The sequence below is a fragment of the Mus caroli genome, chromosome 8, assembly GCF_900094665.2.
Source record: "Mus caroli chromosome 8, CAROLI_EIJ_v1.1, whole genome shotgun sequence".
Classification (NCBI taxonomy): Eukaryota; Metazoa; Chordata; class Mammalia; order Rodentia; family Muridae; genus Mus; species Mus caroli.
In genome coordinates this window covers 43,883,223-43,955,311 of record NC_034577.1, presented here as the reverse complement: position 1 = coordinate 43,955,311, position 72,089 = coordinate 43,883,223, and the positions used below count along the sequence as shown (strand labels likewise).

The window sequence follows — 72,089 nt, the reverse complement described above, 5'->3', positions numbered from 1 at the left end:
ATGCAGTCTAGTGTTACCTGGGAAGAGGAATATTCAACTGAAGAATTGCTATAGTCAGGCTAGCAATTGTGGATTTCTTGACTGATGTGTGATGTGGGAGAATCCAGCCCACTATGGGTAGCACTCTCTAGGCAGGTGTGTCTATGCTGCATAAGAAAATGAGCAGGACATGACTCAGTGAGCAAGTCAATAAGTAACAGCCTCCCCTAGTTTTTAATTAGGTCATTCTTGAGTCCCTGCCCTAATTTCACTCAATGATGTACTGTGACATGGATGTATCATCTGAAAAATACAATTTACTTATCTAAGTTTCTTTTACTGATGGTGTTACTCATCCAGCAAAGAAGTAAAATTAGAATAAGCAACTATGTCAGAAAGATTTTCTCTCTGTCTCTCTCTGTCTCTCTCTCTCTCTCTCTCTCTCTCTCTCTCTCTCTCTCTGTGTCTCTCTCTGTCTCTCTCTGTCTCTCTCTCTCTCTGAGCCAGAACAGAGGGGAGATAGTTCATACAAGGTTTCTTTGTGTAACATTGGCTGTCATGAGACTAGCTCTGTAGGCTGGTCTTGAACTCATATATATCTCTGCCTCCCAAATGTTTGGATTAAAATATGTATGCCAACACCATCAAACTATGTTAGATTCTATGTTAGTGCAGAAGTCAGAATAAATACCTATCTTATATGTTAGCAAGCTTGTACAAAAACACAAGCACTGGAGATTAAGAAAACAGATGAAAGGCTCACTGAGTTGGTTATAGCAATGAATATTACAAAACTCCACTGTAATAACGGAGAAGAAATTAAAAGTTAATCCGCAAAAAAAAAGTTTATAGGAGGTTTCAGAGTAAGGAAAGGAAGAAATGATATAATTATATTTTAATATGAAAAATATAATAAAAATATTACTTGCCATTCTGGGCTTGAGCAGTACCAAACAGTAACACAGATGTATTCACTGTTACTAAAATGTACCAGTTAGTCTACTGTCTACTGAGCTGTGATGCAGAAGTACCAGTGAGTTGTGTGGGCTGGGAGACGAAGAGTAAGGGTTTTCATTCAAAGCAGTATCAGGAAATTAAAAGCTTTTCACTAGGTTGTGAATGGGGTCCTTGTGTAGAAGACTTAAATGTGGTCTCCTGTATATGGTAGCAAAGATTAAAGTCAGCTAGAGGAGTGACTGCCCTGACATGAATGAGTCAATTAGGAGGATGCCTGGAAGATTATCAGCTACCCATTTTCTGCCCATTAAGCATGTATCAGCTGCCCATGAGATTTCAGTCCATTCCTGTACTGCACAACTGTGTGCTGCAATCTAAACTGAGGATATGTCCCCCTGTCATATATGGGGAATAAAATATATACTGATTTGTTGAACATTTACAGCCTCACTCTCAAGCAAGAAGCATATATCTGAAATAAACTAAATGTAATCATTCGTTTCCTTAGCATATAAAGTATTAAATCACTTTTAGGGTCATTAAAGTATGTTTGGAGGGTATACGATGTAGCCATGTCTTACAGAAATAACCAACAGCACTTTTGTTTGTTTGGAGAGGGGAAAGAATGGCAGTTTCTGGCAGTGGGGCTGTAAATAATGGGCTTCACTCTGCTTATCACAGTTGTCTAAGAAAAAAAGTATGGCAAGTAGACCTGTAATAACCTTGGCTTCAGCACATCAAAACACCAGGGTTTACTTTGTGTGGCCAATGTTTAATGATGCTACATATTTATGAGACCTTTTAACCACGGTTATTTTTAACTGTGAAAAAACCTTGAGCAGTTTATGGATAAGAAATATTGATTGGGAATCAAATTTATAGAGAGAAGTATCACCTTTTGGGTTAAAAAATTGACCACTACTAAAATATAATTCCTGGAAATACAGCCTGAAGGCTCTTCACTGGAGGACAATTTTTCAGGATAGTAAGCAAGTTTTCACAAGATTTTGACTCTCTCTCTCTCTCTCTCTGTCTCTCTCTCTCTCTGTCTGTCTCTCTCTCTCTCTCTCGCTTTCTGACACATTTTGTTCTATGTTTGCTTCAACTCCATTAATTCTTAAGATATTTTCTTTAATTCATATAGTCTTGCCATGTGTATGATAAAATGACAATTATTTGTCATAATTTCATAGTAATTAACTTTCAAAACAATATAAATACGTCACATTTAATTTTAAACAGCCATGCTAGTGCCTGCATTCTGCTTTCTGCACAACTTAATGGGTTTCCTAAGTCATCTCAGCTTCTCCTTTTTCTCCTCTCTAAAAGATCCAGCACAGCTGTCAGGTTTGTCTTTCGAACACTGACATTGGCTATGTCAGCCAGCTCAAAAACCTGCAGTGGATTTCTACTGCCTTTTAATAAAGTAGAAGTTTCTTAGGCTGAGATTCAAGGATATGCTTGCATTATCTCAGGATGTAATTGCAAAATAAATTCTCCTTACCTGATACACTAACCTCCCTTTCAGGACAGTATTGGTTATTGGGATTACTTTAATATAGCTGCCCAAAGCATAGTGGACTTGGGTGAAACACAATTATATTCCATATGAAGAACTTATTACAGAGCATTTAAGGTTTTTAATGATCAAGTATTCTTTTTAGAACAGGTCTTTTTTTTTTTTCTTCAGTAAGGGATATGTAACAACTAGAGAGAATTAGATAACAAAGAAAGAGAGGGAAATAAAGGGTTGGAGGGAGATTAGAATAGAGTCAGAGAGAGAGAGAGAGAGAGAGAGAGAGAGAGAGAAGAATGATCACCCCTTTATTTTCTTGATAAGTACTTATGCAGCAAATAAAATTATATATGATGCTTTGGGCGCCATAAACTTAACTCATAATTGTATTGTATATATCTTTTTTCTTTTGTTCCACTTTGGCATACCACCCTATCTGAGTGCTAAATATTAATAATTTTACATATTAATGATGTTACTAAATCTACTATAATGGCCAAAATCCATATACTATGAGGTAATGTAGGTCATATTATCCAATACCTCAAACTCAGTAAAACAAAATAACATGAAAATAATTTTAGCCTCAAGGCAAGCAGGCTCCACACTGCCCTTCCACTATCATCTTGAACATGCTGAACCCTTCACTGTGAGCTAGAGAGTATGACCCGTACATGACTGTGAGTTCAGCCTAAGATGACTTGCAGTGATGTCTTATATTTTGATAATCTCTTACTATTAAGACTGATTTCATGCTCTCATTAACATCTGCCTTACATTTCTTTACCAATGGCATGGTTAAATATCTTTAGTGTTATCTCTAATGCTTGTATTATTCAATTTGACTTTGGTCCACAGGCCAGTGTATTATTGAACTTTGCTTTAGCTTACCTATCTGTATCAATGCCATCATGATATAAACTGTCTTAAACATGGCATAGGGATAAATATGATATAGTTGTTTATTATTATTATTAATCATCTATACCTACGTGGTTAAACATTTGATCCAATATATCTAGATTTCACATTGTATTTCTTTATTTACTTGGCATTTACAACATCCAAAAGTAATAGTTCAAGTCTGGAGATGGAGGTCAGAGAAAGACTGCTTGCTTGGCAAGCACAAAATTTCAATGTCCAGTACTGCAAAAATACATTGATAAGATGTGATATATTTTAAGTGATAAGATTTCAGATTTTAACATCTGAAAACAAAACAGCAATGTCTAGCACTGAAAAAAATGCTAATATATGGTATATGTTGCACAAATCAAGACATTTTCGATTGTTGTAAATTAGGATAAATAGATAGATAGATAGATAGATAGATAGATAGATAGATAGATAGATTGATAGATGATAGATAGATAGGATAGATTTTCTACAACCTGTGTCCATGCTTATTTAAGAATTAAACTCAAACTTCAATAACTTCATTGTTAACCTCCTGGTTCTCATTTATTAGTGTCTTTCCTACCCACCTACTAGCTTAAGTATCTTTGCAGTAAGATCTTAGAGCATGAAAATCATCTCCACCATTGAAGAAATTCTCATTTGTTTTGAGGCTAGATTCTGAATTCCCTAAGGCAATCTTTCAAAAAACTTACTTATGGACCACACAAAAAATTACAATGACAGTGTCATTATAGTTTTGAATCCTCTATTTAAGAACTTTCATGAATATAGACAGTTTGTGCTGTTATTAAACATACATGGGTGTAATGAGGACATATAATCACTGTGTGACAAAACTTTTCCTGGGAGATACAACACACACACACACACACACACACCTATGATACCAGAGAAAAAGGTCACATACCTGTCCAAAATATAGATACCACAAAAGTTAAAATTGGGGAGCCAATGAATATAATTGGAGTTATTTTTTTTAAAGCATACATGAGGTAATAACTGCTGGATCACTGAAATCCACCACAGCATCTTGTGAGCGTCCTACTCGCCAGCAAGAATGATCCTGCAACAGGATCCTTCTGCACACGTTTATTGGGAGAGCTTGATTGCAGAAGCGAAGAGACCCCAAGTCCAGAACTGGTGCCGCTTATATAGGCCTAGGAGAGGCTTTTCTCACACCTGGATTGGTTATGCATGGGTTATGCTTACCACCTCATTTGCATGTCTCACATCTGATTGGTTAACTTGTCTCTCATCTGATTGGTTAATATGTCTCTCATCTGGTTAATTCTCAGAACCTCATCTTGGCAAAAAAAAAAAAAAAAAAAAAAAAAAAAAAAAAAAATTACTGCCTATGTATGCGGTAGCCCGCGCCACCCTGCATTGGCACAGGTGACTTCCCACAACAGCACACATATGTGTCAATATATTTCAGAGCCTGCAGGGCACTCAACAAGTTAGAGAGTGAACTTCTCAAGTGATTCAATAGCTCTAAACCACTTCCATGTGCCTGGCTGTTTTCTGCTTCTTTAAGGCAACTGGTGTGGGCTCAGACCATGCAGCTTGACTTTTCTAAAAGTATTCTTTGTAGCTTGGCTTTTCTGAGAGTGACTCTCAGAAGTCCTTACTTTATATATGCAATTGCACAATGAGGTATCTAGTGAAGCTATTTTGGGTTGTCAAAGGAGGTTCCTTCCAAGATAGAATCTTTCCATCTCAGAGGAAAAAGCTACACAATGATGATAATTAGGAATTAATATAGACAGACACAATATGTTTTATGTGAAAAAATAATGAAAATTTGGATGTAATTTGATTAAGTATGTTTCAACATAAAGCTTTGAGCTCAGTGTATTGACTGCATTCATCATAGCAAAACCTCCAGAGGCCACCATCTCTAGAATTTCTCTATCCTTGTTCTATCTCTTCACAAGCTAAAAAAACATGAGGGGATTGTACAAGCAACTAAATATGACCCCTTTTCCTATACATGTAATCAAAGTAATTTCTTTCATACCCCACATAACTTATTTGATAATAAAATCGTCTAACTCTATTTATTGGCAACTACACTGGTACCTGTCTTCACATATTTTTGCAAAAAAAATTTGCAAATTCAGAAAAAAAATACATTGTTAAATTCTCATTATTTTGTATCTCTCATTTTTTGTTTTTGTTTTTGTTTTTGGAGACAGGGTTTCTCTATGCAGCCCTGGCTGTCCTGGAACTCACTTTGTAGACCAGGCTGGCCTCGATCTCAGAAATCCGCCTGCCTCTGCCTCCCAAGTGCTGGGATTAAAGGCATGCGCCACCACCGCCCAGCTTGTATCTCTTTAAATTTGACTTCTAGTACATCCGTTTTTAATTCTTCTTCTTCTGTTTAGCTCAGAAGCACTAAGTGTTTTTCTGTAGCTGCTCCAAAAAATTTTTTCCTTTTCCCCATCAATGTGATTATTAATTTGGGAAAAGTAATTGATTTTCCAAATACATAGCTTCCTATCTGTAAAATAAGGAAACCAGGATCGTATTGAAGTGAAATTATAAATTAAACAGAACTTGGTGGGTTTTAGCAGGTAGAAAACACTCAGTGTGAGTAATAGCATGTTTATTTAAAATAGAGCATATAGATGCATGTATCAGTGACCATCATGCTGTGGCGATCACACAGATATATGCCTCTCAGGATTCATATCGGCTGAGAAGTGACACCATGTTATGAAAAACAAGTTGTTATTGGTGTTTTTTTTTTCTCATAGAATCACTATGAATGAGTCGAACTATAACTAAGTACAATTCATTCACCTTTGAAATTGTTTCCGAAGTAACTACTTATTTACCCCTTTATGACATTCCTAATTTGTGTTAAATAAAATAAGTAGATATTTTAAACATTTATTTAAAAATATCCAAAGTGAAAATCATCTTAGTTACCTTATATAATGAAGCATATATAATAGTTTATAATTCTTTTATTCTTTCTTGTGTATGTGTGTGTGCACATATTCATGTATGCACAAGTTTTAGTGTGTATATGAATACACTATATAATGGTGCATTTTTACATGTATCCACATGCATGTGGAGGCCCTGGTTTGCTGTAAAAGATAACACCCTCCTCAATTGTTCTACAAGTTTATTCTTTGAGTTGAAGTCCCTCAATCAAACCTAGAGCTCAACAACATGGCTAGTCTAGTTAGTCAGACTTGTTATAGGGATATAAAGTCTTTGATTTCTGAGGCTGGAATTACAGATGAGATGCCACACCCTCATGTCATTCATACAGTTGACAGTTAAGACACCATATCCACTTGGACTCCTATAGGTTGTCTGTTCTGGACTCACTCCTCGTAATGCTCCTTATTGCTAGACAAGGCATTAATCACGTAACCATGTCCACAAGCACTGGTAGTTTATATTTCATGAATTACTACATCTGCACAGCTAAGCTCGTAAAATGTTTAGAATCATCCTCAAATTTTGAGTTTACATCAATTCATGTAGGATTCATTAACTGATTTTCCAAATCTTCTTAATTATCTAAGTGACTAGTATTGCTCATGTTTCTTGAAAGACAGTAGCAAACAAGCAAGACTCTTTCCCAGAGACAGCTTGGCATCTGCAAACAACTTTGAAAAATTTATTTATAGCTTGCCATCAAAAAGTGACAAGGATATTTTGAAGATAACTAGAAAATGACTTATGTTAAAATTTACTTCATGTCTGAACTAGGTAATTTGCAAAATTACTTTCCAAAATTCCTCACAATTCTGTTTATATTCATTCAAAGAAAAGGTTTTAAAAAATCAGAAATCTATATGATTTTCATCCAAAACTTGTGCCATTGTGGTTAAAGTTTGTAGGGTACATTCAAGTAAAGACATTACATTTTTTGCATTAGAAAAAAACATTGATATATTTGCTTTTATTTACGTGCTTGATTTTGATCACTATATTTAGAATTGGAGTTTGATATGGAAATACCCTTAATTTTTTTCCGTCATCCTAGCAATATTGTTCCAATATTGACCTACAGTATGTTATGTCTAATAAAACCTTTTCCTGGATTTAACATAAAAAGATTGAGCTTTAAGTATAAATTTGGGCCATAAATGGGTTCTCATGAATAAAACTGACAATCAAGCTTGGCAGAATTCAGAATGTACGAGTCAAATATTCATAGATGTATGTATAGAAGTAGTAATGACAATCTTGTATAATCTGTGATTCTATTATTTCTGAGTTCTGCAATGCAAACCTGAGAAGTGCTTTGTATGAATGTATGGTAGCTGTTTCTATGATGCATGTTCACAATCTATTTTTTTCAAAATCTATTTTTTTTCTGTCCCCTAGATGCGTAACAATAACCCCTAATCTATGAAGCATATGTGCATTTGAAATAAGTTTCCAAATATTGTGTTTAAAAAAAAACAAGAAACAAGCTGTTATTTGACTTGTTATTGCATTGCTTATAGGATTGCAGGCTTGGTGAAGGAATTTCAAAAGGCATTCATAATTTCTATTTATTTTTCTTAGTTCTAGCCCACTGTGTGTTGAACGTAACAAAAGGCGTTCTCCAAGGCTGAGGCATAGGCCTTTCAAGCAAGAATCTCTCAAATCAGCTTAAGATGTTACTGCACAACCCAGGGTTTTTTTTTTTTTTTCATCCATTTGCATTCCTTGCTGAGCTGCTCACCCGACCAGGTTATTAGGGTCGGCGGCTGCATGGTATAGATAGTGAACCTGCTGTATGTAGGTGTCCTCGTGGAAATCACCTGGGGCTTCGAGTTCTGCTGTCCTCACCTTATCACATCTGGAACACAGATTTGCTCTGCTCGTCATATTTTGGCATCTGTGAATCACCGTCATGTTGTCATATTCACAGTTACAAAGTAGCCGATGGGAAAGTTGCCAACTACTTGAGGCACTTGGAATGAAAAAAAAAAAAGTCTGATTTCAGCATTATTCATTGGAAATGCTATTTGTGAAAGCATTTACTTCAGTTTTTGAGAGGCTGGCAATAACTTTAATAGGCGATGCACAATCCTGCTCTTTATAAGGAATGTTCCTACATATTGAACAGGGAAGGAACCAGTAATTATTGAAAACCATGGGTAAAGTGGACAGCTAGGAACCCAGAAGGGAGTAATTATACATCTTACACTTAGACATTATCAATAGTAACTGCTAATTAAATGGACAATGGGCAAATATGTCAATATAGGTGATTTAGGATAATTATCTCAACCACATTTGGTCGCTTTTAATTTTACTTCATATTTGCTTATATAAGAATATGGATGAGCAGAAATACAAAATTGATTTGAGAGCATATAAAAATAGAAGCTGAGGGACTATCCTAAAATATTAAGGTAGTAATTTCATAAAAATAAAAGACAGAAATTCAAAATAAGTTTAAAGTCTATCATAACTATGCACAGATACTGCTAACAAAATTTTACAATATATTGTGTTTTATTCTTAGTAATTGCTTGTCAGAACACGCTAAATTCTCAACTCTCTGTTAATGCAATTTCAAATAGTCTTGAGTTGAAAGAGTGACTCCTTTTTATAAATTTCAAGGAAATCTGGCAAGTCCTCAACCACACACTAAGGATCTTTCACGTCACTCTACTGATTCTAACTTCATTTAGCTTATGCCATCTCAGCTCAAACCTTTTATTGAATTTATGAATCTCTTCAAGAATAGTCCACTTGTAATTTAATACAAGATTGCTGCCATCACTGAAGGATTGGCTATGGGAAATAAAAAAAAAAGCCATTCCTTTGCAAAGAGTTATGAAGATATTTCCATAGCTTGGATTGTGTTACACATATGAAATATTTGTGAAATATTTCAGTATACAAAATAATTTTCAAATACACTGGACCACAAGCATTTTTAACAAGCAGTACAAGGACAGACAGTTAATTTTGTTTGGGGAATCCACATTCAATGAAGAACATCATTATGGCCCTATAGAGAGGTGAAAGTTGTTTTCTGTAAAAAAGAATGATGTTTTAGGCTTTTATCTAAGTGCCACTGCAATACTTTTCTCCTAATCATGTTTTGAAAACCATCACTTATACCTTTATAATTTAAAACTCCTACCTGTCTTGTTGACATTAATGAACTCTTGTTTTAGAGTTAATTCTCAAATTATTATCAAGCAAGTTTTTGATATTCAGGTTCCTAGGAAGTAGCCCCAGGTTTAAAAAAAATGTATGGGGTTTTAAAGTGTTTAACAAAAATACAAACATAGTATGTAGCATGAACTTTTGTAATATGTTAAAGAGTAATGTTCCTCGTGTAAAGTATTTTGAAAATAAAGCTTTTCTTTCTTTCTCTCTTCTACACACACACATACACACACACACACACACACACACACAACTCACCCCTACAAATGTTTAGAAAATTAGGATATTCCACTACAAAGTTTCCAGTATCCGCAGTGATCAGGGCATGAGGAGCTACTTGTCTACTGTGGATTGGATTCCAGTGTGTAAACATTGCAGTCAACATGTTTTCAATCCAGGCTCACTATTGGCAATGCAGACAGCAGCCGTGCTCCTGTAAGTGTAAGGAGATGAGCATATTGGAATAGTGACCAACCTCAAGGAGACTCTACCACTTTAGAATAATCATATGTGGACAATGGCATCTAGCCTTCTGTAGACTAGCATATAAAGCCAAACCTCAAACACAGCACAACATACATCTAATACTTAAAACTATCTATTGCTAGAATCTTGTTTATGCCAAATGATTGGCTAACATAACATATCATTATAGGGATTTTTATATTTTGACTATTCCATAATTGTTTTTAGTTCAGGTATAATTTGACTGGATCTTGGAGTGGTTTTCTCCTTGTATTTTGCTAATGAGAATCCCATATAAACCACTCATGAATTCTTTCTCCCACTGTCAACAACATATTGCTCATGATTGCAATCCATCAAAATTTCACAAAAATCTCACCTTTTGGTCTTCATGAACTCATTCTCCTTTTCAGTCTCTAAGTTTAGAACCTCTGAAGTGATCCCTTTATTCAGTTTTTTTTTTCTCTTTTCATAGACAGACTTATTTTTGCCCTGATGCTAAACTGTAGTTTTACCTTTAAATATCTAAATATGTAATTCAAGGATTCTCAAATTGAGTTACAGATATATGCCTCTTCCCTCCCCATTCATCATCCTGTGTGCCTGGAAATACTTTTGTTTCCCATGAGTGCATAACTTTGTTCATTAAACCGAAAAAATAAATAGGAAGAAACACCCTACACTGCAGTCATACATACACAAACATCAATAGCACTGGGGTTGAGAAGCAAACCAACTAATTATGGTATTTAGTTGAATAATCTACTCTAACCCTATCTATGCAATAGTAGTGTATGAATTATAAGTGGTCCTCATTCCTGCTTACTCTACAATATAAATCTATAGTCATCTTTCCAAGTATGCTTTTTTCTCCCATTCACACATTGGAAAACACCTACATAATCTGAAATTTAGGAGCTTCATTTAATTGCTCTCTTCTCACCAATCACCAATCTTTGGTAGCTCCTCCATCATTTATTCTGACCTTATCTCCACTGAGGCCACCATGTCTCTCTCAACCCTTCACTCCCATCACCTCTTGCTTTGTTTACTGCAATGGCTTTTTTTCCTCTCCTCCCTCTGTTCCCTTTGATACTTGGTGTCCATTCACACAATACCCAAAAGGATTGCTATAAAAGAAAAAATTTAATTGCATCACTATTCTTTCCATATTTACTGTTAACCATTTGTTCTAAGAAAGTGGTCTCCAGGGTGAAGATTGCTTCCTAGGCTGTCTTTCACATCTCATTTATGTGTCTCTGAATCATATTTCTCCTTGTAGCCTTCAAAATTCCTTTCCTTTAGTCAGGATTTTGCTCTTCTGTTCAATTCATGCTGCAATGCCATGCTGCCAACTTTTCCCAGACACACTGATTCTTTTCATATATATTTTATCCTAGAATAAGTGTCACATATTCTGAGAAAATTTCATGACCATGCGAACTAAAATGGTTTCTGTCACTCTCTGTTGTTGTGATGTGTTGATTTTTTTCTTTAATCTCCTCCACAGTGCTTAGGACAGATTTGTTCTTTCTCTGTCGCCATTCTCAACATGACAAAATTCAGGGCCCATGATGTCTCTTCCTGTACTTGGATGTCACTCATCTGTATTAGTTAAGCTAACTGGACCTTTCAGCAGTAAACTTAATGAGATATGAGGCCCTAGCCATTAAAAAGACAGACATGGTAGCTTATTCCGGAGGGATTGATTGTAAATGTGAACAAAACTGATTTGGAAACAGGCATAGACGAATATATGATAATAGTAAGAGTTATTCTTTGTAGAATTTTGTTTGCATTTGAATTAAAATAACATGATTCTCCAAATCTCACTTGTCTTGTTATCCTTTTATAGAAATAACCTTATATTGAGAATACAGTACTTATCCCTATTTACTTTCTGAATACATTATAAGCCACTGACTGGGACAGAATGGTAACTTTATGCCAGGCACAACATTGTGCTGTAGCATGTCTTTCTATCCAGAATGCCTCTGTGATTCTATATATAATTTGGGATAACTATTTGCCTTTAATATTTTTCATGCTAACTTATTTTCTGCTTATTTCTATGTAATTATTGTGCCATTTCTTCTCTAGAAAATGATAAGGTAACATTTGATATGTATCATTTGATATTTTTGTAACTAAAATAAAATAGTAGACTGGCTTCAAATATTATAAAAACTAATACACATGAGAGAATAATGATGTGCCAATTTTCTAATAATGCCACAAATATAAACTCAGGTATTCTTCCCAGTATCTTTATAAAATAGTTAATTATATTTTCTCTTTTTAAAATTTAAATATAACCAGAAAGAAAAAAATGTTGCTTAATAATGATCAGTAAACTAAGTATTAAGATGTCTTTAGGTTCAGGCAATTTGACTCTCAGGTTAGTATTTGTAATGAAGTCTCTTTAGGTGCATATAATACAATTGATTTTTAAAAGAAATTTACCCTTTTGAAAAGACAAATATTTTATATTGTGGAACCTTTTAGAATTCTACAAGCTATCCTACTGCCATTCACTTTACACATTCAACCACATCTCAACCCTCCACTAACTTCAGTGATAAGTAATATTTCTGCTTTGGGATATGCATGATAAATTCTCTTTTTATCCAATATGAGAATGCAAGACTTTAGATGAATATACTAACATATCTCTGTATACTAGAGTGAAGGAGAATGAAAACCAAGAAAATGGATTATTCTACCAGTGAGTTTGGCAGTATAATGATCCATTTCTAGCAACCAGCAAAATAGACATTACATGGCATGCTCTAATTTCAGATAATCTTTTAAGTTTGGTGATGACTAACAATTCAAATAAACTGATATAAACAAAATTTAAGACAAAAGTAATTTCAAAAATTTTTTAATTGTCCTTTCTACCAAAGGGAGTATACGCGCTGTTTATAACTATGAAAAAAACATGGTAATTTTCAGAAAATGTGGAAGAGTCCTCAGATTCTGCTACAGTGGATTCACATAACAACTGTGAATTTCACAAATAAAAATTTACATTAAAAAATTAGAGGCCAAACTGAAAGAAAGAGAATTGAAAATACAAACTTGGATATAAATGTCTTTCTAGGTAACCAATTCAACTGTAAGAGCCACCTGGCTCATTTTCATGCTTCATATCCGCTGTCCTCTATCTAAATAGACATAGACATGGACATGGTTTTTGGTTCCCTAATTAAGTAAATCAGTGTGGACTTAGAGGGCAGAGCTACATATCCATTTACATTTTGCTTTGTGATGAGTTATTTAGCCACTCCTGATTAATTTTCAAAAGGATTTTACACCAAGGTTAGATAAAATGTTCGTTGATGAGTTTCTCTGTCTTCTTTGCTAAATCTAAAGTGCATAACTATTTTACATAATCAAAAAGATAAATGTCCTTACCAAGTAAGAAATCATAGTTGTAGCTACAAGTGTTCTAAATTACAACATCAGTTCTGTGAGTAATGACATTTAAAACAGAGGAAACAGGAGTACTATCCCTCCTTTATAGTATAGGCACTGTAATATCTTCAAACAAGCACAATATGTTCATGTAAATTTCCTGTATAACAAATTAGGAGAAATTTATTTCATCACTAACTGTCTATTGTCTATCTATCATCTATCTATCTATCTATCTATCTATCTATCTATCTATCTATCTATCATCTATCTATCTATAAATCTATTCTCTTCCTTTCTCCATCTATTAATATATATATAATATTATATTGCATATGATACATTGTATATAGTCATAGCTGACTCACCACATATCTAAATATATCACTGTGTTGTTCCAACTATTGAGAAAGTGATGGACTTTGGAATTCTAATACTTGAACAAGTTGAGCATAAACTTCATTTCCTATCTTTTAATTTTATTCTCCTTTCTATTATAATCCTCATTTGGTAAGTGTCTCATTAGTCTTTCATCCCAAAATTTGGAGATATATTAAAAAATATATTTTGCATATCTCTGTTCTTATGCAGCCAAAATATCTATCAACTATGCCCGGTAATCCCTTAGAACTCCGTTGTTTTATATGCCATTGCCATAATAGTAGTTAAGAATCCTACCATTGCAATTACTGTCTTGTCTCAATATGCCTAAGCAGATCTGCTTTATTTTTCATGTTTTCCATTCTTCATATTTCTGGTATGACTTTGAAATTTGTGAGTTTGTTCTTATACTAAAATGACACTGTATATTTTTCTTTCAATCTGAAATATTTGGAACACCTCGACAGACTGTAATTACCTTGACCTACGACTTTGAATTCCTATCTCTCTGCAAGGGCTTTGACAATTGTGTTCAAAACTGTCTATTTGGCAGTAGTCTAGACTATGAGGTTTCCCTCTGGGCTTGGCCTTCCCCTATTTATTTGCATCTGGCTGAATAAGTTGAAACAATAAATGAAACAGCAGCAAGAATTAGAACAGCAACAATAATAGTTTTTTCAACCCCAAACATTAAAAAGGTAATTTATCTTACACAACCAATAATGGATGTAAAGCATGTGCTCACATACATCACGATAAGTTGGCACCCTAAGCAGAGAACCAAACATCAACAAGGACTAGTGTATCCGTTAGGATCTCTTGCTCTATGAACCATCTCTACAGATTATTCATCTGGAGCCTCAACTTTTGAATACCTTACACTAAAATTTCCCCAGAGGACTTTTCTCTGATCTTACTGCCAAGGAGGTGGAAAGAACCTCTAATTTCTGAGCATCTACTTCTGTTCTATTCTTATATCATCTACTTTTCTACACGTCTCATGCCTGGGTCACCATTGTACATTTAGGTACAATAGTAAATGCTAGCTGCCACAAAATTTAGCTAAGAATCAGCCAATGAAGGTGAGTGTGTTACTGGTGAGAGAATAGTTGGCAAGATGCAGAGAAATATTAGCAAAGGCTTGCCCAGAAAAGATGCTATGATATGATTTGCTTGGTGCTTCTGATTTATGCTATCATCTAACTCTTTATACCAATCTAAATGTATTGCTTGCTGGTCTAATTTTATTTGAGTATGTTGGCCAATTTTATTTGAGGAGTTAATACTCCTCAGCTATTCCTATGAAATACATTTAAGAATTAAATGTAAATTATAAGTTATCTCCAACCGGTAGTTAAGGAAATGCACTGGTTCTTTCAAACAGACCAATCCTGGAACACTTTTTTTTTTGACATCCTGTATCCTTATTTCTTTTGTTATATCTCAAAAGTCTCCTGGTTTGGAGAGTTAAGTTTATGTTTCCTCTGCTAACTCTGAAGCAAACATGAGATCACAAACTGTCTCCTCACTTGAAGAAGGAAGTTAAACATATAATCATGAGTACATGTATGTGGACCCAACTGAGAATTCAATTATGGAGGAAGAGACATTTGAAATCCTGATAGAGGTCAAGAGTTTTTTCGGGTCTTATATTCAGGTCTCTGATCCATTTTGAAATGATCTTTGTGAAGGGACAGAAGAAGAGAGAAGAAAGGAAAGAAGAGGGAGGAAGTGAGGGAGCGATGGCTCACAGGTTTTTCTCATATGTGCAGAGAATATGCAAAACTAGAAGAAAAAGTCTCTGGATAGAATGGGAGCCGAATGTTCAAAGCACATGATGAACATTATGAAAATATCTATGTGGAAATCTTTTATGAGATGAACGCATGCTAATGAAATGGCATGAAATAGTACAGGAAACTTTTGCCCTTCATATTTATCTGAAGATGAGCAGAGACTAGTCTTGTGACTGAAATAGGGAGGCTAGAATTCAGGAAGAGATAAAAGGACAGTGTCTCTCCACTATTTAAGTACATTAAACTATAGAACTCATGGGGTTGTAGCTCCTGAACAGCAAATCTGGGAATCCTGTCAAGCATTTTCACATCCATTTTATGATGAGAAAAAGGATAGGATTGTGGCTCCTTATATATGTTTTCTTTTATTTTCAAATTAAATTTTATTTTATTTTCACTTTATATCCTACTCACATCCCCCTTCCCTGTCCTCCCTCCCACATCTCTTCCCCCAATACCCTGCCTTCTCCTCTGAGCAGGTGAGGGCCCCTGAGCGCCCCCCCCCCAATCCTAGCATTTCATGTTTGTGTGAGGCTAGGCACTTCCTCTCCCACTGAGGCCAGACAAGGCAGCCCAGTTAGAAGGACATGTTCCATGGGCTGTGTACTGGCTGGTTTTGTGTGTCAACTTGACACAGCTGGAGTTATCACAGAGAAAGGAGCTTCAGTTGAGGAAATGCCTCCATGAGATCCAGCTGTAAGGCATTTTCTCAATTAGTGATCAAGGGGGAAAGGCCCCTTGTGGGTGGGACCATCTCTGGGCTGGTAGTCTTGGTTCTATAAGAGAGCAGGCTGAGCTAGTCAGGGGAGGCAAGCCAGTAAAGAACATCCCTCCATGGCCTCTGCATCAGCTCCTGCTTTCTGACCTGCTTGAGTTCCAGTCCTGACTTCCTTGGTGATGAACAGCAGTATGGAAGTGTAAGCTGAATAAACCCTTTCCTCCCCAACTTGCTTCTTGGTCATGATGTTTGTGCAGGAATAGAAACCCTGACTAAGACAGGCTGGTAACTGCTTTTGGGATTGCCCCAGTTCCAGCTGTTCAGGAACCACATGAAGGTCAAGCTGCACATGAGCTGTGAGGCCTAGGTCCAGCCCAGATATGTTCTTTGGTTGGTGTTTCAGACTCTGAGAGGTCCAAGGGTCCATGTTACTTGACTCTGTAGCCTGATAGGACCCCACGTGGAGTGGTATGAATACCCCACCCACAAAATTTTCAACCCCAAATTTATCCTGTCTGCAAGAAATGCAGGCACAGGGTATAAAACAGAGATTGAGGAAATAGCCAATCAATAACTGGCCCAAATTGAGACCCATTCCATGGACAAGCACCAATCCCTAACACTCTTGATGATACTCTCTAATGCTTGAAAACAAGGGCATATTGTCCACTGATAGGCTCCACACAGCAGCTGACTCAGATACAGACACGCACAGCCAAACAGTGGATGAATGTTTTGGGCTCTTATGTAAGAATATATGCTTCCTTTCAAGAGAAAGCAATATACTTGTATCTATGGGGAGATTACAACTAGTAAAGCCACATGAGGAAGGAGAAAATTGAGAAAACCCCTTAGCTTGCTAAAGTGACAATCATGATTGGATATGGTAGAAAGTTCACAGTAACAGGATAACAGGTACAGCGAAATTGTTGTTTATCTATTTGTTAAGCAAGTTCTTTCCCAGGAATTGTCATTTTGTGTTCTTCTGATTGTATATATTCATACCAGAGAAGACATGTAAAGAAGTCATCTCTACAGACAGGCAAGCATTCACATTTATTGTTTTATTGACTCTTAGCCAGTACTAAGCCAAGATGCTTCAGAGAAAGCATAGATTGAGGGTATCCCAGGACAAGCTCATGACCCTACTCAGGGACCCTTAGAGGAAAAGCTCTGTCCAGCAGTAAGAATCCATTGAGATATGCCAGACGGCTTCTCCAGATCCACTGGGTACCCCCTCCCTTTCTCGATCTTATTAGCCAGTCAATCTAGGAGGAGATTGAGAAGCAATTTTGTTGCCCTGACAATTTAACACTCAAGTGAACGCAGATGAGTTTCCCACCGGAACTTCCTCTGTTTACAAATTAGTATCTGAAAGCTATCAATCTTCTAAGGATTTCGATTCTATTCTCACGATAACAACCAAAATTTTTATATGGGCACATAGATAATAACAACTCAAACTAGATGAAGCATCCATGCCAGAAATCATGATGAACACAGTGGAAAACTTGCGCATGTGAAGTTTTACACAGACCAACAAGCAATGTTCCTGGAGGAACCGCAGTTCATAATCTCTCCACTTTGAGATGACATTTCATGTGCTATTGAAAATAAAGGGCCATTAAAAGCGCTTCCGCGGCAACTGTTTTTTTTTTTTTTTTTTTTTTTTCTGTTCCCAGGAAGTCACTTCCTTGCCTCCGATAAGGACTAAGTGCCATATTGATCCAGTGCAATTTGTTCCACATACTTGATTTGCTGCATAGAACATATGCTTCTGCCTATTGTATCTCAGTGATAATCGGGAAGCTTCATAAATAAAACTCTCTCAAGCGTTAATGATGTTCAGTGACACTGAGAACTTATATGAGAAATTTAAATAACTAATGAAATGATTAAAAAAGTGTGTTTTATGTTAATTGTGTCTTTCTGGTGATGCTTATTTTTATTTGATAAAAGTCAAGTTGTCCACTGCACGTAACCCTTTAACTTTCTTGTGGAGATGTTAATTCTCATGCTTCTCATTATATTCACTGAGTGGAATATGTTCTAGTCTATACCCATGACCTGGATAATATGCATGGTAATTTCTGGTTTTGCTCTCAGACATGAAACTCATTAGCTTTTGTGGTTTTGGTGCACATGCACTGATCAGAGAAGCATTTCATTATTACAACCAAGGAGGTTATTTTCATTTCGCAGAGAAAAGAAAGTAAATGAGATTAGAAAAAGTTTTGCAAAGTTGCCCTGCAATGGTGCCAAGTATAAAAATAACATTTTTATGTAATTTACTGACTACCAATAAATAATGTGTTTTATTTTAACAGGTGAATTGCTACCAGGAGCCAGTTTTCCTTTAAAACGTAAGTGCCTTTTAAGAAACATTGTATAATAGTATCATAATTTCTGATTTATAGTCTAGAAGACCGTATTAATTTTAAAGCACCATGGCTGACAGCTGTGTTGTTCAAAGGCAAGGATATATAGCATTAATTATCTTAAGTTCTAGATTATAGTGCATGATGCTGACATTATATAACAAGGACAGACAGGCACATTTTCTATCTTCATGAGAAATATTAATTAACTTGGCAAGCTTCAGAAAGAAATACCTCTTGAAATACAAAGAAATATGGCTCCGGTTGATCACATTTGTTTCAGTTCTTATTGGATTTATATAATTTTCATGGAAATTACTCGTAACTTGAGTCATGTCCATGTGTTTTGCACTATTTTTTCCTTATTGCGTGGTTGGGTTTTATCCACTCTGAATGCTAAAAATGGTTGTGTGCTCAAGTTATTGCTGAAGCAAGACTATATTTTCTTTACTTGAATACATATAATGTTAAATTTAGTAATGGATTGATTATATTCAACTCTTACTTAAGTCATAAAACAGATTCAATTGTGTCAGTTTATTTCCAAGAACCCTAGAGATTAACAAGTAAATAGGACATTTATGTTGAAGATGCTATTGTGATGATTATTTATTATGGACAGAGTAATGACCAGATCATGGGGTTATTTCTTGCCCAGCTACTCCCCAAAAGCAATTAAAACTTTATAAAGGCATTAACATATGTAGTCTATGAGTAAAGCTGGCTTCTTTGAAACGTGTTTGGTGCCTTCAACAGGCTGGTGAAGAACTTTCAGGGTGAACATGTCTTTCTCTTGATATTAATTATAACTTACTACACTTTGTTGGTGTGGCATGATTCTCATTTATGTCTTACATTTATACGTTTTATTCCAAAGCTGCTTCTTTGCAGTATTTGAGGCCCATTTCTAATTATAATGGTTGAATTTTTCTGTATTTAACTTTGTTAAAGAGTTAAGATCAGCAAACTAATGCACTCTGACTCGTCATCTGCCTAATCATTTTGTGCTTATGTGTTGTTGTTGCCAACACCAGGCAATGGCAGGATATCAGCCTGGTGCTCAGCATACTAACTGTTGTGTCAAATTTTAAATGTGCTTAGCAAACAAATGCATTTTTTACCTATGCTTTACAACTCCAAAACACTCCTCTCTGCTGCTTTAAAAGCCCTTATACGACTTTGTTCTGAGCTCATAAAACTGTTGAGTAACTGACCAATAATTTAAATTTAAAAGTCCAATCGCAAAATTCTGACACTTGGTGGACATTGGATGTACTAAAAGTGCAGGGGACTTCTTTGCATGAGTTTAGTGTTAAAGGTTGTGAGTATATATGGTCAGGAGTTGAAGCAAGTGTTCCAGGTAGATTATGCAACAAAGGTAAAACAGGCAGAAACTTCCACGTTGCATGCAGATTTAAGGATTTTGTGCTTAATTGTTAAACTGTAGACCAAGCTGCCATGTTTCATAGCTCTGAAACCTTGAATATGTTCCCTGAGATCTCTGAGATATTTTAAGCAGTTGTCAAACTAGGTGTATAACAGAATCTGTTGTCCAAGATGACTTTAAAGATGCTGAAAATGATGTTTCTAATTTTTCTTCTATATTCAATGAGAACCTTTTGTTCTGTGTGGACAATAACAGACAAAGTCCATAGTGGTTCACATGATTAATGTTTATATTTATGAAAGGTTCCTTTATTTTCTGTTATGTAGATCAGCTTTTTCTTGAGTGTACTTACTTACTAGTATCCAAAAAAAAAAAAAAAAGGTAGTATAATGATCCATTCTATACAATGTAGCTACATTCTTTTGCGGATGTCTATATACAAAGTGAATAGACTTACAGACCTTTAGTGAATACTTCTAACTCTCAGTATCTTAACTATTTATTACATTACTGAGATGGGCACAATCAAAATTAAAATCAAAATTAACAGCATGTCTTTCCATATAAATAATGTGTATTTAGATGGCTGTGGTTCCAGGATCAGGTAGCATTAACCCATTTGCCAGATGTTTGTTTTGGCAACTATCATATAAAATTATGGAAACAGAAAAGAAATGATCATGTACTCTGCATACAATTCTTCCAGTTCTTATCAATCAATATCTCTACTTAGGATATCCTGAAAGCTAATGTTCTATGTAACACACTGAAGCTTGGAACCAGCCTTCTCAGAATTGCATCTCTTCTAATTGCAGTAGTTTTTTTCCTCAAACTCATCTGGGTAACATCATAGTGGAATAGATGAAAAATGCTGAAAAAGTCAGCTATACATTGATACCTTACCTTCTAATCACATTATATCTTTTAACTCTCCTGCCTGGTATTTTCCAGTTCATTTTATCTTCCTAATTCCCACCAAAACTTTAAGGAGAATCTGTACTTGAATATTGTTAGGCTTGTCATTTGTTTTGCATACTAGCCCACATTTTTCTACAATGGAAGAAATTGTTGCTACAAGTTTCATCAGAAAACTGGAAAACTGAGAAAGATGTTGCTTGGCCAAAGTCAGAAGGGAAAACCTGGGGTTAATTCTGGGTGCCTGACACTCAATATACTATGAAGATGCCAATAGCATTCTGTCAGCTAAAGGGAAATTAGTATGTCATTTTCCTTCTATGGATGTATTCATGCATATGGAAAAATGAGAGAGGAAAACATAAAAATGTGGTAATGATTCAATATGCCAGACTCCCACCAGGCTGCTTGCCAGGATAAACTCAGCATTGACAGGGAGTTTTAATTTTTTTAAAGCAAAACTGAAAATTGTTTACAAATTGTGAGATATTCAGTGTAAAAATAGACTTAGGCTTGATTAATGCTATGTCTACATGGTTCTTACAAAGTACCTAAGAAAGTGGAAACTTTATGCATCTCATTTTTCTGGACATAGATATTTAATTCTGGTGACTGGGGAAAAAAATGTATCCTCTTGAGAGTATTCTGAATTGACATGGAAAAGTCTTCCTAAGTGCTTCCAGAATGAAGAATTGAAAAGTATTGATATTTGTTCATTTTTATCCTGAAGCTTTAGTGTTGATCTATTTTCTGTTATTATTGAAATTGTGTTACTGAAAACAGCTGTCAGAACATTATTTTAGTCTGACCATCAATATTAAAAGGTCTAATGCTCTGCCTCATTCTTCTTGATCTAAACTTACTAATTATATCCATCATAAAACTATTTATTTACAAGATAAATGGATGGTTTGTTTTGGTTTTTATTTACTTGATTGCTTTAACAGTTCTGTTAAGTCCTGTATTGATAAAAATCACATAGTTATATCAAAATGATCAGAAGCATAGGATTATCCTTGTAGTGACAGCCCCACAATAAATTTAGCTACGTTTATAGGTTTAAAGTTGGGTACAAAATCCTTTATGAAGATTGTTATAGTGGGAGAATAGCCTTAACCTTAGGATTTCTTAATCTGTCTTACTTTTGATAACTCCAGTACTTTCTTAAGTGTACGTTTAACATGTCCTTTCTCACATACAGTCTTCAAAACCAAGAATATGCGTTATTAGTTTTCATGTTATATGCAAAGGTCCTTCTCCATATCCTGCTGATTTTTAAATCTCTCCAAATCAGCAACCAAACAGACAATGTAAAAGAATATTTCACTAAATTGCCCTGGGTCATCACACTTCTTTTTCATTTGTGAATACATTTTACTTTTTATACGTTCAAAGACAAGATAAGCTCCCAAGCTACTTTGTATTGTAATAAACTTATGACAACTAAATTTATAATACCTCTTAAGATAAATATTTGAAGCACAAAATGTCAGTTATACTGTTGTGGGTTTTATAAGTCTTTGAACATTTCATATGAGCTATCTTAATCATATTCATTTTATTCTTTGCCCAATCTACCTTCACTCTACTGCCCTGCACATTTTGGCATCTCCATCCACCACCACTATGTTTCTCACTTCTTTTACAAGATTACCTTGCAGTAGACATGCTAAGCCTCTGTCTACTTGTCTGTTCGCATTCTCTTCTGTGATATTGCCTTTATTAAGATTTGCGTTTTATAGGAAATGAAACTAAACCTTTTTATTCTTTCTTACTCTATGTTGTATCACACAGTTATTCTACAAATGACTGTTATTTAACATAATTTAATATGCTGATAATATTTTAGAAGAGTGCATATGATACCTTTTTCTTTCCAGGTCCTAATATTTCTTATTATTTTTAAATAGCAATAATATATAAACACACACATATATTATAGTGTAGAATTTTCTACAATGTATTTTATAGAAGAATTTTAATCCTGCAACATGGCTCCTCTGGCCACAAATCACATCTAAAGATATGATCGAGCAGCAATACAGACAGGCTCTTAGTATACAGTTTTGACCCCAAGCAATGGCATCTAATTGAAGGGCAGGCGAAGTGATGAATCAGAGAAATATTTGACAGAATGAATCAGAGATAGGATATCCATAACTCTCATGAGAACAGAAGGAAAGAGGGGCTACTTAAAGAGCATTGAGGGAAAGAGAATAAAATGGAATTGAGTTCAGTGGTGTTCAGTTCAGTTTGGTGCAGTTTAGTTCCATGCAGTTCAGTTGAATGCAACTGAACTCAGTTCAGAGTAGAGCAGTTGAGATCATGACATCCAGAACCTGTCTTTCGAAGCAGAGCAATTCAATCAGAAATAGAGAGAAGTCAATTGGAATCAGTCAGGGTGGAAGAGTTTAAGCCATAACAGCTCAAATGAACCAGCCAGCCAGAGTTCTGGAAGAGATAAAGTCATTCAGCAGTCGTTCTCAATGGTTGAAATATGTAGGCCTAGGTTACAGATGGAGGCTGGAAGTAGAAGCCCTCAATGTCCATAACTGAAGATTTTATGGAGGATATGGAGGATAAAAGTTTGCAGGTTTAGGCCTAGGGATAGTTAAAAATACAATGGGACATATTTTTGTAAATATTAGGTATGGCTCTCTTCTCTTAAATTTCAATATTTTGATCACGTTAATCTCTTTCAATTTCTTCCATATACCTAATCCCCAAACTGTCTTCCAGTTTGTATGTTCTCTCTGAACAAACAAATTTTAAAAATCATAGTAGTCTAGTTTATGCTTGTCAATTAGTCATGGTGTAGGTATTTCCCTGGAGTGTGGTAGATATAGAAGTACTTTTCTACTGGGGAAAATAATAAACAAATACTTTCCCCCACTCAGCAATGGAATGCCATTCACTCTTTAGGTATAGGAAGTCCAACCAATCTTCACTCTTTTATCTGGGATTTTTGTCTGGATTGAGAATAAAGAAGTCTTATACTTGCTGTCTCTGTGAGTTCACATGTGCATTGGCCCTGCTGAGTCTGGAAAACATGTTTTCGTGAAGTCATTCACTCTCTGTAGTTCTCATAATCTTTCTGATACATTTTCTAAAAGTATTAAAAATATAATCAATTTAGGGTTGAGTATTTTAAAGATTCTTACTCTCTATCTAGTGGCTGGGTGCATATGACAGAGAGGGGGAGGGGCAGGGAGAGGGGAAGGGAGAGGGAGAGAGAGAAGGAGAGAGAGAGAGAGTACTGAGTAGTTCATATCAAAATGGAGTATTTAGAATGCCTAATTTTTTAATTTTAGAATATTTAAATATACATGATAAAATATGTTAGGAGAAATGTTTTTGAATATTTAAACATAAATAGTAAAATATTTTAGGAAGAGTTCCACACCTAAAATATTTATTTATATGTTGTGTATTCTGTGTGTGTCCATGTGTATGTGTATATGCATACCCCCATGTGCACATGTGCACACACACACATACACAGAGACAGATACGGAGATAAGAAAGATACAGAGATAGACAAAGAGACAGAAACACAGAGAGAAACAGTGATAGTATGATGTCAATTTTATACAGTCTTTTTCTGAGGAGGTCATGTGTCAAACTTAATACCTGTAGCATCATGTTAACACTGAATGATTTATGATGTTACATCACTATGTTTCAGATTATTGGATTAAAAACATTTTTGCTATACTTGGTAATATGAATTTATTACTTTTTTAAAATTTTGCTTTACAATATGGCTTCAATTTCCTTGCCTGTGGTTCAGTATAATGTTATCACATTCTACATTTAATGCTATACATGTACCAGAACTGAACAATTACCTTGTTTTCTATTTTTCTCTATTAGTGGTAATGCCATAATGAGCACCTTTGTAGATATTCACATCCTCTATTATTCCCTTTGGATGAATTCCCAGAAGTGAACTAATAGAATTAGTTTCTAAATGGTATTTTATTATTTGTTCTGCAGACTTTGTTTTCTTCCCCCTTCTTATGAGATAGCCTCAATATATAGCCTGGAACTCTGTGTGGACCAGGATGCCCTTAATTTCATAGAGATTCACCTGCCATTGCCACCTTTATGCTGAAACTACCAATGTTAGCCATGGTGCAAGTAAAGTTGTAAATGCATAATACTAGAAATACTCTCTATTATGCTTGGGTAGGGTCATGTTCATATCTATCAAGTTTCTCAGTAGTCCCTTAAGAGACTATTGAAAGAAGGATTGTGGATCTTCAGAATCCATCATTTTCTTTTTTTTTTTTTACTATGACATATTGATTTATTTATACTTATTATTCTCTTACAGTATCTGACTCTTTTTTTTAAATTTTTAATATTTTTATTACATATTTTCCTCAGTTACATATATATGTACTGTATATTTATCAGGTCATGTGGTCATGTACCTATTTTTCTTCATTAACAAACTAGAAGCTCCTTTGTGCCTAAAGAACAGGTTTTATTAAGATAATCTCAGAAGATCCCCATTACTATTATTTGAACCTTGATCCCTTATACTTTAAAGTGCTTTTCCTATTCAGGAAGCAAAGACAATTTCAATTGTCCTCCTACTCTTTCTTTTGTCCAGCTATAGAGTAAGAAAAATAGATTCTCTTTTGAACGTCCAAGATCAAAAGCTCCATCTTTTGTTAATCCCCTTTTTGCACCTCTTCTTGGTATCAGTATCTTCCCATGTTTTATACCCTAGACACCAAGATCTTTTATGTATACTGCCTGGCAGGGACATGCATCCAAAAGGTATGAAGAAGAGACCTTATATGTAACATCAAAAGAGCTTTGGTAATTCAGTATACATGGCAGCATCCAGAGATACAGTTCTGAATACATCTATTTCTCCATACTATAGTCTCAATGATTGCAGTGAATAAAATAATAGAAAAGAAAGCAAAGATTTAGGAATTTACTCTCTTTCTCTCAAATGGAAATACAAACTTCATATAATTCTAACATTCCATTCATAGGTACAATAATGACCTAGGAGAAACTAACATTGCCAGAACAGTCATAGTTATGTGTCTACACACCTTGGCAAACTGCCTAGAGAGAAAAGATACATAGAATGAAAATCTGAATTGTTTTATAAATATTGTAGATCTCTTCTATCTAATGGAAATATGTGTATGGAGGCAACATTCTTTACAAGAAAAATGTTAATTTTTCATATGACTCACTTTACAAAAATATGTCCTTTATCCTTTTTACATTTGATTAACCAAAAGAAAATTAATTGCCATCTGGAATAAAAAAAATTCCAACCAAACAAAAACCATTGACTATAATGCCTCTATGATTTTTCAGTGTTGAAATTTATCTAATGTAATTTCTCCAGTAACTAGGACACTTTAGACCTATGTTCAAGGACTTTGACTTTTCTGTAAAGAAAGTGTATCTATGAGATGAATTATACAATTATCTTCAAAAGTGTTGATGCCAGGGCTAAAATCTTAGGCCTCTGTGCTCTTTTTACACTGGCACTATGGACTTCAACTCAGGCCGTCAGGAGATCTGAATAACTGCTCATATCCATTGAGCTTCATATATATATGTATATACATATATACATATATATGTATGTATATATATACATACATATATATATGTGTGTGTGTGTACATACATACATACATACATACATATATATATGTGTGTGTGTGTACATACATACATACATATATATATTTTAAAAATGTATTTATTTTATTGGGTTTTTTTTATTTATTTACATTTCAAATGTTGTCTGCCTTCCTGGTTTCTCTTCTGCAATCCCCTATCCCATTTGCCTATGTGAGGGTGCTCCCTCCCTCACCCACCCACCCACTTCTGATTCACTGCTCTAGCATTGATGTCAGATAAAGCAAACCTCTGCTATATATGTATCTGGAGCCATGGGTCCCTTCATGTATAGTCTTTGGTTATTTATTTAGTCCCTGGGAGCTCTTGGTGGTCTGGGTAGTTGATATTGCTACTCTTCTATGAGGTTTCCTTCCCCTTCAGCTCCTTCAGTCTTTCCCCTTACCCTTTCATTGAGGTCTGCTTGGTCCAATGGTTGTCTGTGAGTATCTACATCTGTATTGGTCAAATTCTGGCAGAGCCTCTCAGGGAACAGCTATACCATTCTTCTGTCAGCAAGCACTTCTTGGCATCAGCAATAGTGTCTGGCATTGGTGTCTGCAAAAGGAATGGATCCCTATGTATGGGGTGATCTCTAGATGGCCTTTCCTTCCTTCTCTGGTCCAGTTTCTGTCCCTGCATTTCCTTTAGACAGGAACAATTCTGGGTTAAAATTTTTGAGATAGATGGGTGGTCCTGTCCCTCAACCCTCGGCCATGCCTACCCAATGGATATGGTCTCTACAGGTTCTATCTCCCTTTTGTTGGGAATTTTGGCTAGAGTCATCCTTGTTGGGTCCTGGGAGCCTCTCACTTCCCAGGCATCTGGGAATTTCTAGTGGCTATTCCCAGTTTTCCATATCCCACTGCTATATATTTCTGTTCAATTTCTTGACCCTCTGTCAGTAGGATTTGCTGAAGCCAAATCCTAGGTAGAGCCAGGAGAATCAGGAGTTTGAGTCCAACCTGATCTATACATATTTTTAAGAAGACAATACATGTATTGAATATTTCTTATACAAAATAAAGTTTTATTAGTATGCTCAAGCAAACGATGCCTTTGTGTATATTGAAAAATAACTCGTATTGAAATCCTCATGTATTATTCTACATAATAAAATGGAAATATAATTTCTGGAATTACATGCAGACAAAACCCATGTGTATTACTTGAAATAGATAGTATGAACCATTGGGTGGAAACAGATTTGTGGTCCAATCAATGAGTCAGTCAAGGTAGGGTATTATCTTGGATGGTACTGCCAAAGAAAAGTTTGCAGAAGGATACAGTTGTGTCCTAGAATGTCACACTTCAAAAAATAACTTTGTGGCTTTAAAGTGTACTAGCTAGTACTGAAGAACAGCATGTGCATTCTGGGGTGTTCATTAAGTGTGCTCCACTTTTCAGTCAGCTTCCAGATCCCCTCTCATTAACATCCATGAATTGAGGGACCAAAGAGATTTTATTACTAAATTCCTGTCGTATTCATCGAGAATAACTATGGTCATAAAACAAGAAAAAACAAAATAAAATGTGGGTGGAACTAATTCAGAAGTCTGAGATTGTCAGTATAAGATTATGTTTCGAGTACAAAATTTCAAGAAAGCATTTAGGAATTAATTTTCAAATAGCTTTGTAATCAAATCATCCACATAGAAGTATTCTAGGGAATACTGGCCTTTATAATTAGAGTTAGTCCTACACAATTTAAAGCTTCATCAACAACTTTAAACTCAACTATGGACTAATTAGCATATATTTATTTGTTTTGACACGCTGAAGACTGTTTCAATTCATCTAGTCAAAAAATGCACATTCTTAATTGTGTTATCTGTTCTTCAGAAAGATCCAAATATGAAAGGGTAATTTCATTAGGCTCTGACCTTTGGCATGCACTACTAAACAACATCCTTATTAGTAAAATGTGTTGGGAGTGCCTTTAGGGAAGAACAATGAATATTTATTTAGAAACTGGCTTTTGGCCAACTGTCTGTAGCCTAAAGTAGTAAAATTACATACCAAAGCATTTCAATTTTCACATACTTATGACTTTCCCTGCACATTCATGATGGGCAGAAGTGTCTATGTTATATTCTCTGCAACCCATTTTTCAAAAGGCTCATTTGCCACTGGAATGTATAGTTCGCATTGCTGTTCAATCATAAGATGTTAAATAGGTATGAACTCTGGTTAACTATCACAAGCAAACTAGCTGAGATGCAGAGGAAAGCAGGCTAATTTTCTTTGTCTCTTAAATTTTCAGCAAGCTGCTTGTAAGTAATAGGGAAGAAGTGGTTCAGATGAAAATAATGTTTATTGCTGATGGTAGTCTTTGAAACTGTTGAAAGCTGGCTAGAAATTTTTAAAATGAACATTCTCTGTTTTCTGCATCATCATTATGTTTCCCTGTGTTTGCCACATCTCTGACTAAAATGACTCTAACTGAATGAACAGGTAAGTTGAATTATGCATATAAAATCCCATCCTCCCATAGGGAACCAGAGCCCTACCATTTCCTTGAACAGAATATTAGGCATGCAACAATGCAGCAGAATTCCAATTCTATACAATTTTACATGTCTTCTGACTATACTGGGATACGTATAGGAATCATCTCTCCCCCTTATTTATACACAACAAAGGACAGTACATACCATACTACATTTTCACGATGTTCACTGCCCCACTAATATTTTATAGCTTACTTCGTTCTTATATGGAATACAACTCCTTGTTTAAATGTTTATGCCATCATTTATGTCGGGAACTGAACCCTAACTGGCAGAGTCAGGTGGATCGCTGAGGCAAAGTGGTCAGCCAACCTAGAAGAATTGATGATCTCTGGGTTTGCTGAGATACTCTGGATCAAAAAGTAAATTGGAGCGAGTGTATTAGTGAGAGATATCTGATATCAAACTCTGGGCTCTACTTAAACTTACATGCACGCATACTCAGCTGCAAAAATATGTGCACACACTCATGAGCACAATCATATATACTAGAGAAATGCCATGCATAACATCACACACAAAAATTGTCACATGTAATTTAAAACTTCATAAACTTTTGTAATTGATATTAAGCTTATTAGTATAAAATGAAATTTGCTTTCTTAATTGAAACTTACAGATCTATTTATAGTGTCCTTTATGAGATTTAGTTAATTATTTTCGGTATTATAGTTAATTTGGAAAAATCTTTTCCTTTAATATATGTCAATGATTGAACATCCTACCACTAGCTTCCTTCCATATTATTCTCAAAAACTCAATAAGACTTGTTTGAATGGGAAAATATATATCTGCACAGGATTTTTCTATAACATAAATTATAAGCCAGTCATACTTTAGCAATGTAGATAAACATTTCAGAAAGGCTGGTTATAAGCTGTGCATAAAATAAAGAAAGAAAGCATAGATACTGTTAAGAAGCAATTACCTGCTTCAGAAAATGTAAATCACAAATAGGGGATTGGCAATTTAGGAAAAAAACAAGAGCCAAAATATCTTCATGGGACATTGGGCACTATTTAATGAAAAGTGAAAAAAATTCTACCCCAGACATAGAAGAGGATGCCTAATTCCAGAAAGAGTTGCCTGATAAGTAGGAAGTCAGATTGAGAGAAAACCATCAACCAATATAGATTGACTGTCTACTGTGCTGGGTGCAGTGAGAAGGAGAGGACAGATAAATTTTTAAGATTAGAGAGGACAGCCATAACACTTTGGGAATATAAAATTGATGGAGAAAGGCAAGATAGAAGAAAACCCAACAAGGCTTGTGAAACATATAGCACTGGAAAGTCGCTGTTGAGAGATTTGGATAATAGAATTCCCAGGAAGCCAGAGGCTTGCAAGCAGTACATTACGTGAGATAATGGCCATGAAAATGCTTTGTAAACTGCAAGGTGCTATAGAGCAGGGAGATACAATCATTATGTGGTTCGCTTTCTAAAGAAGTCTATGATTTTTTTTTCTCTCTCTCAAGCTGGTTGGAAATGATTTATGAGTTTCCCTGGGAGAAAGAGGTTATAGACCCCACCCACAGTTGGACAATATCAGGTTAAGCTGATCTGAGATAACAGGACATAGATATTGTTAGAAAGAATGTACATGTACTTGATTGGCTAGCCACCAAACTCAGTGCCTAATCTTACACTGGCCAATAGTAATAGCTTCCATGCATTTTATAACAAATCAATGGAACAATTGCATGACATTTTCTCAAAAAACAACCAAACAGTCAATACTAAACATAAATTAGACTTCTATTTATATCTACCAAACATAGTTATAAGAACATTAAAATTAAGATACTATAAAGTTCATCATACATATCACAAAGAAGCATTTCCTTACTGTTATATATGTAGAGAAAAGGACTAGTTTGCATACTGTACTCTGATGTTCATGGAGTTCACGTAAAGTCCTGACGATATCCCTCTGATGAATATTGGTTTATACTGTCATTTGCCAGAATGAGGCCATGCGCATCAGAACACCTGCATGTTTTTCCTGCCTGACATGTCTAACAGATAACTTTTAATGTTATATTTGACAATCACAGACTCTTTTCCATAAACATTCTCATCAGTTGGTGACACCATGGAGATTTCTCCAACTTTTAGCCAACCATGTGGTTCAGAAGCCCTTCAGCAAAATAGAGGTTGTTGGTAAACAATTGGAGAATAGTCAGGTCAGTTTAGATTTTAAATATAAACAGGAAGTAGATAACCATGTATCATACCCTTAGTTGAATTAAGTAAGCATAACTTGTAACTAACTAACTGAAGTCAAGGATTTAATTTACACAGACAAGATCTCAGCACAATATTTAGTCCTAATCCTGTTTAGATTTTATACTAGAGCAGATGAAAAAAAAATTTTTTGATTGATATAGATTTTTTTTTCTTTTTTAAAATTTAGATATTTTCTTTATATACATTTCAAATTTCAAATGCTATCCTGAAAGTTCCCTATAGCCCCTCCCTGCCCTGCTCCCCTACCCACCCACTCCTGCTTCTTGGCCCTGGCATTCCCCTGAACTGGGACATATAAAGTTTGTAATACCAAGAGGCCTCTCTTCCCAGTGATGGCTGCTAGGCCATCTTCTGCTACATATGCAGCTAGAGACACGAGCTCTGGGGGTACTGAGTAGTTCATATTGTTGTTGCACCTATAGGGTTGCAGATCCCTTCAGCTCCTTGGGTGCTTTCTCTAGCTTCTCCATTGGGGGCCCTGTGTTCCATCTTATAGCTGACTGTGAGCATCCACTTCTGTATTTGCCAGGCACTGACATAGCCTCATATGAGACAGCTATACCAGGGTCCCTTCATCAAAATCTTGCTGGCATATGGAATAGTGTCTGGGTTTGGTGGCTGATTATGGGATGGATCCCTGGGTGGGACAGTCTCTGGATAGTCCATCCACTCCTTCTTGGGAAACAACCTTATACGAATTGGTTTTTACATTTTTGTGTGAATTGTCCTGCCTTGAAGCAGAGTTGTTTGACACTGTTTGTTGGCTTCTAATTTGTGCTTCTGAAGGTGTTCTAGATTCAAACCGTGATTCAACATGTAGAAATGTTGTTGATGTACTAGTGAGCTAAGACATGTCTGCTCAAATGCCATTACTGGTTACATATCTCTATTCAAGTTTACCCATGAATGCTTCCTAGAGAACATAATTTGAAAATTAGAAACATATTTAAAAGTTAAAGAAATTACAATAATGATAAACAGGACTGCCAGATAATCAGACTTCTTGATTTGGAGCCTGAAGGCCAAGAGAGTGCCAATAATATTTTCTATGAGAGAGTCCTTTAAAAATGGATGGCAACTGAAGGCAGACAACAAAGACACATGGAATAAGCCCTAGATGCAAGAATCTAAACAAAATAGCCGGTGTTACAGAAAAAAATGTTCACCTAAGAACACTTGACCTTGCCAGAGGACACAATATATCCATTTCTTTATAGATCCAGTTATATTCTTTGGGATTGTGGGACACTGAGAAAGAACATGGTGTTAGATCTTAGTCTTGATGGAGAGGTAATGATCAAATTACTGGAAATCTCTGACTTGGTGATTATGCTGTAGATAATGAACATTATTAAGTTGGACCTACATCTATATTTCTGTTAGAGATCTCCATACCTATAGAAACCATTGGGCTTCCCATGAGATTTGAGGTCTTCAGCTGAGAGAACATGTCTGAGGATCTGGACCTTGCACCATGTGCAGCGCCAGCACCATCACTTCCCAGGGTATTTCCTTATTCCCACACTGACCTAGTAGCAGCTTGTTCCTTCATACCTTACTTTTGGCATCTATTTTAGCACCTGATGATTTGGTAACAGACAGACTATATTAAAAGTCTCTTAGAGACTCACCCAAAATTTCATCAGCTAACGTATTTACCCACGCTTCTTTGTTATCTTGTTTTATAAGCAAAGGTTCTTTTCCAGATCCACAATGTTAACCTGTTTCACTGGCTCCCTTTAAAATGCATGCTCATAACACATACAAGCAAACAAACAAAATACTAAAGAAAAACTCATGGTATTGTTCACAAGCTTCTGTAAATAAGTCTTCCTGCTTGAAGTATATATTTGACAAGAAACAAATGGAAATAAATTAAACTGTGTTTCAGACCTTAACTTTTGTCAGTCATAGAACTTTACTATGAGAATCAAATGAATCAATAGTGACCATCATCCTATGCATTAAATAAGTAACCTTAGAACACACAAATTACAGCATGGGGGAAACACCATGGAAGCAATACATACATGTTTTATAGTCTGTCAGTTAATGCCTTAGACACAGTATGCCCTCAGTTAGGTTGTTACTTTGCTCTAGTAACCATTAAGCCAATGGAATATTTATTGGTTGACAAATGTGATGATCCCATCCCAGTGATTCAAGGAGACATGACTACAGTCTATCATAAGGAACATTTATTTTTTACCGACTTGAAAAGTCATTGGTATGGTTTCAGTGAGAGCCTCATAGCATATGGCAAATAGAATGAGTAAACAAAGGATTCGGAGGAGGCGTGACTCAAGAGTCATGTCCAGGAAAATGGTGGATTTGCAGTGTGAGAAACTTGTCACAGAGAACAAGAAGAACCTCTACCAATATAATGTGTGAATTAAAGCAAGTTTTCCCTGTCACTTATTTAGTGATAACTTATTCAACTTTCTTCGGGGGCTGGTGAGATGGCTCAGTGGGTAAGAGCACCCGACTGCTCTTCCGAAGGTCCAGAGTTCAGGTCCCGGCAACCACATGGTGGCTCAACTTTCTTCGGTGAAAGAATATCAATAAATATAGGCCTCCACAAATTATACACAAATTCACTCTAAGCCAGTTGCACAGTCTCCTGAGCAATTTTCTATCTGGATCTTCAAGAAGCTAGGATTGTACAGTCTGCATATTCTGTGACAGGTACTCTCAGATACATCAAGAGACAGTGACTGTCATTCTTTGTTGAGATCCATGATAGCAATGCCCTGGTGACCCAACACTCGGACTGGGTGGGTTCATTTTTTTTCTCTCTTGGCATTCAATATACACACACCAAACACCCTGTATGTGCCAAATATATGATCAACAGGAAGTCATGCAAATGTTCTTCTCATACTACTATGAACCCTCCTCAGCCCATCTTCAGAAAATCTGCTTTTGCTTCCCTAGTAATACTTCCTGTGTCTGTTCTACAAAACCATTATGGAGGCTGGAGTTTGCATGTGCCTTGTGAAAATGTCTGCATCAGAAAGTCCGGGATTAATTTAGAGAATATTTATATGAGTTTTGGTTGAATTTGAGACATAGAAAAGATAATCTGTCTTTTGGAATTTTCCTTTACTTACCAAAATTAAAAAAAAAAAATGTCAGGCATTTTCCGACTGCTGTGAGATTTATCATCCCACCCTAAAAATTTACAAGATTAACTTTTCCCCTAAGGTACAAGAATGTCACATGTTATTTGGTCAACAAGATTAATTTAATTCTTTTCTAATAATATTGGTATGTCATCAAAGTAATGCACACAGATTAAACTCACTTCTCTTCTTAAAACCCTGAAAGCATCTCTATGGTTACTGAGCTATGCCAGCATCACCAAGACATAAAGCCAATTACAGTAAATAACGAGATATCATTGTGCACACATAACTGTGCTGCAGTACATCAATTGAATGCCTTTCTAAAAACTCAGGCATTTGAGTTGGGTTGAAACCCAAGCTTATTTGCCCTATATAAAGCACCATAACTCCACTGTGAAAAACATATTATTCAAGCCTATATTAAAAATATACTGTATTCTTTGCAAGAAAATATTTTCCTTAAGGATACTTTTAAATGATTTATAAAATGTCATAAAATTACCTACAAATATAGAATTTTGGTAGATTATAATAAATGATTTAGAAATTGCCGGTATTATTGAAGAACTAATAAATATATATGTGTGTATTATTAAGTATATAATGTTAAACCAGTTTGCTTACAAAACCCCATTTATTTTTATTAAAGATCTAATTGCTTGTGCTATAATTTGGAAGAAGTTTATCATATAGAAACTGTGTAAAGGATGTCCTAAATTTAAAGAATCAAATTACATCATACAGTAATGTGTTTAAGTTTATAGTAATTTATTATGTATGTGTATAATAGCTTAGTAATATCTTATACATATTCATTCAAACAAACAATAACCTATTTTTGTCTTAGGGTCTAGGGCCAACAAGGAAAAAAATCTCTCCAAGAAGTTTTACTAACCTTCTTTGCAGTCCATTTCAACTGTCCACTTGATAATTTGGCCTTTTTAAATGATTTTTTTCTACATTGTACATAGGTTCCATTGTAGTGTGGCAGATGTTTTGTTAAAGTTCCTTCATCTTTCTTCATACTGTCTTCTTCAGTCTCCATGTCTTGAGTCAAGTGTAGAACTGTGTGGGGAAACTGTTGATGGATTATGGTCCTGTGACCTTATCTGGAAGCTGATATAGGAAATTATTCTATGAATTGTTCCCAGATAGTTCAGGTTGAGAAACAAGGGTGGTTTGAATATAGTAAGGATTTTAATAGCCAAAGGAACTAACAAACATTAATCTGACTTTCATTCCAATTTGATAAGATTAGGAGGCTTTTATAGTGTTAGTTTAAATATAACAATAATCATCTATCGATGAAGCTCTCTTTAGAAGAATGTATTTCAAGATATGCATACATCTTAAATGCCAAACTTTTCTTTAGCACTGAAATATGGTCATATTATCCTGGAAATAATCTCTAATGAACTACTATATAATTTCAATGAGGCGAGAGACCAAATAATAACCCTACCCAAACTTTTCAGTTTCTTTATTGTGCAGCCTTACTGAGAACTAGAACTCCACTGCACTCAGCCTGTTCTGTCACAACAATGTACTCTCTAGATCAACAAAACATCCACTGTATACTTTCAAGAGTAAATATTGAAAGCATTTATACCAAGATGAAAAAGGACCAAGATGGAGTAGAGTTACATAATATGCTATACATTATTAATGCAGTCTCAAGTGGGAGGCTTAAACATGGCTACAGTTCAAATACTTAAGCTCTATTGAAAACTGACTTCCTATGTCCTGAAATACCTTTAACAACTGTATAGGAGAAATGCTTATGTCCAATGATGTATTTGTTCTTCCGTTTCTTCCCAGTTATATACCAGAGTAGTACACAGTCACACAGACCTACACTCTACTCAGTAGTAAATATGTTGTCTTTAATATAAGACCTTTATACATAAGAATAAATGTTAATACATTGGAGACAGTCTGGATTAAGGCGGGCCTTGTTTTCATTTTGCAAACTAAATTTAAAAAGTTTAATTTAGGTGTTATACTAATATTTGCTTTTTAATGTGAATGTTTCAATCATTTCAAAAAATTGCAAACGTGAATAAGATGAGATGGATCAGAGAACAAAGATGCTTTCTGTTGCCATTGAGGGTGTGAACTCAGTCATTCAAGATCATCTGGTAGAAGGTAAGAGCCAACTCCCAGCAGCTGTCCTCTGAATTGTACATGTGTGTTAAAGTATATCTCAACAAACAAATGCAAAATGAATGCATTAAATACAATACCAATTTCAAAATACAGGGTAATAATAAATGCTAAGGAGATTCTAGATACAATTGAATAAATTAGAATAAATATATCATTAGAAAATTTTAAGATGTGAGCGTGATAGATACTCTGGACTGGAGGTGTTCCGATAGATTTGCATGTCCCCTCTACTTTATCTTACACAAAGTGTATGAAGTCATGTAATGCACACTTACTATCCCTCCTCCTTTGCAAATTACATGCTGGAGAGAGCAATTGAAAATGCAGACACATCTGCTAAAAAGAACACATTCCTATCATATGGAGAAAAAGGCATCAAAAACACATAATTTTAGAAGTCAAAATAAAATTCAAAAAGGTTATTTCTAACTAATAATGATCTTGAGATTCAGATGTCAACTATAAAAAGTGATCTGTACCTGTCCCCATCTTTCAAGACTTCACAGATACCTGAAGAAAATGAAGGGAGGCAGAAGAATGGGAGATGGAAATGTGTTGAATTAAGATTCTGTGATCAAACAGAATTTCTAAACAGAGCATTGTAGTATAGATTTTGATATTTCCACAGTACTAAAACAGTTGTTCTAAAATTTTAATATGAATCAAAGTTCCTGGAAGGCTTGATGAGAGATAGATCATTTCTTAACGATCCAAGTTTTTTTTTCCCACTGTCTCACAGTAAAACTAAAAAGTGTGCATTTCTAACAAGTTCGGAGTAACATGATTGTTGCTCACATGGAGACCACTTTCTGAAATAAATATTCAAAATGATTTTCAACTAAAAAGAAGTAATTCTTGAGTTGCATTTAGAAACATAATCATTTCATTCAGTTAATGAATTTATTTCTTTGTCTGTAAAGTTTAAGGGTTTCTTTTCTGTATGTGCAACGTATATTCAAATTCCTGTGTATGAATGAGGCTCAAGCATGTCACCATGGAGGTCAGAGGATAACCTTCTATGTCATTGCTGACCAAGGACTCTGCTGCTCACCACTGCATGGGTCAGTAGATCTGCCCCACGGGCTTCTGGAAGTTCTCTGTGTCTGTGTTTTCCATTTCATATGATGGACACTGGAAACACAAACCAGTCACTAGGCTTAACTGGATCCCAGAGATTTGAACTGAGGACCTCATGCTTGCACAACCAGTGCTTCACATATTGAACTATCTCCCTAGTTTTTAAAGGATTTGTTTTGTTTGTTTTAATCTTGATTACTTAGCAAAATACACACATATACTAAACTGTTACAATCTATTTTTCATTATCTTCAAAATAGAATCTGATAGTATTCATTGTTATAGGCATACCATATGTGATTTAAGAACCATAATTCACTCTTTTATGTTCCCTGTGTATTAGTTATAAGCTCCATATTGATATAATTGTCCTTATGTACATTTGATTGTGAGATGCTAATTAATGATTTTATCCTACAAAGAGAAAATAATACAATCTTATAGAGGAAAAGCAGACAGATGAAACTTTTATAACTCTGTTTGGAACATTTTAAAGTAGAAACATATTCAAAGCTGCTACTTTGGTTTTAAGATGACGGCTCTGAGAGATGACTCAAAGGTGGAAAGTACTGTTACAGAGCTCTTCAGTTCTGTTCACAGCACCACTAGTAGTCCAAATTTGCCTGTTAATCACGAATCTGGTGTCTTCTTCTAACCTCGACAGGCACCAGGAGTATATCTATTGCACATATAAACAATCAGGCAAAATACACATAAAATAAAGAACATAAATCTACAAAGAGTGTAGAGTTGGTAGTAAAAGCCTCAATTATGTTTTTTTTAAGCATATTCCTCTGGTTCTTCTCACTGTTCGGAAATCAATGTCCTATAAAGTTGACAGAAAAGGATAATTGCCATTCTCACAAGAAAGGGACCAGAATTAATAATCATGATGATTTGCTGTTGATTTTTAAAGGGGCTAGTCTGTAGAAGCAGTACTTAGGCATAATCTATATGATGTACATTATTCTAACAGTGTTTCCAGCTGGTGGTCTGTTCTTCCTTAACTGTAAGCACTTTGTGGTTCACTGAGGCTGCAGAGAATAGTCCACAGTCTACGTGAGAGAAAATTGTGACCAGCACTTACCAGGGCACTACTGAACACAGGCAGTATCTTATAAAGTTAAATAGGGACAGGAACAGCCCAAAGGGCATAGTGACACTATTCATGTCAAAACCACAGATCCTTCAAAAGGGCACATAGTGGAGTTGTTCCCAAATGTAATTAGAATACTTGGGACCAAAAGGAACAAAACAAAATAAACCACAAAAAATATGAGTAAAATTTTGGATTAAAATCTATCTCTAGAGCAAGCAGAGTGAAATGGATGCGTTTCAGAACTATAAGAAATTAAAATGAGGGCTAAGGGGTTTTCTGACGTTAAAATTCTTGAGATTATCTCTATCAGTAAGTGATGTTGCACTAAAAATCCTCATTCACATCCATATATGCAATAACACGATTTAAATATGGTCCATGAGTTTGAAATTGAGCAAGAAAGGATATATGTTGGGTTTGGGAGGAGGAAAATAAGGAGGACAATGATGTAATTGTGTTAATATAAAAAAAATGAAAAGATAAGCTTTCCAAAAATCCTCTTTAGGATTGCTGTGTTGGAGATTTTGGTTTTAAAGAGCAAATCTTACTGTAAATCTTTTGACATTTGACGTGATACAACATTCATAATGTTGGCCGTGAAGATTAATTTCCACTCCAAATCTTGTTGGTAGTTTTTAATGCAAAAAATTAAAAAAAAATCTAAAGTCTAACGAGTTTCAATGTCTCACAGAGAGAAATGATGAGTTTATTTTTAAAAGGTGTTGAGGAAAGAAAAAAACAAGACAGATCATGAATAATGATAAGGAACTACACAAAAGATTGTTTTCAAATGTCTTCTACCCTGAGAATTTTGTAGCAGTTTTCTTTCTTTTCTTAATCAGAGGGCAAATCAGCTAGCCATGGAGCCTGGGTGGGTGGAAATTGGAACAGAGCTCCGGGGTTGACAATACTGTGCCTGCTTTGTGCTCAGAAGTGAAGGTCAATACACAAACTTAAACTAATGGAAACAACTCTCTGCTGATCCCCTTAGTGTTATCCAAAGTCTCTTGACTTTGTGTGACACATCAGTTGGTGATGATTGTGCTTACTATTTGTTCTCCAAATGACATCTTTTAACATGACTATTTGAGTGAAAATAATTACCAAAATGGAATTTATATTTGACTCTTTTCTCATGTTGCTGTTCAAAGGAAATTTCGCCATCTCTTAAACTACTTTAGAGATGCCAATAACATAAGTGAGTAATACTCTCTCTACTCCTGAATAATTTTCTAATTAACTCTGTATTTAAAAAAAAATTACCTGCTTTCTTTTCTCTACTCCAACAGTTTAAACGGATGTCTTCTTCTCACATAATAATCTGCATGAGTCAAAAAGCCACAGAGAGTGCCAGCCATGAAGAGAAACACCAATTAGAAAGAAGTGACGTTCATGTTTTGAAGAAAGAAACACATTAGCTGAGGGAGTTAGGACTTCACTGCTCAGCTCTTCTGCAAAAGAAAAGAATCTGAAGTGAGTTCTTATATTTCAAAGTGTTCAAAAGTCAGAATTAACTGCCAGAAATATTAAAAAAATTGAGTCTTTTTCATCACTAGGTGTACAGGGTCAATTTAATCCCTGTTGCTGTGCTTAAGTAATATGTAAACAACTGTGGGAGCAAGAGTCTAACTGACTCTTTCATGGAAAGAATAAGAGACTTCAGAAAGCACAGTCAATTTGTAAGCAATATTGATTAAACCTAGCCTGAAACTGTGAAACACTGCCATTGGAGAGAGAGAGACAGAGAGAGAGAGAGAGAGAGGTGGGTGGGTAGATGCATGGATGAGTGGATTGGTGAAGAGATGGAAGAATAGACAGACAGACACACAGACACAGACAGGCGGTTTTGCTCTCAAGATATCACAGATTAGAAAAAAATGAATTTTGGAGTTGTACCTGAAGCTCCTGGGGTCCTGTATCAAAGATCTGTCTCCATCTCTTCCAAATCCGCTTGTTTTAAAACATAAAAAACACTGTCATTTAAGCCTAGTGTGCTGAGATTAATTTCACCTTATCCGTCTGATTGTTTCTCAGCAAAGCCAAGTTCATTGCTACAGTCCAGCTACTTTAATCTACTTGAAGAAACTTCCCTGAACAAATACTGAACACTGAAATTTTCTTACTGAGGAGTGTTAGTCATTCAGAAATTCCACTGGGAAACAGAGTACTTTTAGTTTGTATCAGCTGCATAGTTATTTATCGATCCTAGTCACATGACCCCTGACCTCATACACATATGCTTTAGCATATGTATTCAAAATGCTAGAAGAAAACAGTCAGCGTGACTTCTCAGCCAAAAAAACAAATAAATAAAAGGTAATTCTTCCCACTGAGAATTGAAACTAACAGAGTATATATATTTTTATATAACAGTGTGTGTGTGTCTGTGTATAGATATATATGCATACATATACATATATATATGTATATATATATATATATATATATATATATATATATATATATATATATATATATATATATTCACCTGCTCTGAGAGCAGAAGCTAGATATCACACAGGATTTCACAAATTTATAAATGATGAAAATTCTTCAATTTAAGAGATTCACATTTCTTCCTGACATCCAAAGACGATGATGTATATAAGAATTTTCATTGTTTATTCCTGTATCTGCTGCAGGGCTTGAATTAGTCCTTTAAACCCCCAATTCTGATTGGGTTCTTATCTTATAAATGGATGAAGTGATAATTGATATTAGGAGGAGTTTAAAATCATACTGTATAGTACAGAGGTACCCTGCTGTAATTTGGCTGGCTAGAAACCCCAAATTATAAAAATATTCCACTCCCAAGTCAATCTGTTTCTAATCTTGTTTTCCCTAGTGCTGTCTGGCTTAAAGACATGAGCCACATCAGTGGTTCTGAACATTCATAAGTTAATAAATAGTCAGTTACATTTTAAAATATATTATTTAAAATTGTAACATTAGTTATAAATTCAGAACTTTTCCTACATCATTATCACTTATATTTTAAACAAAAAGGTTTTTGAACACCTTAATGAAATGCAGATTACAGCCTGGTAAAAATACCCTCCTATATAACATTTACATACTCATGGAGTTATAAATATTTGTGTCTAAATATAGGATATACTTTTAAAAGCAATTTCTCCACTTGTAAAACTTTAGAGATTGTATGATATGAAACTTTTGTTTAATTAGATGAGAAACCAAAGTGATTTCTTTGTTGTCCTTGTTGCTGTTGCTAATTTTATTTATTTATTTATTTATTTATTTATTTATTTATTTTATTTATATTCATTCATTCATTTATTTTACATCACAACTGCAGTTTCCCCTTCCTCCTCTCTTCCCCATCCCTGCCCACAACATCTCTTCTTCTCTCTCCTCCCCAGTCCACTCTTCCTCTGTTTCTCTTCAGACAAGAGCAGGTCTCCCATGAATATCAGTCAACCAAGGCATATCAATTTGGAGTAAAGCTAGATATGTCCTCTTCTATTAAGTCTAGGCAATACAACCCAGTAGAATAAAAGGGTCCCAAAAGCAGGCAACAGAGTCAGAGACAGCCCTGCTACCATAGTTAGGAGAATTAAAAACAAACAAACAAACAAACAAACAAACAAAAAAACCCTATATTTCAACAAACCAAATAATTCAATTAAAAATGGGGTATAGAGAACTCTCAACAGAGGGATCTCAAATGGCTGAGAAGTGCTTTAAAAATGTTCAGCATCCTTAGCCATCAGGGAAATGCAAATTAAAATGACTCTGAGATTCCATTTTACACCTGTCAGAATGTCTTTGATCAAAAACAGAAGTGACAGTTCATGTTGGTGAGGATGCAGAGTAAGGAAAACACTCCTTCATGCTGGTGGGAGTGCAAACTTGTATAGCCACTTCAAAAATCTATATGACAGTGTCTTAGAAAATTAGCAAGCTTTTTTTGTTCATATATATTGACTTACTATACCTTTTTTGGGTGTCCTGGTTAGGACAATGTTTTAGACCTGTAAATATTCCTTGAGGCTATGGTTAGCTCGGTGACACATTACTTGTCTTACAAGTAGGAGGACCAGAGTTCAGATTTGCAGAATCCATCTAAATTACCAAGCTGCCTAGTAATTATCTGTATGAAGAACATCTGGAAGCATAGGCTACATGCAAGATAGTAAACTGTAGAATTTGTCAGTTCTGGCTTCAGTGAGGGACCTTTCCTCAATGAATAAGGTGAGGAAAAATGGACATAAATGTCAATGTCAACACAAGCACACCCACCCCACCCTACCCCCCACACACACTTTGTTAACCCATAGAAGTGTTTACTCACTGATTAAAATTAAGTTTGCTGCTTAGTAATAAAATGGAATGCCCATCTTTGTGTGTTTAAAGGTTAAAGGCTTTATTCTTCATGCACTTTGACACATTAAGAGTAAACTGAATGTTTTCATGCTTTACATATAACCAAAGAGTGATTTGTACAATGGTGTTTTGAATTCTCCCTATCTCCGAGAGGAAAATCATATAAGTAAGGCTTGAGCCATTTTGAACAATTCTATGTCTAAAAGAAGCCCATGAAACAGGCAGGTGCAAATGCATTTAAATGAAAAAGGAAACCATATAGCTTTAAATACTCAAAAAGATATTTGTGCAGGTGATTGTAAAATGGCAAATTTGGGCAATATTTATCTCAAGGTGATGACTCCACTTTAAAAACAAATACAGAGTGCTGAGTGAAAAGCATTTATTCTAAATAGCATTAATTCCCATTTCAACTAGAAAAGAATAAATTTAAAGGACACTCCAAGGCTTCATGCAAGGGTCCTCTTGTAGTATATATATATAAAAAAAAAGCTGGGTGTGGTAGCGCATGCTTAATCCCAGCACTCAGGAAGCAGAGGCAGGCGGGTTTCTGAGTTCGAGGCCAACATGGTCTACAGAGTGAGTTCCAGGACAGCCAGGGCTACACAGAAAAACCCGGCCTCGAAAAACAACAAAACAAAACAAAACAAAACAAAACAAAACAAAAAAATTAAACTCTGTGGACATATTTAATATAGACTCTTAATGATTTATTTGGAGAATGTAGCACTAAATAGAGACTTCTTTTATCTTTTTAAATAAAATTTAATATTAAGTTTACTGTAATTGTTCTGAAAATGTTTGACCTACTGGACATAGAAGAATAGTTGAATGTATCATTTTCTTAGAAAAAAACAAAACCAAAAATTCAAATTAGAAATACCTTCACAGGTGTACCTGATAGGAGTAAAATTAAGATTTCCAAATACATAAACACAGACTACTTAGCAATATGTCAGAAAAAGTTTGAAATTGTCATTAGTAGAAATAAACGCTGACCTTCTCTCATGAGTTATCTTATACAATATCACACTTAATAAACTAAGTTTATGTTTAGAAATTGAATGAAAAATTGAATGTACAGATTTATAGTGATGGTACAAGATTTGGGTCATACCACGTCATTTCAATGTATTGATTTGGTAGAGCAAGAGTTTCCTCTTCCGTGAGCCTTGTGAGGCATCCCTAGGCATATCTATCAATTTATATATGCTGGAGCAGGCCATCATTGTCCATTCAAGATGAAGATCGGCTGGAACTCAAAGGCCTCCTCAGTTCTCCTCAGCTTATGTAAGAGTGCACTATATTATTTCTTTCAGTTTGTCTCTCTATTGTGCTGGTGTTGTTGTTTTGTTTTGTTTTATTTTGTTTTTATTTTTGACCACAATCACACCGAGTTCCACTTAAACTATAATTCCCTAACTTAGTTTAACTCTTTTATGTTTATTTGTATATTTGTGTGTGGGAGGCGGCAGGGGCGTGTTGCTGTTTGTCTGCTAAGCACAAGTGTGGAGATCATAGGACACCTTGGGGAAAATGGCCTTCTCCCTCCACCATGTGGTTTCTGGAACTGAGGTTGTCAAGCTTGGTTTCTTGGCAGCAGGGGCGTTTCCTCTCAGAGACATCTCACAGGCCTTGAGTACTAAAAGCTCGATCACTCCCACTGTGGCCACCCACACTGCCATAATTTAATGTCCTCCAAACTTTCCTATTCTCTTCCTCAACAACTCCACAGCCGCCGTGACTCCGCGTAGGCCCTTCACTTGCATCGTATGCTGCTTCATTTCTCACAATCACTGGGAAATCTGCCAAACTAGGGAGAGCTTTCCGCCTTTGCTGCACTACCAAACTTTACATTTTTCAGTTTATGGATTCTAGTTCATTCACAGCAGCCTCTGTCATTTGAAATCAGGTGGTGTTTGCTGTTCTGTGGGGTCACTATCTGGCTTATTCTAGAAGCAGATAACTTTTGGAAGAAACCACATCAGATAGACATAATCTGATCACCAATGAGTGTGTGTGTGTGTGTGTGTGTGTGTGTTATGTGCACGCACAATCGCGCACATGTACCTTCACACGCTTGCAGGTATGGTCTGTGTGTGCATCTTGTATGTGTGGTTTGTGTGTGCTCTTGTATGAGTGGTGTGTGTGCATGTATGTGGTGTGTGTGTGTGTGTGTGTGTGTGTGTGCACAGGACTTTCACTGGTTAATCAATGCATTGTTTAAGGATGCTAAGGCAATGCATAACGTGTAGCAGGCAAGAAGTCCGGTACTTTCTAGATTTTTTTTTTTAAGAGATACATCCAGAGAATGAGGCAGGTCTCTCTGGAGAAGCAGAGAGAGCTATCATGCCTTCCTAACAGACTTTACTCTAACAGCTGTGCATCTTGAAATGGGAATTGCAATAGTTAGGGCATGCTATTCTGGATGCGGAAAGTACAGCCTGCAAAATGACTCAAATAGCGTGTGCATGAAACCATGGAGAGCTGATCCTAGTCACAGCCCCTCACTGTGGCCTTATTTCCATTTCCTTTGATGAGAATCTGTCCGAGAGGCACTAAAAGTGGGTGTGCTGTGGACAGCTATTTCCATGCCTCAAGCAATAAAACAGTGGGGCTGGCAAATGTGGACAGAAGTAATGTAAAAACAAACAAACAAAAAAACCAAAAAACCAAAAACCAAAACACTTCGGCCTGAGCTGTTTCTTCATGATTGGAATGACTTTACATGTAACTTAGATGACTTCAGAAAGGTTTACATCCATCTCAAGTTAAAAAAAAAATACATTGGCAGCGATCAATCATGTGTAATCAACACTCTGCTTGGCCCCAGGTAAACTGTCATCAATTCAAATCTACAGCAATTAAAGAGAGAGAGAGAGAGAGAGAGAGAGAGAGAGAGAGAGAGAGAGAGAGAGAGAGCTCACAAATCTTTAAACGTGCTTCTGCAACAATATGAACTAACCAGTATCCCCAGAACTCCCAGGGACTAAACCACCAACCAAAGAAAACACATAGTGGAACTTGTGGCTCCAGCTGCATATGTAGCAGAGGACTAGTCAGTCATCAATGTGAGGAGAGGCCCTTTGTCCTCTGAAGTTTCTATGCCCCAGTATAGGGGAATACCAGGAACAGGAAGCAGGAGTGGGTGGGTTGTAGAGCAGGGGAGGTGGGAGGGGATAGGGGTTTTAGGAGGGGAAACCAGGAAAGGCGATAACATTTGAAATGTAAATAAAGAAAACATCTAATAAAACAATAAATAGAAGTGCTTCTGAAAGGTGGTATTGTCTATACTACACGGTGTGTGCTCAGATATGTATTATGTTCATGTAGACTTTGCAAATTTTAAAGGTTTCTATATTTTCACACGTTTTAATGTATCAGTATATTTAACAGGTACAATTGAAAACTATATTTTATTATCTTGCTCTTTTTTTTCCTCAACCTATTACAAATCGATAAGCAAAAACTTTCCATGGTCAGGCTCATGATAATTCTGAATACATAAATAGAAGGAAATGCCTTCCCTGCCTTTGTTTATGCCTTTTTAAAATTGGATACTTTATTTATTTACATTACAAAGGTTAGGCTCTTCAGAAGCCCCCTATCCCGTGCCCCCTCCCCCTGCTCCCATGAGTGTGCTCCTCCATGCACCCACCCACTCCCACCTAACCTAGATGGCTTCCCTGCCTTTGACCCCCACAGCCTGCTCACCTTCCTTGACTCTCTGCCAATTCCTTTCCTTAGGTTGACGTGGAGGTAGCTATCTTTTATTATAAGACAATTGATGGAATGGCTACCGGGCTAAGGAAAATGCTGTATTTTATACTTCAGCAACTTCAGAACAGGGCACTCACATGGGTGCCATTAGGCAGATTTCTCTCCTGTAAGAGAATGTGGTTGGGCTCTGAGGTAGAGAACAGACAGTCCTCAGAAGGGTGATTTCCCTATGTGCTCACCGAGGCTCAGATTCCCAGCTGTAACTGACCTAAGTCAGAGGTTCATAAAAGCTAGTACTCAGGCCTCTGTGAAGACAGGCCACGGATGAGAGTGAACAGAGAAGGATGGTTATAAGATCAAATAACTTTGTGGATACTCTTCAAAGGTTAGTACTTAGTATATTCTATTACAAAGATTATCAATATATAACATGAGGACAACAGTCAGAAATAAGACATCCCTCTATGTTTAATTTTAAAAATTGAGTATGTATGCATATGCATGTGTGTGCACAAGCTTGTTATGTAAATTGCATCGGGTAAGCTTGGGTGCCATTTCTTGGCAACCACTCATCTATCCGTTGAGGTGAGATCTCTTCAATCTCTCTGTCTCTGTTCCTCTGTTTCTCTCTTGTAGCCCCCCTTGCTGCCTCCTCCTCCCCCCTCCTCTCTCTCTCTCTCTCTCTCTCTCTCTCTCTCTCTCTCTCTCTCTCTCTCTCCTGGAAATCAGCCAGTTAGCTCCAGGTTCTGCCTGTTTCTGCTCACCAGCTCAGGGAATAGAATAACTCTCCATGATTCCAGGCTTTTAAAATGTGACCTATGAGGATCAAATTCTAGTCCTTATGCTTGTATGTAAGCCAGGTTACCAAATAAGTCATTCCTCACCTCTAACTGTGGTTTTTAAATGACTTCACTGTCTTTCTTTCTTTCTTTTTCTTTTTTTTTTTTTGGTTTTTCGAGGCAGGGTTTCTCTGTGTAGCCCTGGCTGTCCTTGAACTCACTTTGTAGACCAGGCTGGCCTTGAACTCAGAAATCCGCCTGTCTCTGCCTCCTCAGTGCTAGAATTAAAGCTATGTGCCACCATGCCCGGCTTCATTGTCTTTCTAACACATGAGCATTGTCTATTTTTAATCTTTATTGTGCTGTAATTGTACTACATATCACAATACAAAGTGCTGTTAGCTCTGACTGTGTGATGTGCATGGTTTATTTATAAAATACTTTTCTACCATTCTGTCTAAGACCTTCAGTTCACATCACCCCACATGTTTATATTAAATGAGTTTAAATGGGAGACTTTAACCTTTCCAGACAAAACTGACTTCTGCATAACTCCCACATTTCCTTGTCTCTCTATTAAAATAAGGAACATGCATTCTCTAATTTAGTTAGATCTTTATGAGGTAGTTTCAGTTTCAAATATGGGAGAGAAGGTGGCCATCTAATGCTCTGCTCTATAAATCATTAGAAGCACTGCAGGAAAGGAGGCCCATAGCTGACTTGGGTAAGCAACCTGTTGTTTGCTCCCCAAATTAATCTCTCTGACACTAAAAAGGAATAGCAAACCTATGAAGGCCATTCTTACCTCCATCCCCAAATCTAAATGGGCATGAAACCATGTCTGTTTATAATCTGTATCACATTGTCCTGTGCAAGTGCATATGACATTCGCTTTCTCTATGAGGTGGAAAGAGTCATATGCTAAGTCCCTCTGCCCACCTTTCAGTGACTCAGTATACTGGCTGGTTTTGTGTGTCAACTTGACCAAGCTGGAGTTATCACAGGGAAATGAGCTTCAGTTGAAAAAATGTCTCCATGAGATCCAGCTGTAAAGCATTTTGCCAATTAGTGATCAAGTGGGGAGGGCCCATTGTGAGTGGTACTATCTCTGGGCTGGAAGTCTTGGATTTTATAAGAAAGCAAGCTGACAAGCCAGGGGAAGCAAGCCACTAACATCCCTCCATGGCCTCTGCATCAGCTCCTGCTTCCTGACCTGCTTGAGTTCCAGTCCTGACTTCATTTGGTGATGAACAGCACTGTGGAAGTATAAGCTGAATAAACCCTTTCCTCCCCAACTTGCTTCTTGGTCATGGTGTTTGTGCAGGAATAGAAACCCTGCCTAAAACTCCTTGTCTAGCAGCATATGAAATACAATACTTTTTCTTCATGATTTTGTTTTCAGAGCCTGCCCTGTGAATTTTGTGAGTTCACAGAATTCCTTTTATTATTTGCATTGCCTCAGTACTTGGCATAGACCTTGGTGGGATATTTTATTGGGGTCATGCACATGTAGAAATAATTTGGAATGCTTTAGGTTTTTCTAGCTCTCTCAGCACTTGAGCTCCAAAGCACTCTGAGGTTCCAGGGTCTAATTCACATGCTTATGGAATCAGTTTACTTACTATATTTTATAAAGAAGACTATACTGTCTTTTATAACTAAATGCAGACTGCTTACACACACACACATACACACACACACACACACACACAGGAGAGAGAGACAGAGACAGAGACAGAGAGACAGAGAGACTGAAGTTTTATTAATGCAGAACATTTATCGAAGTATATAGTCAAATATGTTGGACTTTGCTATAGGGAAATGTTGAAAGATTGTATCTAATTAAAATTTTCCATTCAGAAATCATTAGAACTATCAGGTAATTTGATAGATTTGACTTGAAGAGAATTTTCAGATTGCAATACTCAAAATCAAAATAAAAGAAAATTTTGAGTTTGGTATTTTTTAGTACCTATTGAAATGTATTCTTTGAACAATATCTATTTATATAAATTCTTTCCAAATGCTATCATTCAGAAGTCATGTTCTTGACAAGTACATTTTCCCAAACCATAGTATTTCCTGAGATCTGAATGAAAAAGATAATGCTTTTTATGAAAGCAATGCCTAGTAGTTGGTAAAAAGAAACCAGGTGACAGATATTTGTCATTAATAACAACGGCTCATGGTTCAATGTGACATAAATATGTGCTGAAGAGGACCAATATAGAAGCATAATGAAGAACAAAGCCTGGCACAATCCTAGATGTTTTTGTAAACATCTAATTAGCACAGTCATTATAAAACAGTAAAGGAAATTGAAAATTCATATTTTAATAACTATTATATGCCATGGCTGGTATTTACACATCATAGTTTTACCTTTTAAATTATAAGACACTTCCAAATAGACGATTCTCTTCCAAAGAAACTAAAGCTCAGAGACTTCATTTTCCTTTCCAAGAAAGTAGCAAAAGGATATATGTAATGCCAGGTTTTGTAAAACTCTACCACTTTGTTGGGTTCTGAGGAATAAATGCAATCTTCAAAATTGAGGCAAAGTTATGATTTAAGAGAAACATTTTAAAAGAATAAAAATCATCATGCCATAAGTAGCAAGTGTAAATTCAAATCCACGATGCTGACAAATGTGGAACAGGAAACACGTTTGTGTAAACCGTATAGCTAAGTACCAAACCCTACAGACTGAAGGCCGTATGGGAACGGATTCATGAACCTGACTCGTAGAGAGATCTCTGAATCCTCGATGATTCTAAGAAGGCAGTGTTTATTCAGCAGCTTGTGTATTTATCCCAGGGCATGTAGTGTTAGGAGCTAAAAGCTCAGGGTATTCTGGACACTGAGCTGTGAAACATCAGTACCAATTCAGAATGAGGAAATAAATTCAGCTGAAAATGTGCCCAAAACATCCAGGTAAAAGTCCAAAATCCACTTACCTACAGTTGTCTTGATTCCACTTATAGGAACTTTAGTTCCAAATGAAATGTTTTTTTAACAATTTCAACTTTGTCTCTTTATGTTGTTGTTAGATAATAAGATGCAAGAGAAAGGCAATCTCAGTGGTGGTAACTGTTTCTGGAAGAAATAAGAAGGTCATGCAAGACAGGAGAAGTGTGGCTTGGTTTTGTGATGGCTACAGAATGGGGGTAAAAATGAAAAAAGAGGTTGAAAGGTTGATGTCTAGAGGCTAAAAGTTGCCCCTGGAGACAGGAAGCAAGGACCTAACTCACCTTCACGTCCTTATCCCTCTCTCCTTACTGCCAGGGAGAGAGCCTTTACTGCAGCCATGCATGGCTTGGCTGACCCTGTCACTGCCACTATGCCAGGCAGAAATAGTCATCACCTCTACCCATTAACATCAGTTTTTGCTACTTGAGGTCTCCATAGCCTCTGCCGCAGCTGGTGGAGAAACTGCGCCCTGCTTCACAGAATGTGAACAAAAAGCACAGAGGCAGAAATCATTAAATTAGAACCCTCTCTCTTCCCACTGGATCACAAACGAAGAGCATTTTCTCACCTCACAGATTTGAGTCTTAATCTTGTGATTGTTCCGTGAGTAGATTCACAGAACCAGACCAGAGCCATACCCACTTTGACCTAAGAGAAGCATTTATTTCTTCTTGCCACATGGATTCTGTATTTCATGTCCAAGAAAAGTTGTGGGCCAGAGCACCAACTTTTTGATGAGATCAAACAGATCAGATTTCTGCAGATTCTCTCTCAGAATGGAGTGACTCTCTAATTCAGTGCCTCTCAAACTTTACTGTGTCCATGGCTCATGCAGAAAACATATACAGTTGTGTTTACAAAATGTGGGAGAAGTGTCTGATATTTGCATTTATAACAGGCTTGCAAATGATAGCCAATGTGCTTCTTTTTAGAGAAGAGTTTTATTTTTAAGGTGTGAGAGTCTGACTTTACTGCCTTTGTGTCAGTTGGTAGTCCATGTCCCCTGAAGTTGCCCCATGGAACAGCCTGCCCCAGTTCTTTCTCAGCTTTCTTTATAGCTCAGCATCTTGAGTGTACACTACTTAACCAGAACTGATTTTCACATACAACCCCAGCTTGCTCTGTTCAGTAGGGTAACATGGCATCTTTCTAATGATTGGAGATGGAATATTTACTGCATGGAAATCAGCAAATGCTCCTCATTTAACTTAGAGGGGAGATGGAGTCCTTACTTATCCTATAATGAATATTTCTTCTAATTAACTAAGAATTCAAGAAACTTTCCCAGTACACTTAATTTCTGCACCATGGTGTTAATTTTCATTTGCAAGATAAAAATCTCCAAGTTGTCTAGTGGAATGTATATTCTAAAGCACCTGAAGTCTATCCTAAGGGGTGTGCTGTCACTCTGGAATATAACCTGGGTTATTTACACTCATAATGTAAGTAAGCACATAGTGAACCATTAGGAATGAAGCAGAATTCTGGACCTCAACTAGAGTCGGACCCAGTGTACTCATGTATCATTTATTTTTACACTATACAGTGAGGGCATTTGCCACATTCAACTTATTATCCCAAAGATGGATACAGTGGTCATACTGGCAGAACATAGAATTTCAACAAGAAAAGACGTATCAAGCTAAACAAGAAATTTAAAAAGATATATAGGATTTCAACTCATTTAGCATGTTGAGATATGTTATGTGACCCGGCTCGAGCTTTAGTGTTGGCTTATGGTTTGGCAATCTGCCAAGTTGCACAGAGTTTAGCATAAAATGAATACATGGTGTTTAGCTATGCAAAGAGAGAAGAGAAGAAAGCAAAAGCAAAGGGAGATGATCACTAGGAAAAGAGATGGGATGAAGATTTGCTGAATCTAACTTAAAACTAAATGGGATCATAGTTGACACCAAGGAACTAGGAGACACTACAGCCAAGGAACTTAGGGACACTACATCCAAGGATCTGGGGACACTGCAGTGAACTGGGGAACACTGTAGCCAAGGAACTGGGGGACACTGCAGCCAAGAAATGGGGGACACTGCAGTCAAAGACCTAGGAGCACTGCAGCCATGAACATGGGGGTCACTGCAGCTAAGGAACTAGGGACACTGCAGCCAAGGAACTGGGAGACACTGCAGTCTAGGAACTGAGAAATACTGCAATCCCAGATAGAGAGCAAAACTACAAAAATCCACTGAATGGTGTAGAAATGGGTTTGGAGTGGAGTAGTGAACTTTAACGAATGTTTCTTTAACCCTTATCCTCTAACTCCTTGAATAAATGTTCTTATGTGCAGTAAAAGTACTCCAAGACAGACAACGGGACCATAGAGATGAAAATGAAGACCACTGTTAATTAATAATTAAGTACTGTACTCTGAAATTTGACTGCGCATTTGAGATATGTGTGAGTAAAAAAATAGCAAGACTAATAAATTTACATGGTGTTACACTAAATCTCTTCTGAAAAAAAGGACCTGACTCTATTATTATAATTAGTTCCTTATTATTCACCTTATCCAAAAGGCTAAATAACATTCAGTTTGCATACTATTAATAGAAGATTGAGTAGGATTTTGAAATCCTATTTTGAGTTAACTAAGTCATCTCAGTGTATATTTGGAATTCTATCCATAATAATAATTCATAAAGCTCTTTGCAAGTTTCAATAGGGAAAATATATAAACATCATGCAAAAATCCCCTAAGCACCCACATATATATTGAACATTATAGTGTTGGGAATTGCTGTTGTTTGGTTTTTCTTTCACATGCATCTAGGAACACATACAGTTTCCTCACCTAACCTACAGCATCTTAACATGTAAAATAGAGGCATCTCTACTAAAAGATCATTATGAATCTAAAATATTCCAACATAGCTTTTAGTATATATATATATATATATATATATATATATATATATATATATACACTTCTACAGCCAGTGCAACACTACTCTGAGGTTATCCACAAAGCTGATGCTGTAACCTCTAACTCCACTTTCCACCATCTCTGGGTCATATAGAATGTCAACCCTTGTAGTATAGAAATGTCAACCCTTGTAGTATAGGAATGACAGGAAGAACAATCATGACAGCTTGGAATCTGCATCAACTATCTCCCTGAAAATAAAGAGATAGGAGATATAATGATTAGTTGTCTATTCATAGACTTTTTCAAAAAAGAAGTTCACTTTATGCTGAAAAAAACAGACATGTCAAACTGAAGTTCACATCCTCAGTTCTCAGTGTCTGAAACAGAAATTTACTTTGACAATGAAGCTAAAATCTTGTATTCCCATTGCTATTATAAATTAATGAAAGATGCCAATAAAATACTACTATATGATTTGGATCATTCATTTTCAATGAGAGAAGGGAATTTTGCCTCATTAGGGGTATTTTAAAACAGTGGTGACATTTTTGGGTTTCACCTATGGGTGGGAAGGTGGTACTGGTACGTGGTAGCTGCTTGTCCTAGTGTGGTTAAAGCACTATAGAGCATAAGATATAGTCCTGCTATGAAGATTTATCATTTTCAAAATATCAATAATGTCAATGCTGAGAGACCCTGAATTAGCAATGTTTCCCAAAAGTCACCTTTCCCAAAGTGACACTTCACAGGACAGAACTCTTGTTAATTCTGCATCCCAGGAAGGGCACTGCTATAAGATTCAGTGTTAAAGTGAGAAGGAGATGAATGAAGTGACATCTGAAAACTCCTTTCTGTGTTGCCAATTGTGTTTTGCCCTGAGGTTCACAATAACATGGCAGAAAAGGAAAGAGACTAGAATCCAATGTGATGGTTTAGAAAAACAAACGCAGAAAGCAGTACTCTATCCAACGCTCAGCCATTGAATCGGGGAAATAGAATTTTTCTTAGGATGGGGAGTCAAGTTTCTGCATTTAGAAAAACACATGCAAGTATAATTCACAAAAACGTGTTCAAAAACAACTGACTTCAAAACGATTTGGCCCTGATACAATTACAGGATCAATAAATATCTAGAGGAGAAGGAGAGGTACCAAGATCTTCTCTAATTAAGGTCCTTACAGAAGTTTTAAGAATAAGAATTGAAAAGTAGGGATCCTGTGACCTAATTATTTAGTAATCTAAAACAATTTGTATTTGCAAGATGCATATTAACTCAGTAGCTCTGGGGGCTGTGTTTTAAGTAGATCAAGAATTAAAAGGGAAAAAGAATCAAACATACAAACAAAACAAAAACCAACCAACCAAAAAAAAAAAAAACCATTATACTTTATTTAAGAAAATTCATGGAATTCAGGACTTTAAATCTCTATATCAGTCTGTAATATTGCAAAAATCTGATAAGAAACCTGATTATGAAATCAAAACAAAACAAAACAAAAGCAAAACAAACAAAAAAAAACCTTTGGGAGCTATTATTTTAAAGTAGGCAATTTTAATAATTTCCAACTTTATCCCTTGGTCTTTGTGATGGCTTACATATACTCGACCCAAGGAGGGGCACCACTAGAAGGTGTGGCCCTGTTGGAGTAGGTGTGGCCTTGTTAGAGTCGTCTTGTCACTGTGGGTGTGGGCTTAAATACCCTAAACCTAGCTGCCTGGAAGCCAGTATTCTGCTAGCAACCTTCAGATGAAGATGTAGAACTCTTAGCTCCCTGCATCATGCCTCCTGGATGCTGCCATGTTCCTGCCTTGGTGATAATGGACTGAGCCTCTGAACCTGTAAGCCAGCCCCAATAAAATGTTGTCCTTATAAGAGTTGCCTTGGTCATGGTGTCTGTTCACAGCAGCAAAACCCTAACTAAGACAGTCCTATAAATAAAGTAGTAAACCCATCAGAATATTGCTTGAAAATTTAAAAAGAAGTCAAATGTTGGGATTAAATTAAGGACCAAAGTATTGGTTTTTGTCCATGTTGCCACTTATGCCACTTAACCACTTTCAAGGGACATTGGAGAATGGCCCAAGTTCACACCTAGAGTTTGAGGTCATGGAGGGGTAAAGATCTTCCACACCACCCAGAACACAGTGTAGTTGGAAGACTATATGTTATTCTCATAGCATCCTTATGTTTGCTTTTTACATCTGATAAATGGAAACGGTGCTAAAACAAACAGTGCAGTGCACTTGCTGAGAGCATGGACCCTTCAACACATGAGCACATTTTCTTTATCCTGCAAGTCTTACTTTTCAGTGTTTATAGACTCCAGCTTATTCACTTTTTCCAAGAACACTAATAACTAACAATGTATGTATTATAAAATCAACATAAAATGAGTGGGAGAGAAACTCAGATGGTCCAATCGCCTAATAATTACCCTGTTTGTAACCAAGGCAACAGTGGCTTTTTTTTTAACATTTAATCTTATAACACAGAAGAGAAAAAGAATCTTTTCATCCTTAGGCAGACATTAAAATGCATACATTTTAGTTATACAAATACTTAGTCACCTGTATTACCTGAATTCCATCAAAAAAATAGCACTGAAAACCTTATAAAAATGCAACCACTATTGTTAAACTATAGACATATTAAATAAAATTTAAAGCAAGAGGAAATTATATTCATGATATATTTACTTTCAGAAAAGCCATTTGAGGATTACTTAAAACGGAGGACAGATTAAAAGACCAAAGAGAGCCATGTGCTGCCACGGTGGCTTCGATGTATTCTCTTGTAGAAGATGATGCTTGGGGAACAGTGGTTCTCCTGACTCAAGTGTGCAGCAGAATCATCTAGGGAGCTTTCACCAAATATTCCTCAATCAAGATTCCTTTCTCGATTCTGATTTGACTGGTGTGTGGTAGACCCTAGGCGAGTGGTATTTTCGAAAAACCCTCCAGGTGATTGTAAAGTAAGGCTGGGATTGAAAGATAGTCATGTACAGAAACTGTAGAGCAAGCATATATATACTGCAGTATCCTGAAGCACGTAATGGAATGTAAGCATTTGCTTTATTAATGATCTTCTGCCAGCCATTCAGGCCAAATGATAATGGGGGAGGGGCTCTGCTTTAGTAGATAAATCCCAGCTTGGAAAGCACCATCATTAGTTAGATCCTCAACGTTTCCTATTTTCCTGAGAAACAGGCAAGAAAGAGAGAGAGTATGAGTGACCCTTGAGTTTGAGTGACTAGAAATTCATGGGTTAAAACCACAGCTACCTTTACCTGTGGGTCAATGTTTTGGTAGGGGGTAAACAACATTAAGGAAGGATTTACAAATAAAGTTTGTTGAAGGAAGTGGTTTATGTCCTCCTTCTCCTGAATGTCATCTAGGTGCAGTTTAAACCATTTTAAACCCCTTTCCAATGAGCAATGTCTTAGTGGCAGGATTTCTGGTCCCACTGTAAAATGCAGTCCCAGTTGAAACAGATGTACAATGGACAATCTTTGCTGCTCTCATTAATAATAAACTATATTTGACAAAAAAAGTTCAGCAGACAAAACATAGCAAAGCTCTAAGAATTTTTTAGAAGATCTACAATTTATATAACCTCAAAAGCATCCTGGACACACATAGACACACACAGAGTTTGTGTTTATGCATACATATCCCTATGTACATACACTGATTTATAAATCTATTATTTATATTACAAACATATTGGTTTATTCTTTATTAGCAAATTGTTTATTTTTACTACTCTAATGAGAATAATTATTTTTGGTCTAAAGAGAATAATATAGATGCAAAGAGCTCAACTTTAGAAGTGTCAGTGGTGTTCGCGTGACAGGTAATGAGGCAATTTGGCAGAACATCAGAAACTAATTGAGCTCAGCTCACATCAATGAGGCTTGTTCAGCTGAGGCTGTGCTTCCTAAAAAGAACAGCAGAATTAAATGAGACAATGTGACATGTACAATTTTAATTGGAAGCTCTAATTTAAAATATTTAAAAGCATGTTTAAAATAATTTGTGAATCCATACAGATGCTTCCTTCCCCAACTAATTAAGAATATTCACTGGGTCATATAATGTCTGAATGTCAAAAATATGAATTATTGAAGTCCCTGCACATATAAGTATACTCACACCTTTAGGCAAGATCACATTTAGTTTAACACAGAGAAATGGGAAAGGAACACCTCTCAAGACAGCAGAGTGGTAGGTGATTTTTAACATGATAATTTTTAAACAATTAAAATACCACTCTTTAGAACATTAGTGTTTTTAAAGATAAAACTATATTTTTAGTACCTTTGGAAATGTACTAAAATCTGGAAAGTCAGCCAGATACACTAAGAATGTAAATTGGTTGGGAAATCGCTATTCTGATATGTTTGTGATGTTATTCTTTATTTGTATAATTTGTTTTTTTTTTAATCTTTGTTGTAAGATGTATTTTAAGACAGCACATGTCCAACCCTAAAATTCTGAGGTTCTAACATTGTTTAAACTGTGGATTCGATAGGAATGCCTGTGATGATTGATAAGTAAATAGTTATTGATTCTAATGCTCAACTATTCATTATTAGGCAATAGATCACTCATAGGATGGAATCTTCTAAAATCTGATAACCTGCCACCTAAAGCCTACATGTGTAATTTGTATATATTAATGACTTAGAATGACACAAGAAATTCATTAAGCTTTAAGGACATATCTAAAAGCTACTCCAGTTGCTTTATGTGATCCTTTAGGCATAATATTACAAATTGAAAGGTTTAGTCACATTTTAATGCATCAGTAAATAATATATGCAATGGATTATTAGAATATAAGGTATTTTACCATTGTTTTGTTATTTCCCTTTTTGTTAAAAAAGGAGGTATACAACTCTTAACAAATGGAAGAGTCACTCTCAGAAAGCAGAAAAAAGGAAGTTTATTCAAAAGGAGAAATGCTTAATGTGATAAATGGAAAAGATCCAGAGTAGGTAATATGTAAGGTGCCATCTAAGAAGCAGAAATATAACAAATGAGAAAAGATTGCAGAACAAGGCAAGGACCCGAAGCCACTCAATTCTAATTGGGGTCTAGAAAACTGAGTTAAGGAGAATAGAACATACTGGAAGAAAAATAGGACCTAATAACTAGAAAATAGGGCATTTTAAATGAAACATTTATCTCAAAGCTTGTATCTCTTGCTCTAGAAACACAACAATTTCTTATGTTATTTTGTACTTGTTACCCAGAGCTTTTATTTTATCTTGTATATTTACAGAGAAATGGAAAACCTTAGGAAAGTACCTCACAAAATAAAACAGAACAGAAAACAAAACAAAAATAAATAAATAAATAAAACAGGCTTATAACTATAATCAGTAAGTATGCTTGCAGAAAAATCTGAAAATTCTTAAGATTGCTATTTGTGTATGTCTGTGTGTGCACAGGTAGGGTGCATCTATTTGCACTGTAAATGTGTATATGATATGCCTATTTCGATGGAAAATAACTAAAACTATCCAAAAATTCCAAAAGTAGGTTTACTGATTTTGTTCTTTGAACGTCTGTCCTGGCTCTATATTTAACAAAAATCTCTCTCTGTAACTCAGTCATTATTCTTAAGATAGATGGAGAGACTATTGTTAGGTGCAAACCCTCTAGCTCTTTGCATGAATGAATATGGAAACTAGCTATTTTGTATCTTCATGAAATGCCCCCTAATGCTGCTTCCCTGTCAAGATGTTAGACTGTTTCTGCAGGTGACATGAAGATTAGGCAGCATCCTTCGCTGCATGACTTAAAAGATAACCCCATATTTATAATTAGGTGAGAGTCACATAATTTTGGAGACAAATTGTTTGAAACTTAGGAACAAACGAAGGTAAAGGTGTACACATTTACATTTACCGTTCTAATCAGAGTTCAAGTGTTTCCCAAATCGTCTGAATTTGATCAAGGATGTATTATGACTGTGAAACAGGTATATTTCAGCCTGTTGTAAAAATAAGCATAATGCGAGCTCCTCACTAAGGAGCTTCTAGTGTTCTCCACTCATCCTTTACAAGTCCTTGTTATTATATATACACCAGTGATTGCTATTACATATACAAGTGATTGTTAGTATATATACCAGTGATTGTTATTATATATCCCTTAAAACAATTTATCCATCAATGGTATGCCTTGCACCAAGCAGGGAGAAGATAAATAGATACAAATTGTAGACCATAAGCATATTGTTGTGAATTCTAACAGGAAATCCAAATCATTAAGCATATCAATATATAATTAATTACTCCACACATTCTTAGTAACTATTGTCTAACGCTGCTGATAATAACTGTTCACATATGTCTTTGCAGACTTCCTATTGAAGAAATGTTTATTTCTTACTTTTTAAAAAGCATCTCTATAGGTAAAACAATTAGCTCTTTGGGTTTTGTGTACCAAAGTGGTCCAAGGTAGTGAAGTAAAATGGGTTACAATGTTACTTTCTTTGGAGTTTTTGGCTATAAATTTGCAATATAACTTATCTGTGAAATGTGCTTTAAATATAGATAGATATAACTATTTGCTAGGTTTAAAGGTATGGAAGTTGAGTGAACAAAAAAAGTCATAGTTGTTTCTTGCTTTTTTTTTCTTTGTGTAATTCTATTTTCACAAGCTTACAAACTTTAAAGGTATCACACTAACTAGGGTATCAGTGGAATTTCCTTCAAATAATTATATTTCTATAAGTATCATGTTTCACATTTCCTATAAAATTATAGAGAAAAGTATTTTAATACATATAAGTGCTCTTAAAAGTGAAGTTTCCTGTGGCTGAATATTTCAAGTCTCTGCAGCTCCTAAAAACACATTTTACTTTCTTCCTTATGAATGATATTGCCAATTAAATCATACACTCCATGGCATTGCTTTCATTGTTTTCCTAATAATGCTCACATAGTTAATTGATTATTCACAAGCTTATTAATATATTCACAGCAAATTAGATACTAAAGAGAAAACAGATGATCAAAAACCTTCTATTTGGATGTTAACTAACATGCAGAGTAAAGGGTTTCATTATTGCAGTTTTAAAAGTACTCCATTCTAAATTACACATTTGTGTTTTCCTATCAATTTAAATTAAGAATATGATGATGTGTTTTGATATGCTGCAATTTTAAAAACTCTTCCAAATACACACGTTTCCTCAGTTTTACAATTTATAGTAGCAAATTTCAAATTTTAAGACAAATGTACAATTTTCAATGAGCCATTAAACCTATGATAGACTTTAGCCAAAACTTTCTTTGTAACCAGAAGCAAACAAGAATAGCTATACCAATTATACATAGAGTACACTGCTTAAGACTGATTTGATTTAGAAATATAATTAAGGCATTTTAAGTTTTATCAGTCTTATTTTTGTTGTAAGTTCTGAAAACCTTTTGATTCCATGCTTCCAATTCATAACAATACATAAATGGAGCTCTAGTTTGGAAAACACTAACTTTTTTGGCCAAGTCAACTTGTGTTAGAGGCTATAACATGCATCCAGTGAAAGATGATTTGTGTCAGTTGAAGCTGTAGCCTGGGGCTATACTTGGTTTGTTATTGCTTTAATCTGGTTTTTGTAGTCTTGTAGTGTATCTTTGAAAGGCTAAAAACACATCTAGATCATTAAGAATGTCTAGGAATAACAAGAATGAATTCCCAGAGTATTCATTTTGATAAATATTTGAAAATAGGTTGAAATCTTTCTGTAGAATTAATATTATCTACTATGATGTAAAGGTAAAGATTAGTACAGTGGAATAGAAACTTTTGTCATCAAGCCATTGAGAATTTAAGCTAAGATATGCATTTAGAAGGTCAGCTACAAAGGCTAAATTTTACATCAAAGCCATTGAGAAGCAAAAAGGAAAACAAAAACCAAAAACCAAAACAAAACACTAGTTGAACAGACCTTATCAATAATAAAACTACTTTAAACAATGCTTTAACCTGCACAGAATTATTAAAATGTTCATAGAAAATACACTCACATAAAAATTAAGACAAATTATAGGTATTAGATCACAGTATTTGAATATAAAGCAATTATTCGACAATATGATCTTATAAAAGAAGGTCAATATTATTAAAATACACTTTAAGTTTTCTGGTTTTGCCAATAGAAGGAAATAAAAGCTTATTTCATTGTCATATAACATTCATTGAAGATATATTTCATCAATTTAGACTAATCTTTTTGAGTAAAAATGGTCTAACTCTTAATTTATGTTACAGTTTATGTTCAATTTTTTATTAAATTGTTTTAAATTTTATTTTATGAAAATCAGTCATACTAGAAGGAGAGAGCCTGTAATTGGAATGTAAAGAGAATAAATAAATAAATAAATGGAAAAATTATACTAGATATTTAGATTCTATAACACTTTGTTTTATTACTCATGCCTAAAAAAGAAATGTTAATTTGATATAACTCATCAAAATTTCCTTAAAATTAATTTACACATATATTTAATTGTATTATTTTATTATATTAATAATAATTTTAGATAAAATATTCTGTGTTATTAAGGAAATTGAACATTAGCTATATAAGTTAGAAATAAAATGTGTTATTTATCAGTATTAAAGTTTACAGAAAAAATGATTGAGTCTAATACAATTAATATTTCGAATAGTATTAATCCAAAATTATGAACTGATGGTATTTAATGTCATATGAATATAGGAATTGTGGTTCTGAAGATATATTGTGATTATAAGCCTAATATAAAAAATTAAGCTAACAATAATATTTTATATGCATCAAATCAAAGAACATACTAATAACTTAAGCTCACAATGAATCTTTCATATATGAAAATAAATATCTCCCTTCTAGTTTAGGAACTAAAGAAAATTTATTTAGAGCTCTTATTAATATTTTCAAACATTTTCTTATAAAATATTCAACATCTGCATGTAATTTACTAGGAATTCTGAACAGTACTACCTATATTATAAGTGATTTGGCACTAGTTATTTAAAAAAAATAAAAATAAACTCAGATAGAAAAGATGGTTCTGCTTATAAAAGCATTTGTCCTGCAAGCCTGATGATCTGTGTTGGAATGATGAACCCAAGGTAAAAGATGAAAAGGACAAAGGGAACTCTTGAACCTTGTCATATGCCCTTCATGTGCACATGCCTGTCTCACATACATCATGCATCACCAACACCACACACAGAGAGAGAGAGAGAGAGAGAGAGAGAGAGAGAGAGAAATGAATTTAAAGAAAAAAAAACTTTTCTTTTCTCAAAAATTCTAGCATAGCTTATACTCTTTCAAAAATAATAGCACCTATAAAATAATATTCTAATTTATTTCTGCATATTCAAAGTACTAATTATTACATGAATATTCTTAAGAAGCTAAAAGAAAAAATATTTTTATTTGAAAACTAACACATGGTATATTTTTGTTTTATTGCTATATTTAGTAGAGAGAGTGAACTGTATATTCAGTTAGATTAAGGAGGAAAAATCTTTGCAGTAATAAATATGCTCATGAAGAATAAGTTGACAGAACAATCTTGTGTATCACAGCCTACACAATTTCAGCTAACTTTTTCTCATTTCCCCTATTATCATGATGAATAAAATCTTTAAAAGCCTACCTATCCAGCTCCTCCTCGTGAAGGGTTCATTGCCTATTTGGCATCCCGTTATTCCCTACTGTACCCTTAGCAAGGATTCTATGAGGTACTCTAACCTGAGGGGAGACACCTGGTGGGTTTAATTAGATTGCATCTGGCAATAATTAGAAGCAAAAGATAAAGGTAGTAGCAGCTGCAGTCACCCAGGTAAGTTCAATTTTTGTATGAGTCAGACCAGAAGGAAAACTTCCTGACCTTGAAAGGCCATGGAGACACCATAGATAGGCTCTGAGGGCAGAGGGCAGAAGAAAGAAGGAAGGAAGGAAGGAAGGAAGGAAGGAAGGAAGGAAGGAAGGAAGGAAGGAAGGAAGGAAGGAAGGAAGGAAATAATAAAGACCTTCAAACCATAACTTTTCCACCCCAGTTAGGTTTCTGCAGTATGAGGCAAGTACTCCCCTATTCATAGGGTGCATATTGTCTTGGATACATGGTGTTTTATTTAATGATAGTTTGCATGAGGAAAGTGAGCATTTAGTTTCAAAACCTGTGCCTGAATTGTTGTCTTCAGCCCCGCAGAATTTCCTAATTTAACTAATTCAGCCCGGCCAAAATAGAAACTTAACAATGTCTAATTCACCTGAGAGCTCATTACTGTTAGTCTTGGCAGGTGTGAGTCACTGTCCTGTGGCAGCCCAGGTGGACACAGGACAGAACCATATGCAAACAACCTTTAATGACAGGGCACATGTGGAGTATATATTCTGTAAAGACACATTTGCATGAAGAGCATCACAGCAAAGTTCAATGTGAAGTGCAGAGATTTATGTATGATTTTGCTTCTTAAACAGACCGCTGTCTTTATATCTTGAATAATTATAAAGTGCCCTAAATTGTTCTTTGCATCATCTCTGATAACTGTTAATTTGTATTTAGATGCACAATTGGTCCAATCAAATGAAACTGTTGATATGCACATTGTATCGTAGAACAATTGAAATGAGGCTAATGTAAGTGAAAAACTGAACTTGGGGGATTATCTAATTTGAAACAACTAGATTTTAGGCAGCATCATGTGTCCACAATTATCATAACAGCAAGGAATTTAAAATTATAAAGTAGGGTCTAAGTCAAATACCTTTGAAGCCAACTCAGAAGAGAGGTAGGACTATTTTCTATTTCATATCTGTATATTCTCTTATGTATTTGCATTCTCAGCTCCTTGAAAACAGGAAGAGGGCTTTTTTGTTTCATTTTTCATTCAATACATATTTTCTATGTTGAAATTAAACAGCTGAATTTAAAAAAAAAAAGAGTGTATCAAGAACAAAATGCATTTGCTGAAGATAATGAATGTGGGGAGAAGACAATGAGGAAATAGAGTAATTCAAAGCAATAAGGATAAAGGTGTGCCAGGCCAGAGATTTATTCAGAATTGTTTCATTATCAGAAAGATAACCCACATCCACCCTATATCCTTGAAGTACAAGTAAAGAGGAAAATCGCCAGATAGGAGGTTTGAGTTTGGGATCCATGTTGACCACAGCAACAAACCATAGTTTGTGCTGGGTAATTCAGAGCATAGTACTTCCAGTCATCACAATGTTTTCCTGGGGCAGGGGCAGAGGCAGAGTCAGCACACACCTATAAAAACTGACATTCTACTCTAGCTTTGGAAATTTAGCCCAAGTCTAAGCCAACAAAGATCAATCTTTGATGGAGAAAAAGGGTACCATAGCTTGCATAATGAGGCTGTAGCCATGGAAGTGGTAATAGTAGTGATCTCACTAGATGCAAAGCTAAGGACCCTGCTTTATTGTGTTTTAAGAAAATTAATAAAGAAAACAAAACCCTGCTCTATGCATCTTTTATGACCTGTCAGTTATTGTGCTTAATGGTATTTAAGAATTTTTTTCTTATCATAATCACACAGGCACATGCACAAGCACATTACACAACAGGGAGAGAAAGAGAGAGAGGGAGGCACAGAGGGCAGGAGAGAGACAGAGAGAAAGAGAGGCAGAGACAGAGAGACAGAGATAACAGTGGTATTCATGAGTTTGAAATAATCTGATCTAGAAATGAGCACCTATGTTCACACAGTCATTTACCAGCCTCTTCTGGTTCTCAGAAGCCTAGGACACAACTCAGATCCCAAAGAGTTGAGCAAAGCCACAACACACGTTTCATTGCACGTGACGAGGAAGCAATAATTGTCAAGCTATCATTTCTTCAATAAATACTTGGATATAGAATTCATGCTCTATCTTTTTATTTGATCCTGTCAATCTCCTTGGGGAATGCTTCATTTAAAATCACAGCTTTGGCATGTCCACAGACTATACATGGATTGCGCATGCATGCATAAATTTAAGCTTGTCAAATAACTCTAATGATCTGTTATCATGCCTCAAACTTTGTTGGAAAAAAAAAGCTTTGATCTTCTTTATTTCTAAATATAGAAAGCACATCAACATGAAGATTGATGTATTTCATGAAAGATAGTAGGAATGAGGTTTGAATTAGGGCTGCCTTTCCTTCTCTGAATGCTTTTGTAAATACCATGCACACTCATCAACTCAGAAAAGTGAGGGGTACCTGGCCATTGCAGAATAAGAACATTGAGTTTAAACTGTTGGCAAAACTCACTACTCAATTATATGGTGGCACCAAATCCAGATTCTTTTCTTCTCTTTTTTTTCCATTTTTTATGGCCAGAAAAGTTTTGGGGTTCAAAAGTAGCTATTATGACTATTCCCAAAAAGAATAGAAAATTATTTTGATCGTCTGTTGCAGTTACACGACTATTTGCTTGCTGAAGTTGATGTTCAAAGCGATGGGCAATAAAGCCAAGATGTAGATTAGTGGTCTAGACATGCTGCCAAATGGTTGTGTAGTGATATCTCCAGGAGGTAGAGTCTCAAGTACTTTAATCATCTAAGATCTTTCTAGAATATAAAACACTGAATTTGGAAAATAAATATTATTGCTAATGTTGACATGGAGAGGAGTCTTTCATCTTCCACAACAGTTAATTTGAAAATGAATGTTGATACATCTCCTAAATTGAAAAAAAATTATCTGGATATTTTGTTCACTAAAAATATATATTTTATTTACATATGTAAAAAATGTAGACTTCCAACTTATTTTACTTTTGCTACAATGAAGATGGACTCTAAGACCTATCATGTGCTACATAAGTGCTCAACAAATGAACTTTATCCCTGGCCTCATTTTTACATTTATTGAGTCAAAACCTCACTACAGAATGGCCTTGAAGATACTGTGAAGAGCCAGCAGGTGATAACTGCATGTCTCTTGATTCTACATTCAAAGCAATAAATATTAAAGGATTATTTCACCATGTACATCTTATTTACACTCTTTGACATGTTTCATGCAAGTTTTAAACTTATTTGTTTAGTATTCAGTTATTTTATTGAAAATAAACTTAGGGGGAAATGATAACTCTTTGACTTATTTCTTCTTTTGGTAATAATAATTCGAACAATTCTCTCACCCAATTAAGATTTGAATACAAAAATACACTGTAAGCAAATACATTATGTTAGAGAGCTGAGATCTTTGTGCATCATCTTGATTTTAATGCTCTTTAATTTCTGCTTAGGAAGCAGTATGATTTCTGCAGCAGTGTGATTTCTGCAGTGTGGATTCTTGACTTGTAATGTGCCTGGCCATGGAGATTAATTTTGAATTCTATAGGAGGTAAAAGAATGCTGATCCTCTTTATGAAACTCATTATTACTATTATTTCATTAACACACTTTAACTGTATTATAGCAGTTATATTTGTAAATACTTTACTGAGTGATTTTTCTCTAAGTCAGAGAAACTAACTCATAAGAAGCTCTAGAATAAAGAATGTCAGATTATAAAAATCAAACAGAATCCAAAAGTTATTATATTGAGTGATTATCTTCAAAGTTCCCATTGCTAGATCTTGTCTTTTACATCAGAAGTTCCAAAGGCACTTATCCATAGGGACTGAAGGTCTGAGATCCAGAAATTTATTATAAGCAAGAGATTAAGAAAAATCTCCCATTAATGAGGGTCAACTGACTGCTTGCTAAAGAAAAAGAAAAAAGCCTACACATGGAGCAGGGTCAATGAGCTATTTGTGGTATTCTGCAAGGGAACAACTTATGCCAAGATCAAGTTATGGAACTGGAACCAAAATCAAGCAAAGCACCTGAGGTTACTTGCTTCCTTTACTTGCTTTTGGTTCTAATGCAGATGGACAATACTCTAGTATCCAACACTTTTAACATTTTCTGATAGGCTGCCAGAGACGCTCTACTTTGGGACTAAGCAAAAAGCCTCCGTTAGACTGTCTTATGGGTCTGCACAGTGGGAATTGAACCCAGAGCATAGTACATATTAGGCACACTCTCTTCCCCTTGAATAATATCCTTAGACCTTCATATTTTAATTTAAAATTGGGTTTTAACAAATCCAAATTAAAACAAAAAGTTGTCTGTGTGGTATGTACTCCTCCTTTGACACGTTAGGCTGAAACTCCACTACTGCTCCATTCAAGTGTTATATTAATTTAGAAGACAATTGTGATTAAGTGCCACTTCACTCCCCATAACAGAACCTACGTTGTTGCAGATAAAAAGTGCAAACAAATTATTGGCTTTAATGACGTAGTCGATATAATTTTCTCAGCGGCCAATATGTAAGATAGAGAAGCATGCATTTCCTGCCCACAAGAAACCCACTGTCTGGTAGGGGAGAACGATATATAAATATAAGAGCGCCATGCAAGTTACATGAGTTACAACAGATTTAAGAGCCCAGTGCTAAGAGAATATAGAAAGGCAATTACCTCTGCCTGGAGAAGTAGATTAGCTTCCCAGGGGGAGTGACTTTTGCAATAAGGCTTGAAGGTATGATGTGATAATATCAGACTCAGCAAATTTTGAAATGTGATATTAGCTCCTTGTTGAGGTGCGCTCAGGAGGAGATGAGGTAGGAAGATCAGAATGGAGGGAGTACTGCCCTTCAACTTTTGATACATCCATGTATAGGTTGTATACATCCATCCACAGGTCTTCTTTTACAAATGGATATCACCCAGAAATACCACTAACCCTAGATTTTCAGGAATTTCATTGCAACTAGAAAAGGGGGTCCAGATGTTGTGAATAAACACATTTCAAAACACTGATGGCAGATCTTAAAACATATATCAGGCATACATTCTGATAATGGTGGGAATAACAGTGAAAGTGTAAAATATGGGCTCATGAAACATTGAAATACGCAATTTAAAGCCATGAGAGGTCACAGCAAACAAAATAGCATTTACATGAAAAGGAGTTTACTACACAAAGGTATAGCATAAAATTCCTTTTTAGGTAAAATATAGCAGATGATACACACACACACACACACACACCATAGTAAAGAACTTTTAAATATGTCTTATTACAATGGTAATTATATAGGAACATTACAGAGCAAAATTTTATTTTTATCAGGACAAAACAGGGAGCTGTCATTAAAGAGTGTCAGCAGTAAAGATGTTTGGTGAACAGTGTCATATTTTCATGGCAGTCTCATAAAACAGACGTGGATGATTATCTAGGAGCTAGGGAAGTGGCTCAGCAGTCAAAATCATATGCTTCTAATACAGAGGATATGGGTTCAATTTTTATCTCTCACTTCTGTATTCCAGGCTCCAGAATATCTGAAGAATCATCTTTTCTATATAGCTGCATAGAAATACAATCTGGACTTTGTTTCTTTGCAAATATCAAGAGATTATGAGTATTGCAACCTCATAGATATGAATTATATTTAGAGTGAAAATAACTTGTACAAAGTAGAAATTGGAGAAAAGAATAACTTCTGAAAGTCTGGGTTATTTTTTTATTTTCTATTTTTGGAAAAAAAGAAGACGTGTCCATGAAATATAAGCTTCTAGAAACAAACAAAAAAATTCATATGAAACAATTTTCTTTACCAACATTTTAAATGTTTTTATTTCTCTGCATCATGAAATTTATTCTTGCGCATTTGATATATCTTAGATTCAAGTAAATATGAGACAGTATTTTCAGGACTGTAATCCAATGTTTATTTATCAGGGAATTAGATTCAATTAACATAAAAGACATGGGAAATGCATCAGTTGGATTTTCTTCTAGGTTGTATACAGTGTAAATTCATTACGAGTTTAGATGCAGCCCTACTATGCATACATAGAAGACTAAAGTCTGAACAAGCACTGCAGCTACCTTATCTTGCTCACATCATTTTAGTCATTACCTAGGCTAGCAATGTTTATTTAGATGTGAAAAGACATAGAGATCAAGTCAGAACTCCAATATATTGAAAGCAGTAAAACCAGAATTGTCAAAGTCACAAATCATTTCTTGAAGGTCTAAACACAACTCCTACATAGTCTGTTTATTATGTTTTTCTTTACAGACTATAAATATACTTTTCTTATCTTAACAACCATAGATTACTTTCACAAACTGATGTATTCATCTAAATAAATGTTCTTAAATTAAGAAGTTAATTTATCTGAAATAAGCACTTGTCAGTTACTGCCCATCACTCCATCTGCCAACATGTTTCTGAATCCTAATATTCTCATCCAATGCATTAATTGTCTTGGTGCTTAGAGACACTTAGCGGTTATATTTATCCTCTCTATCTCTTTCCTTTTGACAAAAATTATTGTTACTTCCTAGATCCCAGTAATTGTGGCAGCCGCAAATGACAACAAAACACAATTCATATGTTCTTGTTTCTGTTCTCTGAACATTATACTTACTTAGTAAGTCACCCTTTAAAAGGCTTACTCAACCCAATAGACTTATTGCTGTACATGTATCTGATTAAGTTGCTATCTAAAAAATAGATCTCAGTTTGAAATGCATCCACTATATTTGTGTTGCTCTTCAAATATTACTTGAATGGGAATTTGACCCAGAATTAGAGGTTATCATCAGTGTCACATCAAGAGCAAAGGAAGCTAAAGATAGATCACTTTTCAAGATTATTTTGTTACACAAAGGAGGTGTACATAATTCCACAGCATTGCAGATGGCTGCAAAATCTAGATTTCAGATTAATTGCTTATAATATGTGCAAAATTTCTCAACACTTCAATAAACCCGTGTAAAAAAGAAAGTGTGCATCTAGGGGAAAAAATGTAACACTAGAGTGACCTTATTTTCCTATCAAAATCACCCAAATAGTTCCTTTTCATTGAATCTGTCTAAGAAACTCCTATTTAAAATACAAGTAAAAATATTTGTCACCAGTGGGAGGAATATCTACATGTGTCTTGAATACATTTTTCTGTTGACAGCCAGACTCTCTCAATGATGGCAAGTTAGTTCTCCATTTGGTGTCTACCCTTAGTAGATAACTCATGAGTAGAAATACTCTGAAGAAGTGGTTTCATCCATAAACTAGTTCAAGGGAAGGATGCCTAAGTTATAACTACTCTAGAGTTTTAATTAACAGATGCCTGAAACTCAAAATATCCAGGTTTGAACTCCTTTTCTTTTCTTTTTTTAAAAATTGGATATTTAATTAATTTACATTTCAAATGTTATCCTCTTCGCTTTTCTTGATCTGACTCCAAGACACATACTTGACTAGTGGGCTTTTCCTCACCACCTGCTATCTCAACTTGTTGATTTTGGTTTTAATCAAATATCAGAATTTACATATATCATAGTCCTTTCTGAAACTGTCCTCAGGTGTTAATCGGATTCACACAGTAATCTGAATTGTCATTTCCATTCTCCTTTTTTTTTCTTCTTCACATCCTGTTGTACTGTTTGATTCCAAAGATGCAGAGTTTGTATCCTTTGTGCTGAATGACGGCTTCTTAGAGAAGCAGAGTGGAAAGTCAACCCACTCTCTAGTAGAAGTCTCTGCTCCAAGGTTCACTGGAATAAACCAACAACACTAAATAGGCTAAGTGACTTTTTAAGAGCACCTACAATTGGGAGAGCAAAATAGCAGTAATCTGGGGGGAGGGGGGGAGAAATTTGAAGGAAAGAAAATGGAAGTGGATTGGGTAGATTTTTATCAAAACACATTATTTGCATGCTTAAAATTATCAAACAGATATATCAAAATAAATTCTTTCAGTTATCCATTCTCTCTATCTGCCAAAACGTTTTCTACATTGATTTGGTCACTTCTTAATTTCATTCAACTCATTGGTCAAACGTATTTTTCTAAACAAAGTCTTTGCTGGTATTATTTAAAGTTAAAGAATACTCCCATTCTTCCCCCCACAATATTAATCTTTTTTTACATAGCCCTTTTTATCACACTCATTACCTTCTAACAATTTATAAAATACACTTAAGAATATATTATATCTCCTTTTTGTGGACTGTGAACCAAAGACTGGTTTTACTAAATATAAGTCAAAAAATTCTAAAATAATTTCTTCCACACTTTGGGCACTCATTAACTGCTTTGTTAAAAATATATCATCACTGGTAGAGTTTTCTAACTTCCTCTCCATGATGATGAAATTTCCCTTTCCAAAAGTATTGTTGGTAATTTGTTGAATAATTTGACTAAAACATTAATGTCACTGTTAGGAAATTTACAGAGGAATTTAGTATAATTAATAGTACAGTCTGTTCCATAATTTGCTAGATCTCAGGGACACAATTTTGTCGTTGGCCACGTTTATTAAAACATTGTATAAATTTGTCCTTATTTCCTGTAAAGTATACTTACCCAATCATGATTAAGAATGTCAATAAAAATTAAAATTCTACATTGCTAATGATTGACCAACTCAAATTTAATGTAACAGAAATTAAATTTATTCCAGAGCATAATATTTTGATTTTAAACAGTAGCCTTCATAAAACCTTAAGTGTGCTAAACT

General features: G+C 35.4%; 2 long non-coding RNA genes across 2 annotated transcripts; one reads left to right on the top strand and one right to left on the bottom strand.

Moving 5' to 3' along the window:
- Window positions 1-17,673: 17,673 nt before the first annotated feature.
- LOC110300807 lies at window positions 17,674-63,264 on the bottom strand. Its single transcript, XR_002378636.1, has 6 exons — window positions 63,209-63,264; window positions 50,078-50,220; window positions 46,911-47,080; window positions 40,116-40,303; window positions 35,406-35,588; window positions 17,674-17,889 (listed from the first exon to the last, which is right to left on the bottom strand). It is a non-coding gene; the product is annotated as an uncharacterized LOC110300807 (long non-coding RNA).
- On the top strand, window positions 18,613-37,677 carry LOC115031763. The gene is made up of 3 exons (XR_003837424.1): window positions 18,613-18,648; window positions 36,575-36,655; window positions 37,597-37,677. It is a non-coding gene; the product is annotated as an uncharacterized LOC115031763 (long non-coding RNA).
- Window positions 63,265-72,089: the final 8,825 nt, after the last annotated feature.